Genomic DNA, 72,089 nt, shown 5'->3' with positions numbered 1-72,089 from the left:
AGACATACCCAAAACGGCTTTCAGGACCAGATACGGACACTACGAGTTCGTAGTCATGCCTTTTGGTGTGACTAATGCACCTGCAGCTTTCATAGACCTGATGAATAGAGTGTTCAGAGAATACCTTGACAAATTTGTCATTGTGTTCATCGACGACATTCTAATCTATTCCAGGACCCCAGAGGAGCATGACACGCACTTGAGAATAGTACTGCAGACTCTTCAGCAGAAGCAGCTTTATGCTAAATTCTCTAAGTGCAAGTTCTGGTTAAATCAGGTGGCGTTTTTAGGTCACATAATTTCTAAAGAAGGCATTCAAGTGGATCCAGCCAAAATAGAAGCAGTCAACAACTGGAGTAGACCCAAGAACGCCAGGGAGATCAGAAGCTTCCTTGGTTTAGCTGGGTACTACAGGAAATTTGTGGAGGACTTTTCCAGGATAGCCTCTCCACTAACAGCCCTCACTAGAAAGAACAAGAAGTTTGAATGGTCAGATAAATGTGAGCAGAGTTTCCAAGAGCTCAAGAAGAGACTGACCAGTGCTCCTATTCTGATTGTTCCAGAAAGTGACAGGAGTTTTGACATCTACAGTGATGCTTCCAAGATGGGCTTAGGAGCTGTACTCATGCAGGAAGGAAAAGTGATAGCTTATGCTTCCAGACAACTCAAAGATTATGAAAAGAACTACCCCACTCATGATCTTGAGCTGGCAGCTGTGGTCTTTGCACTAAAACTCTGGCGACATTATTTGTATGGCGTTCAGTGCAGAATTTTCACAGACCATCAGAGTCTTAAGTACTTCTTCACTCAGAAGGACTTAAACATGAGACAACGTAGGTGGCTAGAGTTGGTCAAAGATTATGACTATGAAATCCTCTACCATCCAGGCAAAGCTAATAAAGTGGCAGATGTGCTAAGCAGAAAATCCAGTGCATCCCTGATGTCTTTGTCATCATTAGCCCTACCACTGCAGAAGGAGTTGTCAGATTTTGGAATGGAAATTATTTATGGGCAACTCTCTACATTGACCTTAGAGTCAACCTTGCTTGAGGATATACAGAGAAAGCAAAGTGAAGATCCAGATATCCAAAAGATCAAGCAAGGGATACAAGAAGAAGGAAATTCGGAGTTTCGAGTATCAGACAGTGGAATTCTTTATCAGGGGAGCCGCCTGTGTGTCCCCAATGATGAAGAGATGAGAAAGAAAATTTTAGAAGAAGCTCATAGTACACCTTACTCCATGCATCCTGGTTCTACCAAGATGTATCAAGACGTGAAACAGAGATTCTGGTGGTCTGGACTCAATAGAGATGTAGCTATATATGTCAGTACTTGCCTGACATGCCAGAGGGTCAAAGCAGAACACCAGAGACCAGGAGGAGTTCTACAACCTCTTCCAATACCAGAGTGGAAGTGGGAAGACATATCCATGGACTTTATAGTAGGTCTCCCAAGAATCACAAATGGATATGATGCGATATGGGTGATAGTGGACAGATTGACCAAGTCTGCTCATTTTCTAGCCATCAGGGTGTCTCACTCTATAGAGCAGTTGGCACAGCTGTATGTTAAAGAGGTGATCAGACTTCACGGAGTTCCTAAATCTATTGTTTCTGATAGAGATGGGCGCTTCACCTCTCATTTTTGGGAGTGTGTTCAGACTGCACTGGGCACCAAACTCAAGTTTAGCACAGCCTTCCATCCTCAGACTGATGGACAGACAGAGCGAGTAAATTAGATTCTAGAAGATATGCTCAGAGCTTGTGCACTAGATTTCAAAGGAAGTTGGTGCAAATATCTATGCTTAGCTGAATTTGCCTACAACAACAGCTATCAGGCCACCATCAAGATGGCACCTTATGAGGCACTGTATGGTAGGAAGTGCAGATCACCCATTTGCTGGCAAGAAGCAGGTGAGAGAAAAGAAATGGAAGTAGAACTGGGCATTCAGACAGAGCTGATGGATGAGACTACTCAGGCTATTCAGAAGATCAGACAGAGAATTGAGACTGCCCAGAGTAGACAGAAGAGTTATGCTGACATACGCCGTAGGCCACTTGAATTCCATGTAGGGGATTCAGTCTTTCTCAAGGTCGCTCCTATGAAGGGAGTGATGAGATTTGGCAAGAAGGGCAAATTAAGTCCTCGTTATGTAGGACCTTATCTGATCACAGAAAGGATTGGGAAAGTAGCTTACAAACTGGACTTACCACAAGACATGTCAGCAATACATAATGTATTTCATGTCTCCATGCTAAAGAAGTGTCTTCACGACCCCAGCCAAGTGATTCAGCCTCAGACAATGCAGATTCAAGAGGATCTTAGCTACGAGAGTAGACCTATACAGATAGTGGACAGAGCAGTCAAGAGATTGAGAAACAAAGAAGTACCACTAGTGAAGGTCGTCTGGCAGAACCAGAAGCACGAGGAAATCACTTGGGAGTGGGAGGACAGTATGAGACAGAAGTATCCAGAGCTAAGTATCCAGAGCTAACTTTGAATTACGTGTTGCCATAATCAAAAAGGGGGAGATTGTTGGTGCGGGAAGCATCCGACGATCGAACCTAAGTTTTGATAATGTCAAAGGATTCAAAGTTAAGGTGCTTTGTTATCTGACAGCTTTTGCTGAGTGTTTCAGGAAAGTCCTAACTGCGGTTAGGCAAGGTAAAACCCTAGGGGGTGGTAACCCTAGGTCATAGGGGGTGGTAACCCTATGCGGAAAGCCTTGGCAGGTCGATGGCTTCAGGCAAAAGTCCTAGGGGGTGGTAACCCTAGGTGGAAAGTCCTGGTGTCGCGAACCAGGTGAAAGTCTGAACTGGCCGGTGAAGCGGATGTTCAGCAGAAAGTCCGGAAGCATCGAGTGCCGAGCAAAAGTCCAGTCGATCTGGAGGATCGTACTGGCAACAGGTAAATCTCCGAGGGAACAGTAGGCGTCGGGTCGACCTAGGGTTTCCGGTCGGAAACCTGAAGTCAGACCAGGACAGTTCGGATGCTGTCAAAACTTTTATTATTATCATTTATTATGTTTCTGTGCTAACTTTGTTTTGCAGGGTATGTGTTTGGGACTAACACATTTTGCAGGAACAAAGGAGCAAGTTACAACTCGGATGAACAGTGTCCGAGGCCCCTCCATGGAGCTTAGAGGCGCCTCGGGTGCGAGCCAGGAAAAGGCCAGCGCAGCAGACTGGAGGCGCCTTGAATGGAGTTCAAGGCGCCTTGGACCGGAGGTTGAAGGCGCCTTGGATAGGCTGAAAGCGCCTTGAACCAGATAGAGTTCGACCAGGTCCATGCTGATCCACGCGGGTGACTCGGCTCGTTCAAGGCGCCTTGGTGAACAGTATAAGGCGCCTTGAACCCCCTTTATAAGGGGTCTCGACCAGCAGCTTCAAACAACGTTCTCCAAGCAATCCTTACGCTACAAGCTGCTCTAGAAACGCCCAGAAGTGTTGTTACAAGTCCCCGACAACCCGGAGCTTCAGATTCTGCTACTTTATTGTTGTCGGTATAATTTGTTTTAGTTCTTTCAATTGTAATATCTTATTGTACATTTTACGAGCTTATAGTTGTTGCCCACGGAAAGCGATCAAGGATCGCGGGCCTTCGAGTAGGAGTCGCCTTAGGCTCCGAACGAAGTAACTCCTTCGTGTCTGTGTCTCTTTACTTAATTTCCGCTGCATTAACTATTACGTTTTACGATTCCGATAATCGAACGATTTTAGCCACGAGCGCTATTCACCCCCCCCTCTAGCGCGGTCTCGATCCAACAAAATCAAGCTAAATTAATGTGGACCGTTGATCAAGATCCAGTGAAATCCTGCCCCTTCATTCAGATCTAAGTGATCCAGCCTTTCATCATGATTTAAAGCGATCTGGACCATTGATCTAAAGCTTAAGGCATCCAAGGGTTCATTCAAGAAGTGGAGCTCCAATTCAAATCCAATCCAAAAGTCCACTCTTCAAACCCAATTTCAAAAGTCCAATTTCATCCTCTTAATGGATCCGGATCCCATTAACCCGAAATCTCAACTTCTCAACCCAATATCCAAAATCCAAAAGCCCACTTTTAATCCTAGGTTATTGGATTCGGATTCCTCCCCTAAACCCAAAACCCGAACCCATTAAGAAAACCCACCTCCCCTTTTCTTCCTCACGCATGGAACAGAACCCTGGAATCCCTCTTCTCGCGCGATTCTCTTCCTCGCGCCAAGCTAGGGCAGCGGCGACAACTCCCCACACCGCGCCTCCTTCTTCTTTATTCTCTCTGGCCGGCGGCTTCTCCTTTGCTTTCACTGCCTCCGACCGGCCAGCCAATACAATCCACTCTTTTCTTCTTCTCAGATTCCAGCGGCGAGCGGCAGCAACAACTCAGCAGGGGGCAGCAACCTTCGGCGACAGATCCGACCAACTCCACCTTGTCGGAGGGGTTCTCCGGTAAGAACCTTCACCTCCGGACATTCTTCCTTCACTCCTGACTTGATTGTATACATTGTTTGGGATGTTGAGTTTGGTTGTGTGATCGTTTATTACTGATCCGTCTGGCCAAAAAACATATGCCGCCTTCTCAACCGCCAGCCGCAACTCCCCCACCGCGCCCTCACCGAGAAGCACCCTGACGCCTCCTCCGCCGACGGCGAAGACGATCCCCTCCACTTCTCTGTGACTCTTCAACAGTCTTTATGTTGCCTATGCTAGAACTAATAACTTCCATTAAAATCAAATGATTTCTCCCTTTTGCAGTAACATCCATTTAGTTCTTCGCTTCTGACTGATTAATATCTTTTTAGTTCCTTTGCTTTTTGAATTTTGGTGTATATGCAAGATCCAATGATTTTAAATCACATTTTCAGATTTGACTTAATGTGTAGTGTCCATCTCCATTCAGTCCCTTAGTAGATCAAGAATGTCATGCTATAGAATGTACCTCTTTTTTATTGGAGAAGATGATTCTGTTTCCATTTTGATATCAGGTTCATAAGCAAGGTGTTGCACTTGGAAGATCTGTTGACTTGACAAAGTTTGATGGTTATGACCAATTGATCGAGGAGTTAGATCAGCTATTTGAATTCAAAGGAGAATTGATGGCTCCAAATAAAAATTGGATGATTGTATTTACTGATAATGAGGATGATATGATGCTTGTTGGAGATGACCCTTGGCAGTAAGCATGCTTCTACATTCCTAATGTTCTTCTCTTATGTATATATATCTTCCATTTTCTATGTATAAAGTGGATATGTTGACAACTGGTGTTGTATAATTTTCTGCAGGAAATTTTGTGCTATGGTTCGTCAGATTTTTATATACACAAAAGAGGAGGTCCAGAAGATGGATTCAAATACCTTGAACCCAAAAAATGAAGATTGTCCTGATATGAAAGAGAATGTCAAGGAACAAAAGGCAGTCAATCTGCATCATCATCTAATTCAAAAAACTCATAGGCTTATCCTGCAATGTAAGTAGGAATCTCTTTTTGTTTAATATAAATTGCCGTGATAATCATTTTATCCCATCATTTCCCAGGTTATTGAGATGTTTTATTTGAAAACTATGATAGGTTAGGTCCTTCTCCATTAATTCGACATTTGAAAGATAACTCCAACAGTTAATCCCCGAGTACTTCATACTCATATTACAGCTAGTCAAGTATTTATGCAACATGTTATCTGTCAATGAAAATTAAACTGCATCCTTTGCAAGAAAGACTGACAACTAGAAAAATAGTTCAATATCGCTACTAGTATTTCATGTTTGGAAATTGATTTAAGCGAGAAGTTTGCAGGCTGACGACATCTTTGCCATGTGCAATTCAATCTTTGTAGGATCTTGAAGCACAAACAAAGTGATTGTTTGTGCTTTATCTAAGTGATTGTTTGAACAGTTTTATAGCATGCATCTTGACAATTAATATAATTTTGAAGATCACTATCAAGGAAGAATGTTCAAAGGAAAGTAAAGGCTAAGGAGAAGATCACGTAATTAACTACACGGGTAGGTTTCCGTAAGAATTCAACTTTTTCTTGATCTATTCTTATGTAGTCCATGGTACACATTAAAGATTTCACTGTAGCTTATTTTCAGTATTCTAACATGTAAATTAATACACTTTTGTGGATCCTCCAAACAATCTAAGTTGTGATGGATTGATATCCCTTTATGTTCCAAACCTTTGTTTTTTTTTTTTTGGAGCTTGTAATTTTCATTGCAAACAATCCATATGGTGTATGAATTACATTCAGTCCAGTATAAACTTATCACTTTCACTTCAGAGGCAATTTATGGGTTTTATTCTACAATCATGTTTACTAATTGATCAAATTGATTAAGAAGGGTGTTGGAGTAGCTTGGTAAATTTGTTTTGCTAGGTTATGATAAATTAGCATTCAGCAGAATAGATGTTTGGATTTCTTCTTCAAATCACACAGTAATATTTCTCTTGTCATTGGTGAAACAATCAATCCACTCTCATTATAACTTCCACAACAAAAAATTTTATGTTATTTGCCTACTACCAATGCAGTTTAACTGATTTTACATTGACTGAACAAGGTTGATTTTATTTAGGTATCAAACTCTCCCATTTGTTTTAGATATTACATGTCTTATTTGTTAATTTCTCCAAACCATTATTTCTCAATTTGTTAACAAGGAAACTCATGTTAGCATAGTCATGATCAGAGCCTAATTATAGTTTACAATTATCTGAGTGTTATTGATTAACTGTTCTGTTCTTTCTTCTGGTTCTTTTTTTTTAAAATTTGTGCACTCATTTAGATGGTTTATTATTCTTGTTGTGATGAATTCAGGTCTAGTGAAAATACTGAAGAAGTATGACAAGAGAATAGGAGCACTTATCAGGCAACCCTTCATTGAAAAGGTGCTGCAGCAGCCATTCTTTACAACTAATCTCCTATACAAACTCGTGAAGGAGTGTGTGGCTATGCTCGACCACCTCTTCCCCAGCAACAACCTGTCAATTTCAGCAGAATGCGACGGACAAAATGGAGTGCCAAAGCCGGTACAATCAGGTGGGAGGGTTCCGGAGTTGGAGGAGATTAAATATATATAGAGCTTATACATGAAGAGCACCGTAGCAGCGCTGCGGTCCTTGAAACAGATTAGGAGCAAAAGTTCAACAGTCAAAACAGATTAGAAAATCTCGTGTTATATTGTTCTACCTTTGTTTTAATAGTGTTATCATTTTGTTGGTTGCTTATGACATTTTGTTGGTTGCTTATGAAATTTCTTCAGAATGTTATAGATATTATTTTTGAATGTTAGAAAATTGTATATTAAATTTTATTTTGAAATTTAGTATTTTGAATGATTTATAATATTGGAAAATTGTGTATTAATGTTTTTTATTTTTTATCTAAAAAAGACAACGATTTTTCACCGTTGTCGTAGATAGTTTAAAACTGTTGTTGAAGACCCTGTTATTAAAGGTAGACGCTCAAAGACAACGGTGAAAAACTGTTGTCTTTGAAGGAAAAGACAACGGTTTTTCACCATTGTAAAACTGTTGTCTTTGTCTTCAAAGACAATGGTTAAAAACTATTGTCTTTGGGCACTGATAAGCCTAAAATCTATATTAAATGTCACAAATAGGCTTATCAAATTAACAATTTAATATTCCACTGAACCCCTTAATTAAACAATAATGTTGTAGTAACGAGCCCAGGATCGATCCGAGGAACCAACGGTAGAATGTAATTTAGGATTGTCTTTTATTCCTATTTTTTGGGGGTTTTCGATATAAAAATGGAGTTGGGGGTTTAAAAGCTTTAAATTTAAATCTAACAGAGGAAAAACACAGCAATTAAGAAATTAATTTAAAGCAAGAGTGAAACATAACTATGTGCCAATGAACAAATCATTACGCATTGTCACTCTACGTTGTGATAAATCCATTAACACACATTAAACTAAGATATAAAATAGCAAGACACAATTAAATCTGATCTAAAGCAAGATGTAAACCCTAGCTTAGAATTTAAACACTAAACACTTAACCAAGCATCAAATAAAACTTAAACCAAGCTTTAACAAGGTAATGAAATACTAAATTACTTGCTAAAATCATAACAAACATCAAATGAATATGTTCTAAGCTGCAAAAACAATAACAAAATGAAATAAAACCCTAACCAATCCAACTCACAACCAATCTAACAAGCTTCACACTCTTGCTGTCACACAAGAGTGCCTAAGTCGAAACCACCCGACTCTGGACCTCAATGAAGACTCTCTACAGCGTATCAGTTCCAGGAAGTTTCAAAATTGCCGACGGACCACCCCCGGCGAGCTAAGAACAACCCGGAACCCAAAAAATGGCCGAAAATGCTGGAAATCTACAAATCTGGTCCTCTGGATCTGGATGGAGTTGCGGATGATAGTTTGATGTCGGATGGAGCTCAGGAACACCGGAAGACCACCTCCAAATGCTGCTGATGGGAATCGGAGTCGCCGATTGGAAGACCACCTCCAAATCGGCGCTGGAACAGAGAATCGCAGAAGTAGAGATTGCGCCGGAGGGAACACCCTCTGATGGCTCCAGATGATCGGGATGTGCTGCCGTGAAGCTCTACAATGAAGTTGAAGCTCGAGAGGTTGATTGGAGAAGGAATCGGGATCGAAATCCACCGGAAGAAGAACGCGCGACGCCAAGAACAGCGGAGGAGATCGACGAAGAAGCTGTAGCACTGTTGCTTCCCTTTTAAATCAGATCTGGGATTTGAACCGACGGCTGAGATCAATTTTGAACTAAATCAACAGTGAAAGTTCGCCTAAAATTCGATCTGAAGGTACTGATCTTGATCTAGGGTCTGGATCTACTCTCCCTTAGGTCGGATCAATCAGATCATCACTGGATGGCCCAGATCGGCCCAGTCTTCATTGAACGGCCCAGATTGTTTCGGCCTGGATCAATGGCTAGATGAACTCAGATCTGGATCAAAACTTCTGGATCTTCGTCAATGGCTCATATCTGCTCCCCATTAGGTTGGATCGACTAGATCTTCAACGGATGGTACAAATCTCTCCTATTCTTGATAAACGGCCCAAATCGACCCAAAGCTTGATCTTGTCTTTTGAACTCCGATTCGAGCCCAATTCCGGTCCAAATAGATCCAAATCTAAGATCCTTTGATGCCTACAAAATAAGAATCAAATATTAGCATCAAATAACACCAAAAATAATATAATTTGCAATTACGTCCAAAATCTATGCAATGCACAAAAATGTAATGTAACCATGATTTAAACTATGAAACCAACATCAAAACCATGCATAAATGAATCAAAATAATGCAGAAAAATCATGGTTATCAGCACCCCTTTTAACAACACGACCTTTAACAACAGTCCGAAAGGAGCTACGACAACAGTGAAAAATCGTTGTTGTTAGGCTTTTTTCTTGTAGTGCTAGGCAGGTGAAAGTCCCAGTGATTGAAGCCGGACAGTTGGAAAATTCTGATGAGTGAAGCTAGGTGAAAGACCTAGTGAGTGAAGCTAGGCAGGTGAAAGTCCCGGTAAGTGAAGTCAGGCAGTGGTGAAAATCCTAGTGAGTAAAGCTAGTGAAAGTCCCGGTGAGTAAAGTCGGGCAGTGGGAAAATCCTAGTGAGTGAAGCAAGGTGAAAACCCTAGTGAGTAAAGCTAAGTGAAAGTCCTGGTGAGTGAAGCCAAGCAGGATGAAAGCCCTAGTGAGTGAAGCTAGGCAGAAGGAAAATCCTGGTGAGTGAAGCCAGGTGAAAACCCTAGTGAGTGAAGCTAGGTGAAAGTCCTGGTGAGTGAATCTAGGCAAAAGGAAAGACCTAGTGAGTGAAGCCAAGCACGTGAAAAACCCAGGTGGGTCAAGGTTGAACTGACATCTGGTGTTGGGAAGTCCAAGTAGGTCAAAGGATTGACCGAATACTTGACACGAGGAAATCTAGATGGGTCAAGGGTGACCGGACATCTGGTGGAAGTCCAAGTGGGTTATAGAGAACTGAACACTTGGCACGAGACGGTAAGTCCAAGTGGGTCAAGGTTGACCGGACATTTTACACGAGAAGAAAAGTCCACGTGAGTCAAAGGGTTGACCGGACACTTGGTGAAGAAGTCCCAACAGGTCAAGTTAGACCGGATGCTAGGCACGAGGAGTCCTAACAGGTCACGGTTGATCGGATGTTGGGTTTGGAGACCTTGGACTTGAGTTAGGCAAGTCAAGGGGGTATCAATCGATCGGTTGATCTATTGAACCGAAGTCTAATCGATCAGCCGATCATTTGGGAGAGTGCTACGATAAATAGTAACCCAATCGATCAACTGATCGATTAGGAGCTTATATCGTGTGTACAGAAGCATTCCCAGTTGATCAGTCGATCGATTGGGCGCCGCCAATCGATCGACCGATCGATTGGGCGCCACCAATCGATCGATCGATCGATTGGGCGCCGCCAATCGATCGACCAATCGATTGGCAGCTGGTTTTCTCGCGCGATTGCGAGGAAGCTTGAATCGATCAATTGATCAATTCAAGCCTTCGTCCAGAGATTACAGAGGCGCTCTGAATCGATTGGGATACGACCGTTGAAAAGGATGTAGATTTTGGATGACCAAGATTGTTGGGATCTGACATGGCAATCGATTGGGAGGAGCCCCAATCAATTGGAAGCCCTAGAAGCGCATATATAAAGGTGACAAAGCGTTCAAACGCTGCAACTCTTCTTCCTGATCTTCACGCACTCTTCCACGACATTCACCGCCAGCTCTTGGAGACAAGTCAAGGTGCACTTCCAAGGTTCAAGAAGCATCAACAAGCAACAAGTGAGCAAGAAGAAGGTTTTTCTTTGTATTCTTGTATTTTTCTTCTTGTGTATGTTGTATTTATTGTGTGATTATTGTATGAGGTTTCTCCACCTCCGGTAGTTACCGAGAAGAAGTGTTTTTATTAGTAGGGTGGACATCGTGTGTAGATCCTTAGATTAGTCACATCTTCTTGAGGTGGATACCAAGTAAATCCCTTGTGTTAGCGTTGTGAGTGTTTGTTTTGAGTTCTTTTCCGCTACACATCATCACGAAGCAAGCAATGACGAGCATACGATGAGTTATTCACCCCCCCCCCCTTCTAGCACAAATTGATCCTAACACCTGACACCTGACAATTAGACTCGATAGGTCTGGAGGACTTGATATCGAAGGGAAGGCCTAGCGAGTCGATTCGATGTTGAGCGAAAGTCTAGAGGACTCGATATTTGGTAGGTAGGTTAAGGTAAGCAATTAGAGTAGAGCAACGGGGAGGTTGTGTCCTTAGAAGGGACAAACCCTAGGTCATTGGTCCAACTGAAGAAATTGAGAGGTTTCTAAGTTGAGATCAAGATAGGTCTTACTGCCTTTTCTTTTTTATGTAACATTATACTACTATATTATTTTCGTGTTGCAGGGATACTTTTTATACTATGGAACTAACTCTATTTTGTAGAATCTAAAGGGATTAATCGACCAAATAGGGGGTTCAAGCCACCAAACCTAGCTGATGTGGCAGGGCTCAGATTGTGCATAGCAAACTTGGAAGTCGGGTGGATTGGTCGACATAACCCAAGGACCAGTCGACCGAACCCAATTTAGAAATGCAGTTGGAAGATTGAATCTTGGTAAACAAGGAAATCAACTAGATTGATCAACCAAAAACTAGGATCGTCGGCCAAATAATAATGTAATTAATGAATCGAAGATAAGATCTCGGCAAAGAAGAAAGGATGCGTGTTTAGTCAACCAATAGGAGGATCAGTCGACTGAAATGATTAGTCGACCGAAATGATTAGTCGACCGAACGCCTTTTTCGGTCGACCAAGTGATGCTTATAAAAGAACGTCTTGACCTCTAACCCAAGAGAACTGCTATGCAACTTTCTGATCTTCTTCCTCTCTATTTGTGTTGCTACTGCTCTATTATTCAACTCTGTGTGCAAGCTACGATACCAATGATCTCCGACTATCTTCATCTTATATCTTAATTGTCGGTACATTTACTTTTAGCTTGCATAACTCCTTATAAACTTTGTTATATGAATTATATATTTTCTAAATTTTGAAAAGAGGAATTTTAGTAGATTACCCAATGGTCCGATCAAGGATCATAAGTCTTGGAGTATGTGTCGACATAGACTCCGAACCAAGTAACCAATTATGTCTCTGTGTGTATTGTTTTTAATTCTGCTACTATACTTTGATTTTGTCTTACAAAAAAGAAAAGATTTGTAACGAGCGATATCCATCCCTCCTCTATTACTATTTCGATCCTTCAATTGATATCAAAGTAAGGTTGCTATGAAAAGACTTAACAGTCTTTCTAACATATTTTGTTTAATCTTTTCCTTAAAAATAAATTTCAAGCAAAATTTTTTCTTATGTCTTATTTTTTTATTTTTTTTCATCTATTCATGTCTCGATTAATTTTTTCTCGCACTACTAATGTAAGACTAAGTCTTAGTATAGTTTTTTTTTCTTTTTGCAAGAATAAGAAATGTCTCAACAAGAAGGTTTGAGTACCTCTCACTTGCCTCTCTTCAACGACACAAATTTCTACAGTTGGAAGAGACATATGGAGCAATTTCTAAAGATGAAGATCAACTTATGGATCATCATAAAAAGGGGTTTTACTCTACCAGTTAAAAATTTTGGAGAATCTCTAGAAATGGAAAAGTGGACCTCCAATATTAAAAGTAAGGCTCAAGATGATGTTAGGGCCATATACACTCTCCAGTGTGGATTGACGGATGAAGAACTCTATCGGGTTGGAACCTTCAAAAGCTCCAAGGACTTATGTGTTGGTTGCTACTCAGAATATCGTACCGGTTCCCCTATACAAAAATTTTGTACAAGTCTTGAACCTTTCCTAACAACCTATTGTGTTCTTTAGAAATTAAACTTGGAATTGCAAATGGAACTTAATATTATTGATTCCAAATTTAACTTATCTGTTCTTAAATGTTTAGACTTGGATTGCAAATGATACTTAACATTATTGATCCAAATCCACCCATCTTACAAATTTGATTAAATATTTATTTTAGAGATCGGCTCCCAGGTCAAACATGGTGAGGCACTAGGCCTTCTTAGGTATGAGATCATCCACCACTGCCTCGACAAAGTCTTTCAAAGGAATTCCATATTTAATCTCCTTATAGTAACCCTAGGTTTAACCATTAAGAACAATCGAATCACAAGATCAAAAATAAAAGAAACACAAATTTGAATCATAAATCTGAAACCTAGAATCATATGCCTTTTGTGTTTGGTATTTCAAGATCTAAATAAAAGGATGAACTAGTTATGATGCGGAAACTAATAACTAGTTATACCTTTTGTAGCTTATAGACCTCACGATCTTCTATCGCATTCCACTTCTTATCTCGGACGTCGTGTGGGCGACGATCTACAGAGACGAGAATCCACCCAAGCTTCTGTTGGATCATAGACGTTCGGTAGAGGGGGAGGTGAATATCGATTATGAAAATTTCGATAAGAGTAAGCGTAGCGGAAGAGAAAGAGCAATGCTAACACAGAACCTTTTTACTTGGTTTGGAGCCTATGTCGACTCCTACTCCAAGGCCCGTATTCGTTGAGTACTTTCGTTGGGCAATCACTAGCAATTCGAATATTTAATTACAAAGTTTAAGTACAGAAAAGCTAGAACAAGAAATACCGACAATTATGAAATAAGAAACAAACAGACAGAGCTTTATCGGAGCTTTACAGCGTCGCAGGAGCACAGGAGAGCGAGTTCTTCAATTCAGAGTTGTTGTTCTGAGCTCCACCCCTGCCCCTTCTTTTATATGAGGCACGGGGTGCCCCGGATCCCTTCCGAGCGCCCTGGTGAGACGTGGCAGGTCCAACCAACAAGCTACACCTGGCGACGACGCGTTCAAGATAAAAACTGCCTCCCGTGCGCCCGGATCCCCTCCGGGCGCCCGGACCACCTTTTTCCAGGGAACACCTTTCCTGCAAAACAAGGTTAGTCTGAAGCAAATAGATAATATTTTTCCTGCAAAACAAAGTGTTAGCACAGTTTATAAGTTAAATATAAAAGATATGACTTAGATTCCGTCCTTCCGAGACCGCAATCTAGTCATGATCTCGACTTAGATATCCAAAATGGATCTAAGCCGGATCGACGCCTAATGTTCCTTTCCGGGGAATGCGTCCTCATAGTCACTCCCTTCCAGTGACTTACCTTTACTCACCTGCCAGACGTCCGGTCAGCCCTTCGACCCGTCTGGACTTCTCGCCAACTATCCGGTCAGCCCGTCGACCTAGCTAAACTTCTCGCCAAGCGCTCGGTTAGCCCGTCGACCCGCTTGGACTTCTCACCAACTATCCGGTCAGCCCGTTGACCTAGCTGGACTTCTCGCCAAGCGTCCGGTCATCTCGTCGACCCGCTTGGACTTCGTGCCAGACATCCGGTCAGCTCGTCGATCTGTCTGGACTTAGCCTGCACACTCATTCAGAGTGTTAGATAATGACAAACCTAACTTAACCTGATTTGTCATTCATCAAAATCTGAGTTAGATCGTTAATGCTAACCGCACCAACAATCTCCTCCTTTTTGATGGAATGACAACCTGGTTAAGTTAGTGAAAAATTATGCAAGTAAACAAACAAATACGATTTTTAAGGTTTAAGTTAGGTTTTAAACTTTGATATTTTATTTCTCTAACTTAACCACCTATCCCTCCTCCTTTGGCATTCATCAAATAAGGACATAAGTCAAAATTCAAAAATACAGAATACAGACAAAGTTAAAATGATGTCAAGTTAACTTGGGAGAGTTTTAAAATTCAACACATAGTAATTTAACTTTTGTAACATGACTAAGTTTTGAAAATAGCTAATAACTTAGTATTTTGAAAGATAATTTTTAAAAAATAAATTGACTTTGTAAACTTAAGAAGAATTTTAAAAGCTAATTTTTAAACTTAAGTTTAGGAAAACTAAGTTTACATATTCTAATTTCCAAACATAAGGTTATAAGTTACAAATTTTAAGATCAAATTTTCAAAGTAAGTTTCAACTTTAAAACACGTTTCAAACATGAGTGTTTAAAACCAAAATTTCAAGGTTTAAATTTTCAAAATAAGTTTTAACTTTGAAACACTTTTCAACCATGAGTTTTAAAAACTGAGTTTGAAAATTTTACTTTTCAAGACTAAGTTTGCAAAAGATTCAATTTTCAAAACCTTAGTTTATAAAATCAAATTGAAGAATTTAGTTTTATAGAAGCTAGTTTTCAAGGGTAGGTTTATAAAGATTTTGAAACATTAGTTTTCAAGATTAAGGATTTCAAAACTAGGTTTGAAAAATCTACTTTTCAAAAACTTTAAATTTGAAAACCAAAATTCAATTTCAAAACCACAAAAAATTGTTTAAGGTGGAGAAAATAATTTAGGTGCTAAGTGTTGATTTAATCCTCCCCCTAAACCTGACATCTAAAATAGCTGTCAAACCAATTAGGTACTTACTAACTATCAGAAGATAGTAGCTTTCACTTGGTTAGTCAAGTTAAGTTCATTACAATCAGTTAGTGTTTGACTAAACTAAATAACTTAGCTTGATCAATGTATGTTTTGTATTTAACGCCCAGACTTATATTGATGCACTGACATAAGCATCTTAAGTCCAGGCAACTGGCCTATACATCTCACCCCTTTCTATGTATATTAATCACAAGCAAGGTAAACCTAGGGTGTTGGTGAGATGCTCAAATACTAGTCCTAGGGGAACATGATTTCTAAGAGGATTGTTCTATTCTAAGGCTAAAATTGTTTTGAAATTCTAAAAGTAGGAAAATTTTAAAAAATAAAATAATTTTAACCTAGAATTTAAAACAATTATTTTTGAAAAATAGTTTTTGAATTTTGAAAATTCCTAGTCTCTTAAATTAGATTATAACCAATCAGATCTAAAAATGAAAATCAATAGAACAATATGTACTACAAAAGCTGTAATAGTGTCATAACATTGCTATGTAACAATCATGACTACTGAGACGATGAAGGAGGTGGTCCGGAACCCAACGACCGAAGCAGTGCCAATAGCTCAGTGTGACGAGTCCGGTCGTCCTCTTGTAGGTCTCGTCGTAGGTCGGAGATCTCCTACCGCACATCTCGTCGCAAATCGGAGACCTCCTGTCACACCTCTCGTTGGAGATCGGAGACCTCTCGCCGTATGTCTCGGTGAAACTCGGAGGACTCCTGCTGGAGGCTCAACATAACTCTCTCTAGTCCGGATACTCGATTGGCTAGAGTGCGAGGAGCGGGACGTGGGGCTCAAGCTAGTGCTGGGGCAGGAGCGGCCTCGTCAGGAAACAGTGCAAGAAAGAACTCATCCTGCTCTGCCTCTTGCTGGGCATCTGGGTCAGGCTGGTGTTGTGCCCCCCTCTGCCAAGTTATGATACCCTCACAATCTATATGAATACTAGCTAGGGAAAAGTTCCTAGCTCCTATAATGTCAAACTCGGTCATATAGCGGATGTCACCTCTGGTGACATCAATGCCCAAAGAGGGCATATATGCTGTCAGAATGTGATAGTAGGGCATATGAACTCGCCCACTAGTCACGTATCCGGCTGAGTAGATAATGGTGGAAAAGATATGTAGGCTAATGTCAATATCTAACCTATGACACAGGGCATAGAGGAGAAAGGAGTGGAATGGGTGCATCATCGCGATGTCGCGAGTGCTCAGTGGTAGAATGCAAAAGACTAAGACCATATAGAGGGCGTAGTACTAGACTCGAAGGGTAACTGACCTAAACTGGGTCACAGTGGGTACTCGCTCGCCCCCAAAAAAATACGAATAGATCGTATCAAGAGAAATATAAGAGTAGGGATCTCCAAATGGTAGCTCCCTGGGAGGATAGCACTGAAAGGGACAGGTAGACTCCCGTAACTCCAAAAAGTCACGGATGGCAGTAGGGGACAACGTGATATCAATCCTAGCTGCCCTAGTAGTATAGGTAAAGTCGTCTACTTTCACTAGGTTGTTATAAAATTTTGCACACAAACTTATGTTTACTGGGCTAGTACATTCAACAAGGTTCTGAAGGTTATAGTGGTTTATAGCCTCTATAGCTAGAACGCAAGAGCGTAAAAAGAACGCTCTATCTATACATTTGGTCCTAATTGCCATGTAGATAGTTGACTCAAACTTAATTCTAAGCTCATCAGTGGGAAACCTAGGGTCAACACTAGGGGTAGAGGGCCCACCACCAGATTTAGAACGTTTCCTAAATTATAAAACAAAATTATACTAATTAAAGAAAACAAACATGCAACAATATTCTAAAATTTTAAACAGAAGACAAGAATTTTACCGTGGAGCCATTGCTAAAATCTTTTTAGAACTGACGACCTCGGTTGATTCGCGACCGCGTATTAACCGTCGAACGAGGAAAAATTTATTTTTGAATGCTTTCGTAGTAAAGCTTGGAAGAAGCTTGAACGAAAGCGAATAGAGGAGGTGCAAGTGTAGGGGGTGCCCTTGCCCCCCTATATATAGGGGACTCCGGGCGCCCGGGGTCAAGTGGGGCGGGGCAACAGGAGGGACTCCGGGCGCCCCGGGTCCGTATACCAGGGGCGTCCGCCCTTGATTTTTGACTCCGGTTTTGATTTTTTTTTTTAAGTTTAATTTTGAAAATAGACATTTGAGAGTTAGAAAAAGAATTTAAGTTTAATAAAAAATTAAGTTTAAGTTTTAATTTTTAAAATAAATTTTTAAGTTTAAAAAAATTTAAGTTTTAATTTTTTAAAATAAATTTTTAAGCTAAAAAAATTTAAGTTTTAATTTTTAAAAGTAAATTTTTGAGTTAAAAAAAAATTAAGTTTTAATTTTTTAAAATAAATTTTTAAGTTAAAAAAAAATTAAGTTTTAATTTTTAAAATAAATTTTTAAGTTAAAAAAATTTAAGTTTTAATTTTTTAAGATAAATTTTTTAAAAAAATTTAAGTTTTACTTTTTTTTTACAAATAATTTTTTAAAAAAAATTAAGTTTTAATTTTAAAAATAAAATTTTAAGTTAAAAAAAATTTAAGTTTTAATTTTTAAAATAAATTTTTAAGTTAAAAAAAATTTAAGTTTTAATTTTTAAAATAAAATTTTAAGTTAAAAAAATTTAAGTTTAAATTTTTAAAATAAAATTTTAAGTTAAAAAAAATTTAAGTTCTAATTTTTAAAATAAAATTTTAAGTTAAAAAAAATTTAAGTTCTAATTTTTAAAATAAAATTTTAAGTTAAAAAAAAATTAAGTTTTAATTTTTAAAATAAATTTTTAAGTTAAAAAAATTTAAGTTTTAATTTTTAAAATAATTTTTTTAAAAAAATTTAAGTTTTAATTTTTAAAATTAATTTTTAAGTTAAAAAAAAATTAAGTTTTAATTTTTAAAATAAATTTTTAAGTTAAAAAAATTTAAGTTTTAATTTTTAAAATAAATTTTTAAGTTAAAAAAATTAAGTTAATTTTAATTTAATTTAATTTTTAATTTAATTTAATTTCATTTTAATTTAATTTAATTTAATTTTTAATTAAATTTAATTAAATTTAATTTTAATTTTAATTAAATTAAATTTATTTTAATTTTAATTTAATTTAATTTAATTTTAATTTTATCTTAATAGTTAATGTCCTTAGTTATCTCACCCGATCTATGTTTTCAATCAGGTAATCCTATAATTTTATGAGATGAATTAGGTTCAATTTTAGGGTTTCTTTTTAACTTGTGTTAGATTTAGGTTTAGCTTTGGGTTCAACAAATAGGCGTTCTCTGGATAAACTTCTGGGCTATGGTGAGTCACTCGGATATCATTAAAGTAACCATGCTTTCGAGGTTTTCCGAATGGTCCTATCCACTGGACTTAGTACAAAACCTTGGTCTAACTGGTTCGGATCCATAAAGGGTAGCTTCGGTCAGTTCCACTTAGCCAAATGCACCAGGTCGAAGCCATATCTTCCTAGATATGCATAGACTAAGCTTCCCTAACGTACTATCATCCAATATTTCACTAGTACCATTTTTCAAGTTAAACTTGAACCCTTTTTAAGTAATCCTAATTACCATGTCGGGTAAGTTGGTTAGGGTTACCCTATCGGGTAGGTTGGTTAGGGTTACCCTGCCGGGTAGGTTAGTTTTGGAGGTGCTAGCTATTCTGGAGCCTCCCCCTAAATTAATGACCATTAATTTAATTTTTTATTTTCGGTTTATGTCTATTTCTTTTATAATTATATTTTACTTTGTGATAGTTTAAATTTTGTTGAGTTTTAATATGTTTAAATTTTAAATTTTTTAGTTCAGGTTTGTATTCTGGTTTTTGATTTAGTTTATTTGACTTTATGTAATATATTTTATCTTTAGGAATATAATATTGGTTGGGTCCTATTTGCGTGGTCAAACACGCTTTCGGAACCCAGGCCTTATTCGTTGGTTTGTATTGGGTTATTAATGATTTAAATGTTTTATTTGATTTCGACTTATATCCGAGTCCGGTTTTATTATAACATGCTTTTTGATTATTTAGTATTAAGTTTAAATTTTTTGATCTAGTAGTAAATTTTTCTAACATAATTTTTAAATTATTAACTTCTACTTTTAATGATGAATTCTCCTCCTCAAGTGTTAGATCTTGAGTTGGTTTATTGTTTACAACTTGTTCCTTGAGGATTTGATTTTCCTCGAGGAGTAATTTGTTTTCATTTTCTAATTTAACTAATTTATTATTTAAGCAAGAAATGATTTTAAAAAACTTTCGGTTTAGGGTTAGGAATACCTCTTCGGAACCTTCGGAAACGAGTACGGACTCGTGGCTTGATTCGGGTTCGGACCGGTCTTCCGATTCGTCTTCCGACTCTGCTTCGTGGGCCATCAGCGCGAGGTGGCTCTGGTGCTTCTGATCTTCTGCTTCTGAATCGTCCGAGGAGGAGTCGTCCAACGTTGCTTTGAGGGCCTTCTTTTTGGTCGTCTTTGGTTTGTCGTCCTTCAGTCTTGGGCACTCATTCTTGTAGTGGCCCTTTTTGTTGCATCCGAAGCACGTCACACTCCTCGATTCAGTTGGAGAATTGATCTTTTGAAGATCCTTCTTACTGAAGCTTCTTTTCCTCCTGGTGAACATCTTCCTTACCAGGTTCACCAGGTGTTCTTCATCTTCAGAGTTCTGGTCAGAATCTTCTTTAGGTTCAGACTTGTTCTTCTTTTCTTTTGAGGAACTTGCAAATAAAGTTATACCTTTCTCGAGCCCGGCGTTAGTTTGCTCATGCAGTTCTAATTCACAGAATAATTCGTCTAATTTTAGTTTTGACAAATTTTTAGAAATTTTGTAGGCATCCACGATGGATGCCCACAGGGAATTACGCGGAAAGGCATTTAGGGTGTACCTTATCAGATCCCTGTTTTCCATCTGGTGGCCTATCGCGTGGAGCCCGTTGAGGATGTCCTTGATCCTCGCGTGTAGCTGACTCACCGTTTCTCCCTCCTATATTTTTATATTAAATATTCTATTTAATAGTAAATCCCTTTTCGTTACCTTGGCGTCACTGGTTCCTTCGTGCAACTCGATCAATTTGTCTCATAGCTCTTTCGCATTCTGATGTGGTCCGACCCGGTTCAGCTCTTCCCTTGTTAGTCTATAGTGTAGCGTGTTAATCGCCTTGTTCTCCGTTGATGCCTTCTTCCTCATGTCCGGAGTCCACTGTTCCGGGTCTAGTGGATTTCCGGAGTTGTCGACTGGTGCTCGGTAGGCTTTTATGACGCTGAACCATTGATCGTAGTCCGTCTTCAGATAAACTTCCATTCTTTTCTTCCAGTATGAAAAGTCATCCCCGTTGAATAGGGGAGGACGTACTGTGCTGAAGCCTTCCAATTGAGACATTTTTAATCTGCACAAAAAAAAACAAATAGAGAGGTTCCAAGACTTGGTCTTGGATTACTAGTGCGGGAAGAATTAAATAAAAATATATAAATTGGTGTTGCACCAATTTAGATGTAATTACGACGGAAGGAGATTTCCAAAAAGGTAATTATACCAGTTTGGAAATTTATGAAAAACTAAAATCCGAAAAAAAAATTAAAAACAAATCCCCCCTTGTCTGATTGGTTGTTGCACCAAATCAGAGCGGTACCTGCTCTGATACCACTTGTTGGATCGTAGATGTTAGATAGAGGGGGGGGTGAATATCGATTATGAAAATTTTGATAAGAGTAAGCGCAGCGGAAAAGAAAGAGCAATGCTAACACAGAACCTTTTTACTTAGTTTAGAGCCTATGTCAACTCCTACTCCAAGGCCCGTACTCATTGAGTACTTTCGTTGGGCAATCACTAGCAATTCAAATATTTAATTACAAAGTTTAAGTACAGAAAAGCTAGAACAAGAAATACAGACAATTATGAAATAAGAAACGAACAGACAGAGCTTTGTCGGAGCTTTGCAACGTCGCAGGAGCATAGGAGAGCGAGTTCTTCAATTCAGAGTTGTTGTTCTGAGCTCCACCCCTGCCCCTTCTTTTATATGAGGCTCAGGGTGCCCCGGATCCCTTCCGGATGCCCTGGTGAGACGTGGCAGGTCCAACCAGCGAGTTCTATGTGGCGACGACGCGTTCAGGATAAAAACTGCCTCCCAGGCGCCCGGATCCCTTCCGGGCGCTTGGACTACCTTTTTCCAGGGAACACCTTTCCTGTAAAACAAGGTAAGTCCGAGGCAAAGAGATAATATGTTTCCTGCAAAATAAAGTGTTAGGACAGTTTATAAGTTCAATATAAAAGATATGACTTAGATTCCATCTTTCCGAGACCGGAATCTAGTCACAATCTCGATTTAGATATCCGAAATGGATCTAAGCCGGATCGACGCCTAATGTTCCCTTCCTGGGAATGCGTCCTCACAGTCACTCCCTTCTAGTGACTTACCTTTACTCACCTGTCAGACGTCTGGTCAGCCCTTCGACCCGTCTGGACTTCTCGCCAGCTATCCGGTCAACCCGTCGACCTAGCTGGACTTCTCGCCAAGCGTCCGGTCAGCCCGTCGACCCGCTTGGACTTCTCGCCAGCTATCCAGTCAGCCCGTCGACCTAGCTGGACTTCTCGCCAAGTGTCCGGTCAGCCCGTCGACCCGCTTGGACTTCGTACCAAACATCCAGTCAGCCCGTCGACCTGTCTGGACTTAGCCTGCACACTCGTTCAGAGTGTTAGATAACGACAAACCTAACTTAATCTGATTTGTCATTCATCAAAACCTGAGTTAGATCATTAGTGCTAACCGCACCAACAGCCTCCTTCTTCTCCAAGCAAGTTTCGGCCACCACCAATCTTCAAGAGATGAAAAACTTTCGGCCACCAACCAAGCTCCACGGATGCTAAGAAACAAAGCCTCCTATCTCTTCTTCTTCTCCAAGAAAAATTCGGCCACCAAGATTTCTCCAAGAAGATGATGCCACCAACCACTTAAGAAGAAGAATAGGGGAAGAGGAGGAAGAGAAGGGCCAGCCACCACAAGGAAGAGAAGAGAGGAATACTAGATGATATGTTGTATTGAGGTGAGACACCTCTACCCTCTCTTTTATATTCCTTGGTCTTGGCAAATAAGGAAAGTTTTAAAAAAAACTTCCTTATTTTCTTTGCCATATAAAGGAAAATTTAATTGATAAAAAAAATTTCCGTTTCTTCTATTAATGTGGTCGGCCACCTCTAATCCTCCAAGCAAGGAAAGTTTTAAACATAAAATTAAAACTTCCTAATTTATTTTCGAAAATTTTTAAAATAAAAATTTCTTTTTAAAAATTCCCTTCATGGTTGGTTATAAAAGGAAACTTTTATAAATTAAAATCTCTCTATTAAAACATGTGGATGATTACAATAAGGAAAGTTTTATTCAAAATTAAAATCTTCCTTTCAATCTACAAATAAGGAAAGATATCAAATCTTATCTCTTAATCTTTTGTAGAAATTATAAAAGGAAAAAATTTAATTTTAAAACTCTCTTTTAAATGATGAGGATGGTTACAAAAAAGAAAAGTTTTATCAAAAATTAAAATCTTCCTTTTAACTACAAATAAGGAAATATATCAAACATTTCTCATAATCTTTTGTAGAAAACTATAAAAGGAAATATTTAAATTTTAAACTCTCTTTTAAAACCATGACTTCCACGTAAGGAAAGATTTTAAAATAAACTCCTTTTATTATTATTTTTTTATGTGGCCGACCACCTAAGCTTGTGCTCCAAGCTAGGGCTGACAACACCTCAACCCATCCAAGCTTTATCTTGGCCGACCCTTGCTTGGGCTCCAAGCTTGGCTTGGTCATCCACCTAAGGATGGGCAAGAAGGTAGGTATAGGTGGGTATAAGACTTTATAAATAAGAGGTTACGACAGGGACCGAGAGGAGGAATTGGTTTTGGTCTCCCGATGAACTTGAGCTTCCCGTGTTCGCCCCGAACACCCAACTCGAGTTCATCAATAATAACTCATACCACTAAAGAGTTATTATTGAACTACCGCACCAATCCCATATTACTATATGGGCTCCTTCTTGTCATGAGTGTGTTAGTCCCCCCGTGTTTAAGATATAGAATGTCCACTAATTAAATGAGTTACTGACAACTCACTTAATTAATATCTAGCTCCAAGAGTAGTACCACTCAATTTCATCGTCATGTCGGACTAAGTCCACCTGCAGGGTTTACATGACAATCCTTATGAGTTCCTCTTGAGGACATCAACAACCTAAATTACTAGGACACAGTTTCATTCTATAATCAATAACATACCATATAAATAATACCATTTCCCAACTTATCGGGCCTATTGATTTATCAAACTAAATCGCACCCTTTGATAAATTAAAGAAATGAATATTGAGTATATGTGCTTGTTATTATATCATGATTAAGAGCACACACTTCCATAATAATAAAAATCTTGTTCTTTTATACAGTCAGTATAAAAAGAACTTATCTTAAATGATCCTGCTCAATACACTCAAAGCGTACTAGTGTAATTTTATAGTCAAGATAAACTAATACCAAATTACACTACGACTATTCCAATGATTTGTTCCTATCCATCTTAGTCGTGAGTTACTGTTTATAATTTATAAGGAGTTGATAACATAATCTTCTGTGTGTGACACCACACACCATGTTATCTACAATATAAATTAATTAAACAACTACACTTAACATATAAATATAAACATTTGACCAATGTGATTCTTTATTTCAAAATAAATATTTACAAAAAGCTAGGCTTTTAGTATACACTCTAACAATCTCCCACTTATACTAAAAGACTATGCTGTCATAAACACTGCCATACATCCGATTCTCATTCCTTCATCATGCCGATCAAAAGCTGTCGCCGGAAGGGCCTTAATGAAAGGATCTGCCAGGTTATCTGCTGATGCAATCTTGGCGACAATAACTTCTTCTCGCTTTACGATGTCTTGTATCAGGTGGTACTTGTGCTCTATGTGTTTACTTGCCTTATGGGCTCGTGGTTTCTTTGAGTTTGCTACTGCACCACTATTATCATAATAAATAGTGATGATTTTGGGCAAACCAAGAATCACATCTAAGTCCATTAGGAAGTTCCTAAGTCATACAGCTTCTTTGGCTGCCTCAGAGGCTGCCACATACTCAGCTTCCATGGTTGAGTCTAAAATGCATTTCTACTTAACACTCCTCCATGCAATGGCTCCACCTTCTAAAGTAAACACATAGCCTGATGTAGACTTACTATTGCCCCTATCTGATTGGAAGTCAGAATCCGTGTAACCTATAGGGAGCAAATCATCTGCTTGGTAAATCAACATATAATCTCTAGTCCTTCTCAGGTACTTCAATATATGCTTTACAGCAGTCCAATATCCTTGTCCAGGGTTACTTTGATATCTGCTAACCATGCCCACGGTAAAATAGATATCCGGTCTCGTACACAACATAACATACATTAGGCTTTCGGCAGCCGAAGCATAAGGAACTGCCTTCATATCGTCTATCTCCTTTGATGTCTTTGGAGACATCTCTTTAGATAATGCTACTCCATGCCTAAAAGGTAGAAAACCTTTCTTGGAGTCTTGCATGCTAAAACGAGCAAGGATTGTATAGATATATGAAGCTTGGGACAAGCACAGCATCCTTTTCTTGCGATCCCTTATTACTTTGATCCCAAGAATATGTGGGCGTTCTCCTAAGTCCTTCATATTGAATTGCTTGGACAACTATATCCTTACTTCCGACAACACTTTGATATTGTTTCCAACTAACAAAATGTCATCTACGTATAGTTCAAGAAATATCATCACGTTTCCATCACACTTCTTGTATATACAAGACTCATCCGGACACTGAATAAATCCATATGTCTGGATTACTTCATTAAACCAGATGTTCCAAGACCTTGAAGCTTGCTTCAGTCCATAAATAGACCGATTGAGCTTACATACTAGATGCTCTTTGCACTTTACAATAAACCCTTCTAGTTGCTTCATATAGATATTTTCTTTAAGACTTCCGTTAAGGTAAAGCTGTCTTGACATCCATTTGTCAAACCTCATAATCCATATAAGCAGCAATAGATAAGAGTATCCAGATAGACTTAAGCATAGCTACTGGCAAAAAGGTTTCCTTATAATCGATTCCCTCTTTCTGAGTATACCCTTTTGCAACAAGCCTTGCTTTGAAGGTTTCCACCTTCTCATCTATCCCTCTTTTCTTTTTGTAGATCCGCTTGCATCCAACAACTTTTATACCATTTGGTGGTTTCACAAGCACCCAGGCTTTATTAGAATACATAGATTCTATTTGAGAATTCATCACTCTTTGGCAAGATATTGCATCTTTATCTTGGAGTGGTTCGTCATATGTCCGGGGATCAGGTTCATGTTCACTAGGGATTACGTCTGAAGACTCTCCCAAAAACATGAATATCTCAGGTTGCCTCACAACCCTCCCACTATGACAAGACACTATCTATGGTTATGTATCATTTGTGATACGTGTTGCAGTTTCTTGTGATATTTCATCTTGCATTGTTGGTACTAAAGTAGGCGTGTCCTCTCACATTTCTTCTAGAACAATTTCACTCATGGGTTTAGGGTTTATTACATAATCTTCCTCTAAAAATCGAGCATTGGTGCTAACAATGATCTTCTGATTTTTAGGATTATAAAATAAAGCACCTTTCGTTCCCTTAGGATATCTTACAAATAGACAAACTTTTGTACGTGATTCCAACTTGTCAGTATCTCCCTTCAGCACATGTGCTGGACTACCCCATATCCGAATATGACTCAAACTAGGCTTACTTCCATTCCACAATTCCATGGGAGTAAAGGGTACTGATTTAGAAGGTACCATATTCAGAATGTGCACTGTTGTTTCCAGAGCATATCCCCAAAATGAATTTGGTAATTTTGAATAACTCATCATTGATCTAACCATTTGTCCATTTCCATAAGAGTCATATTCCTTTGTTCTGCCACACCATTCTGTTGGGGTGTACCAGGTGTAGATAATTGGGATTGAATCCCAACTTCTGATAAGTAATTCCTAAACTCTCCAAAGAGGTATTCGCCACCACGATCAGACCGTAGTGTCTTGATACTTTTACCATGATGTTTCTCTACATCAGCCTTGTACTCTTTGAACTTATCAAAACATTCAGACTTGCGGCGCATCAAGTAAATGTACCCATATCTCGAATAAGTCATCTATAAAAGAGATAAAATATTCGAAACCACTTCTTTCCTGGATAGACATAGGACAACACAAATCAGAATGAACCAGTTTCAACACATCTTTGGCTCTATACCCCTTGGCCTTGAAAGGTCTTTTAGTCATTTTACCTTCCAAGCAAGATTCACAAGTTGGAAAGTTTTCCAACACTAATGAACCCAAGAGTCCATCGGCTATAAACCTTTGAATCCTACTCAAGTTAATATGACCAAGCATTAGATGCCAAAGATATGTTTGGTTCATTTCCGAATGTTCCTTTCTCTTATTAGAATTAGAAGATGTGCTATTAATTTCCATTATATTTATTGATTTATGGGAGTTAATGGATTTAGAGTATACAAATTGCCAACAAATATACCATAATAGATAATAACCCTATTCTTCTTGATAACTACTTTTTCATCAAAAGAAACAGAATATCCATCCACAAACAGTTTAGAAACTGAAATTAAATTCTTTCTAAAAGTTGGTACATAAAGACAATTTCTCAAAATCAAACTTCTATTCCTATCGAATGATAAGTAGACATCTCCCACTGCAACAGTTGCCACTTTTGTAGCATTGCCCATGTTGACGGTTATCTCTCCCTCATATAGTCGTCGGGTTTCCTGGAACCTCTGTAATGTATTGTAGACATGATCAGTGACTCATGTATCTACACACCAGGTGCTGGTAGATAACACCGCTAAATATGTTTCAACTACTAGAGAATAAGCAACACCTTTATTGTTCGCTCTCCTACGAGGGCAGTCCGCCTTCCAATGTCCAGTCTGCTTGCAGATGAAGCACTTGCCCTTTGGCTTCTTCACTCCAGCTTTAGGTCCAGTACCTAGAGATCTTTTCACCTTCTTTGCTGACCAGCCTGTTTCTTCTTCTTCTTGAACATGTATAATCTTAACACAAACACCTCCTTAACATCATACTTTGTACATCGTAAATAGCCCCCGGAGCTACGGTGCAGTGGAAGGGCGCCCAGTTGTCACATAGACATCCACAGTTTGATTCTCAGCTACGGGGCATTTGCAGGATTTTTTTTTTCTAAAAATGGGACTCGCCACGAAGAGATGCTAGGCTTCTAGGCCGTCCACTGAAGCACTTTCCGATTTACCCTGGCCATCGGTGGGAAACTTTCATGGAGTCGGGTATTCTCTCTCTCTCTCTCTCTCTCTCTCTCTTTATGTTTGTCAATTCATTATTTAAGCTAAAGAAATCAACAAAAGAAATGGGACATAAAACAATCTCTCCCTACACCTAAGCTACCCATGGAGCTAGCTAGAAATTTTCCAATTTCCACCATAGGAGAATAAAATTTCTAACTTTAGACTTTTCCCTTCTCCCCATTGCACATACCTCAAAAGTATGCACAGACAATCTCTTCTTTATATTTAATGCATCTAAGGTCATGAATAACTTGTATTCAAAATATCCCAAATGGATTATAATTGATTGGGTAAGTCTATTATGCTGGGGGAAGTAGGTTGGTCAATTGTATTTGGTGGGCGGGCAGATTTCATTTTATGAGAGGACCAAGTGGGTTAGCTAAGCTAATTAAGCATGTCAATCAAGCTTGTAGTAGGCAATGGTGTCAATCAAGCTAAGTATGCCAAACAAGCTAAATGAAATTATCACATCGTCGTGCTAGGTGGCTCAAAAAGATTAGTCAAGGCAAATTCGATCGACTAATTATGTCCATGACGATTCAAGAAAGCCAATTGAGTTAGGCATATAATTAGAGGGATGGACAAATCACATCGATAGTACATATAAAAAATCAAACAAGCTAGATGTGTTATGAAAATCTTAGTTGAAGTGAGCATGTCGACAAAGCTAGGTATGTTGAGAAAAAAAGGTTGGGCGGATATACCATGCATAAACTTTTACATTGATTAATTAAATCTATTTCAATCATATATATAATTGCAGCTTAATTTGTAATTTAAAAGGTACAATTAAACACCATAATTTATAAATTTGACGCTTTTGTCTTTGTTAGCATGATTAAACCTAGGTTTCAAACAAAATGGATCTCATATTATATCATTATTCAAATAAAATATCTCATCATCATCATCATCATCCTCATGATCTTTATTATTGAAATAAATTAAATGGTTACATGACAAATTACTTTATTAAGTAAGTCAATTATACTGGTTATAAAAACCCATGCATAGTAACGATAATATTGATAATATATATGATATACAAACGTCTCCTATATATCTAATTGTTGTTATCCATCCAGAATTGAGCTTGGAGTCGGTCAACAATCTTCCGATCCACTTGGAAAGCCTTAGCGAGAACTTCATCGGATATGGAGGGTTTTGAGCCAAAAACTGCATTTGCAACGATTATGGTATCGGGGTTTTGGCTACTTAGAGTAGCGATTGCAATAGCTCTTGTATGGCCACGGTTGAATTGGAAGTGGACAAGGCCTTGAGGGAACACAAACACATCGCCCTTCTTCAGAATCTTGGTGAAAAGACAGTTGGTTTGGCCGATGTTGGATGTCACAAAGCCAACATAGAGCTCTCCTTCTAGCACGGTGAGGATCTCAGTGGCGCGAGGGTGAGTGTGGGGTGGGTTGAGTCCGCGAGGGGCGAAGTCGATGCGAGCCATGGAGATGCCGAGCGTGTTGAGCCCAGGAATTGTATTCACATTGACTACACGGACGTTGGAGCCTAGCTTGTTTATGGTGTTGCCGGGCTTGTCGAGGCCATAGGTGAAGAAGTCTTCGGCTTTCACGTCATCCATGCTCTTGCAAACGAATCCATTGACAAACACTGTAAATCAAGGAACCAATGAATAAATAAGATGCATGTAATTAGACAAGCCGCTCTAAATTAAATCAACCAAGCTAAGCTAAGCTAAGGGAGAAGAAGTTATGTATATAAACCTTTGGAGCTGTTATCGGCGACACAAAAGTCTTGAAGTGGACTAGGATCAGATGCCCATACTACACGAGAGGTAGCCAATTGCAAAGCAAGGAGAGCAGCAATAACCATAAGAATTTTAGCCATCATCTTAGCTAATTAATTTGTTTAGGAGATTAATGTATAAAAGAGTAGAAACGACGGTTGGTTGCTAGCTGCAATGAATGATATGCGAATAGGTTAGAGGAAAGGGATATATATATAGACTACCAGACTAGAAGGTTTGAACTAATCTTTCCTTACTTTGACTTTGACTTATTATAAATGTATAATTCAAATATGAGCATTAATGGGAACGTGGATTAGTTAAGTACAAGCCAATATAATCAATTAATTAATACGATGATAAACGCATTAATTATATAGTGTTGCCCATTCTAATTTGCTTCTATGTTGGCCAAGTAAATTAATATAAAGGACGTAGAGGATCACTAAGTCAATTAGCTTTAATTAATTGTGCATGTCTTGTATTTGGTAGGTAGCACCATATGATATGGTCAAATTCTCAGGCGAAAATTAAACTTTTAATTGGTCAAGTAATAAGATAAGACCAAGTAGTTAATTACTCTGATGATTAAGGAGCAGGTGAAGACTGAGCATGTCATGCGCTTTTAGTTTACCATTTCATGATCTCTCTTCTCACGCACGCTACCAAATGAAAGCAGAGCAGAGCAGAGCAGGGCAGGGCGAAGAATGTTTCAACTTTCAAGCCTACTTCTTTTCTATATAAACCTATTAATGCATGCATAGCAATACCAATATACCATTGCTCAGCTCAGTGATACAATTAATCAAAGACATGGCTATGAAACTGCTCCTCGTCGCACTCCTCGCCTTGGCTTTCGCTCTTGCTGTATTGGCTTCAGATCCTAGTCCCCTTCAGGACTTCTGCGTCGCAGATGATAGCTCCAAAGGTGCATATAGCTTTACTCCTCCTCCCCCGCCAACAAGCAAACTAAGCGCTTTCATTTCCATTTTCCAGTACGCATGCATGCATGCATATGTTTACCAATCGGACCTTACCTTTTTGCAGTGTTCGTCAACGGCGCCGTATGCAAGAACATGAACGACGTCACAGCCGACGACTTCTACACTTCTGGCCTCGACAAGCCCGGCAACACCGTCAACAATGTCCGCTCCAACGTCACCGCCGTCAACCTGAATAAGATCCCCGGGCTGAACACCCTCGGCATCTCCTTGGCTCGCATAGACTTCGCGCCTAATGGGCTCAACCCTCCCCACACCCACCCTCGCGCCACTGAGATCCTCGTCGTGCTAGAAGGAGAGCTCTACGTCGGCTTTGTGACGTCCAACATCGGCCAAACCAACCGCCTCTTCACTAAGAATTTGAAGAAGGGTGACGTCTTTGTGTTCCCCCAAGGCCTCATCCACTTCCAACTCAACACGGGCAAATACAATGCCGTTGCGCTCGCCGGTCTCAGCAGTCAAAACCCGGGCGTCATTACCATTGCCAAGGCTGTGTTCGGCTCGACGCCGCCCATTTCCGATGATGTGCTCGCCAAGGCTTTTCAGGTGGACAAACGCCTCGTTGACCGGCTCCAAGCTCAACAATGGACGGACAACAACAATTAGCAACTTTCACTTTCTCAACCAACCCTCACTCACTCGCTTAATTAATTAATTAATTACTTGCCAATAAATCATCTGCATGATGTATTCGTTGTTGTTACTCTACGTTGCAATTCTGTAGCTTTACTATTTTTGGATTCCAAATCAATAAAAGAAGCTAAGCGAAAAATAAAGAATCATTATTTATCTTTGAATGTTAATTAACCGTGCTACTTCATCATTCCTGCAGCTAATGTCTCTCTAACAAATGATATCCCAAGCTTTGAAAATTTCTCTGTTTATGGAAGTCTCCCCTTAACTACTCCTACTATCCTAGGCTGTGAGAACCTTCTTGCCCGTGGAAGTCTTCCCTAGACTCCTACTATCTCAAGTTGTAATTAAGAACCTCCCTGCCTATGGAGATCTCATCTGAACCTCAACTATGGCTGCAAGAACTTTTATGCTTGAGGAGATCTCCCGTAGACCTCAACTATCCTAGGCTACGAGAGCCTCCTTGCCTTTGGACATATCCCCTGAACTTCAATTATCCCAGGTTGTCAGAGCCTCCCTGCCTGTAGATTATCAATTTTATAAACACTTCTCTAGCTAATAACCTCTTAGGTGGTGTTGTCCCTCAAGCTACAAGATTATCCCCACCTGTAGATATCCCTCGCGGACTCTGGTTTCACATACTACTTTACTTCATTATCGTTGTTAGTCATTCTTAAACCAGGAGCTAATTAAATACTGAGCAGTGAACTAAACATGGCTATAGTGAAGGTTAACCAAGGGAGGTGATGGCAACAGTGTCGGCGAACTGGGCAAGCAGGAGGATTCGTACCCTCACTAGTATTTATTAGACATGTAAGTAAGAGGTTGTCTAATAGAAGAGAAAATAACAGCCATACTTCTTTCCATATAGGGAGTTGACTGCAACACACATATGAGATGATGGACAAGGCATGGAGGAGTCCACGTGGAAGGAAGCTTCATGCCAATATAAGATAAAGGAAGTTCGCCAAGAAGAAGGTTCTCTCTTCCATGCATGCTCTCTACTGAATTCAAATTCTATGAGTATTTTCCATTCAACGCAGCAATTGATCGGCTCCACCACTATTTTAATTTTTCATCCTTGCTCCACCAAATATCCCTTCCTCAACAGAAGGCACTTGCTTTCACTGCTTGTTATAGCTCTTCCCTAGCGGAAGATACTTTCTTTTCAAGCATAAGCCCTTCCCCTTAGAGAAGGTAAATTTTATTTCCAAGATTATCCTCACTTAAGTATTGAAGGGAGTCGGCTTTGCTGGTCATAGGTGAAATCTGCAAGTGCACGACTTTCAACAAGCAATAAAATATCTATCATATAGGATCAAAATCAATGCTAGAGGGAAGTGAATAATGTTACAAATTAAAAATAAGCAGATAGTAAAAATAAATAGTTGAATCAATCAGAGTTAGCATGACAAAAATAAATTTAACTTTCGACAGATTCAATCAAGTAAGACAAAATAGTAAATATGCAGTAAATTAAGCTAACAATTTGAGCATGCAAGTTTATCAATCAAATCACAAGTAAGCATACACAATAATTAAAAAAATGTGATTCTTATTTTTAATTTCTCCTAGGTGGAGAAACCTTTCAAAAAAAGAATATAAAAATTAAATCATAATAATAACACATAAGGCAACACTAAAATAAATGAAATTGTTACTCTAGATATTGCTAATCAGAAATAAAGCACAAGTTACAGTGTGTCATAGTACAAAAGGAGAAGAAGAACTTAGAGCATCAAAACAAGAGTGAATTGATGGTAGATGAGTTGTGTTGAAGCTCCGCTTTGAAACTCCTTATATATACTCCATCAATCACTAGAAACCTTTTCGATTGCCTATACAAATACTGACATGGGTACAACTTCTGTCAGTAATATACCGTTAACAAAGCTCTCAGGTTGCTTGTACACCCCATCGGTCACCTAGGTAAAGGCCAATCTTCATCGTGATCATTTTATTCTAATTGTGGATAACACCATCCCCCAGTCGCCTGGAAACTACTCCGGTCGCCTATACACTCCGGTTGCCTGGACTTGTACAATCGCCTTGACCTTGTTAAATCCTTCCGTTGAGAGTTAATACCAGCCAGTCACCTCCGGACTCCATCTGGTTGACTAGAACTGACGAAAATGCTTCACTATAGTGGTTACACGTAATGAGTATGTTGAAGAATGTAAAGTTACAATTATGTTGGAACTAGATGTTTAGCCTCCAGCTGACTCATCTAGATTGAGTTGCCAAGCCACAGCTCCCAGCTGCTTCCACCTATATTTGTTTGCCAAGCCTTCAACTCTCAATTGACTCTACTTGGACTTAATTCACTTAGCACCTAGCTAGAAATTTTACTACCAAGCCTTAATCACTTGGACATGATTCACCTAGCCCCAAGTTACAAATTTAACTACCAATCCTTAATCACTTGGACTTGATTCACCTAGTATCTAGCAAGGAATTTGTTATTTGGTCTCCAACCAAGACTTAACTCATGCTTAATCCAAATTAGGACTTTGGATGCTTATATTCACTATTACTTAGTCACTTCCTGGTTCATAACCAGGACTTTTAATATCTGTCAAGTAACCTACACCTACAAACTTGACACAACTGGTTAGATCAACTAATCTAATTTTAAATATTGTGCACTCAACACAAACAATCTCCCACTTTTTGATGATATAAAAAGTAAGTTCCAATTAGTAATCAATAATCAAAAATAAGTTTGAAATTTAGATTAATATTCAATGCATGAAAGAAGATAGAGTTAGTGCAGTCATACATGAATATAATAATTGAAAATATGTCTCTCCCTAATTTTTGCTCCCCTTAATCATATAAGGAATATTAATTTGGGAAAATAATTCTTTTATCTCACTTTTTTTATTTCTCTCCTCCTTTTTCATGTATAAAAAAAAATTAAAAATATGATTTCCCTTAAATTTTGCCCCTCGTTAATCAGATAAGGAATATTAAGTTTGGGGGAATAATTCTTTTATCTCATTTTTTTTCTCCCCATTTTTTATATATAAAAAATCGATAAAAAGAAATATGACATAAAAAAATGAATTAGGTAACATCGAACTTGGAGGAACCAGCCATGCCCAATGAAAGTTTTCCACCAGTCGCTAGGGTAAATCGAAAAGTACTCGCGATGGGCTGCCAAAAACACAACATCCTATGGTTACGCGCCCATTTGATGAAAAAATTCATACAAATGTGTCTTTACTGGGGATTGAATCGTTGGTCCTTGGGTGACAACGTGATGCCCTTACACTGTACTATAGCCCCAAGGGCAAGACAAGAAAAAAACAATATGACATATAGTAAAGAAATAAGGAGGTTAATAATAAACTTAAGTTAGACCATAATTGGATAGTTAAACAAGCAAACTCAAATCATATATCGAAATGAAAGTCAAGAATAAATAAATGTAATTAAGTCTAGAACATATCAAGTAATATGTCAACTTCAAGTCAAAGCATAATAAAGCACAGATGGTTCGACAAAGCCGAGGAAAAAGTCCTCCCTCGCACTAGCCAACTATAGCTTTCCAATTTACCTCATCATAGATAGTGGTGGGACCGACCGTGTGGGGCAGCTGGGGTGGAACATGGTGTTTATGAGATACTAGCTACCTAGATCTATAGGAACATGTTGTTTATGGTAGATCTTAAGCTAAGTTCATTTCAGCTTGATAAGAAGTAAAACAAAATTCTTTATGAGATTAAAATACTATAATTTTTGAAATCATATTTTAAAACTAATAAACATGAAAATATGATTGGAACAACTCCTAGTCTAATTGTTCAAAAATTAGCTCCCCCTAGGTTAGAGCTCTAACAGCTATACTATTATTACAAAATAACATATATGTATACACGAACATATGAACATACTAATATACACAAGATAATAGTTATACTATTATTACAAAATCTCATTGATTCAATGAAGGAAAGAAAATAATAAACAGCGACAGTAGAACAAAAAAAAAATAAAATAACTTGAACATAAATCTAAACTCGAGTGAAATCGATAATCAGTGTAGGATCGAGACGTGGTAGAGAGGGAGGTGAATAACACTCATGGCTTTTTCACTTTTCGTAAACACAATCAGAGATAAACACAACGGAATAAGAACAAGTAGAGAAAACAACGACACAAGTTGGTTAGTTGGTTTTACTTGGTTCGTAGCTTGTGATGACTCCTACTCCAAGGCCCACACTCATTGAGTATTTACTTTGGGAAATTCACTAATAAATCAGAGAATTTCAAGTACAATAATTTTAATACAATAATTAAAATTATACCGACTGATATGGGTTATGATAAGTGGACCCTTTGTAGGAGAGAAAAAGGGGACAATAAGGAAGACAGAAAAAAGGATTGACTTGGTAAGAGTGTTGCTACACGTTGGGCAGGTAGAGACCGGTCGAACATAATGGATCGGCCGAGCATATGAGTTTGGTAGGCAAAGACCGGCCAAGTGGAAGAGACCGACCGAACGTAGAAATAGTTAGCCTTAAGCTGTCCAGAAGGCTTATATACGCTCGAATGGTTAATCTCGGTCGATAAGGTAGGACCGACCAAGCTTAATAGACCGGCCGAGCACAGAGGCATTTAGTCTCGCACGATCCTTAGCATACGATCGACCGAGGGAATGTCTACCAGACAATAGTATTTGTATACGCTTGACTGGTTAATCTTGATCGATAAGGTAGGACCGGCCGAGCTCAATAGACCGACCGAGCACCGAGGTATTTAATCTCGCACAATCCTTAGCCTACGGCCGACCGAGGGAAGGTCTACCGGGCAATAATGTTTATATACGCCCGACTGGTTAATCTTGGCAGATAAAGTAGGACCTGCCAAGCTCAATAGACCGACCTATTGGTTGGTCCTAGGAAGATCGTACCGGTTCCACTGTACAAAAATTTTGTACAAGTGTCGAATCTTTCCTAAAGAACCTATTGTGTTCTTTAGAAATTAAATTAGGAATAACAAACATAACTTAATATTATTGATTCCAAATTTAACTTATCTGTTCTTAATGGTTTAGATTTGGATTGCAGAACTTAACACTATTGATCCAAATTCACCTACGTTATAAAGTTAATTAAATATTTATTTCTTAAATCGGCTCCCAGGTCAAACATGGCGAGACACTAGACCTTCTTAGGTATAAGATCATCCACCACTGCCTCAACAAAGCCTTTAATAGAAATTCAATATTTAATTTCCTAAAATAACATTAGGTTTAACCGAAAAGAACAATCGAATCACAAATTCGAAAAACAAAAAAAAAAATACAACTTCGAAACAAATCCAAAACTTTAGAATCATATGCCTCTTGTGTTTGGAATTCATACAAAGAAAAACTAGTATGATGTGGAAAATAATTACTAGTTATACCTTTCTTTGTATGCAACGACCTCTTGATCTTCTACCGTATTCCTCTTCTTATCTCGGACGTTGTGTGGGAAACGATCTATCGAGATGAGAACCACCCAAGCTCCTTCTTCTCCAAGCTAGATTAGGCCACCACCAAGTCTCCAAGAGATGTAGAGGTTCGGCCACCACTACCAAGCTCCAAGGGATGCAAGAGCAAAGCCTCCTTTCTCTCCTTCTTCTCTTAGCCTAAGCCGGCCACCAACAAGAGCTCCAAGAGAGGGATGAAAACGACCACTAAAGAAGAAGAGAAGAGAAGGAGAAGAATCTCTAGGGTCGGCCACCACCAAGGAAGAGAGGGAGGAAAATAGAATAGATGTCTTAGCCATGAAGACACCCTTACCCCCTCTTTTATAATCCTTGGTCTTGGCAAATAAGAAAAATTTAAATAAAAACTTCCTTATTACTTTGCCATGAAAAGGAAAATTTAATTTGATTTAAAATCAAATTCCTTTTCTTAAACTATATGGTCGGCCACCTCAAGAGCTTCCAAAATAGGTAAGTTTTAAACAAAATTAAAACTTCCTTATTTGTTTCCGGAAATTTTAAAAAATAAAATTTCTCTAATAATTTATCCCTTCATGGTTGGTTATAAAAGGAAATTTCTTTAAATTAAAATATCTCTTTAAAAACATGTAGATGATTTTCAAAAAGGAAAGTTATCTCTAAAATTAAAATCTCCTTTCAATCTACAAATAAGGAAAGATATCTAATCTTTCTCTTAATCTTTTGTAGAAGACTATAAAGGAAATATTTAATTTTAAAACTCTCTTTTTAAATCATGAACATGGTTACAAAAAAGGAGAGTTTTATCAAAATTAAAATCTTCCTCTCAATTTACAAATAAGGAAAGATATCAAATCTTTTCTTAATCTTTTGTAGAAGGAAAAATTTAAATTTTAAACTCTCTTTTTAAAATCATGGAATCCACATAAGAAAATTTTAAAATAAAAAACCCTTTTATTTTTCTTAGGGCCAGCCACACCATGCTTGGGCTCCAAGCATTGGCCGACCCCTACTTGGCTCAACCTTTGGGTCTTGGCCGACCCTTGCTTGGGCTCCAATCTAGCTTGGTCAGCCACTAAAGAGTGGGTAATAAGGTGGGCATAATTCTCTATATACAAGAGGCTACGATAGGGACCGAGAGGAGGAATTGGTTTTGGTCTCCCGATAAAATTAAGCTTCCCGTGTTTGCCCCGAACACTCAACTTAATTTCATCAATAATAATTCATACCATTAAAGAATTATTATTGAACTACCGCACCAATCCCAAATTACATTTTGGGCTCCTTCTTATTATGAGTGTGTTAGTCTCCCTGTGTTTAAGATGTCAGATGTCTACTAATTAATTGAGTTACTGACAACTCATTTTAATTAATATCTCAGTCCAAGAGTAGTACCAGTCAACCTTATCATCATGTCAGACTAAGTCCACCTGTAGGGTTTAACATGACAATCCTTATGAGCTCCTCTTGGGGACATTATCAACCTAGATTACTAGGACACAGTTTCCTTCTTTAATCAACAACACACACTATAAGTAATATCATTTCCCAACTTATCGAGCCTATTGATTTATCAAACTAAATCTCACCCATTGATAAATTAAAGAAATAAATATTAAATATATATGTTTGTCATTATATTAGGATTAAGAGCACACACTTCCATAATAACCGAGGTCTTGTTCTTTTATTTAGTCAGTATAAAAAAAAACTACCTCAATGGTCCTACTCAATACACTCTAAGTGTAGTAGTGTAATTATATAGTCAAGATAAACTATACCTAATTACACTACGACTGTTCTTATGGTTTGTTCCTTTCCATCTCGGTCGTGAGCTACTGTTTATAATTTATAAGGAACTGATAACATGATCTTCTATGTGTGACACCACACACCATGTTATTTGCAATATAAATTAATTGAACAACTACATTTAGCATGTTGACATTTGACCAATGTGATTCTTTATTTCTAAATAAATGTTTATACAAAAAGCTAGGCTTTCAATATACATTCCAATAATCTTCCACTTATACTAAAAGACTATGCTGTCATATATCCTGCCATACATCTGATTCCCAACCCTTCAACATGTCCATCAAAAGCTCTTGCCTTAAGGACCTTAGTGAAAAGATCTCTCAGGTTATCATCTGATGCAATCTAGGTGGCAACAACTTCTCCTCGTTATACGATGTCTCGTATTGGGTGGTACATGCGCTCTATTGTGTTTACTTGCCTTATGGGCTCGTGGTTCCTTCAAATTTGCTACTGCACCAAATAATTTTTGACAAACCAGGAATCACATCTAAGTTCATCATGAAGTTATTGAGTCATTCAGCTTCTATGACTGCCTTAGAGGTTGTCATATACTTAGCTTCCATAGTGGAGTTCGAAAAAGCACTTATGCTTAACACCCCTCCATTGTTATGGCTTCACCTCCTAAAGTAAACACAAAACCCTGAGGTTGACTTACTATTGCCCCTATCTGATTGGAAGTCTGAATCTGTGTAACCCACATGGAACAAATCATCTGTCTTGTAAACTAGCATATAATCTCTAGTCCCTTTAAGGTACTTTAATATATGCTTTATGGCAGTCTAGTGTCTCGGTCCTGAGTTACTTTGATATATGCTAACTATGCCCTAGGCAAAACAGATATCCGATTTCGTTCACAGCATACATTAGTCTTCCGACAGCCGAAGCATAAGGAGCTGCCTTCATGTCCTCTATCTCCTTTGATGTCTTTGGAGACATCTCTTTAGATAAAGCTATTCCATGCCTAAAAGGTAGAAAACCTTTCTTGGAGTCTTGCATGCTAAAATGAGCTAGGATTGTATGAAGCTTGGGATAAGCACAATATTCTTTTCTTGTGATCCCTTTATCCCTAGAATATGTGTGCATTCTCCCAAGTCCTTCATATCAAATTGCTTGGACAACCATACCCTTACTTCCGACAACACTTTGATATTGTTTCCAACTATCAAAAATGACATCTACGTATAGTACAAGAAATATCACCACGTTTCCATCACACTTCTTGTATACATAAAAATCCATCTGAACACTGAATAAATCCATAGATCTAGATTACTTCATTAAACCGGATGTTTCAAGATCTTAAAGCTTTTGCTTCAGTCCATAGACCGATTGAGCTTACATACTAGATGCTTTTAGTCCTTTGCAATAAACTCCTCTGGTTGCGTTATATGGATGTTTTCTTCAAGACTTCCATTAAGGAAAACTATCTTGACATCTATTTGTCAAATCTCATAATCCATATGAGTAGCAATAGATAAAAGAATCCGGATAGACTTTAAGCATGACTATCGGTGAAAAGGTTTCCCTTTTTTTAACAAGCCTTGCTTTGAAGGTTTCCACCTTCCCGTCTGTCCCTCTTTTTCTATTGTAGACCTAATGGCTTTTACATCATTTGGTGATTCAACAAGCTCCCAGACTTTATCAGAATACATATATTCTAATTCTGTATTCATTGCTCTTTGCCAAGATGCTGTATCTTTATCTTGGGGTGCTTCATCATATGTCCGGGGATCAAATTCATGTTCACAAGGGCTCTAGTCCAAAGACTCTCCCAAAGCATGAATCTTTCAGGTTGCCTTAACAACCCTCCCACTACGACGAGGCACTTTCTGTAATTGTGTATCATTTGTAATACGTGTTGCAGTTTCTTGTGATATTTCATCTTGTATAGTTGGTACTAGATTAGACGTGTCCTTTATTATTTCCTTAAGAACAAATTTACTTATGGGCTTGTGGTTCATTACTTAGTCCTCTTCTAAAAACAGGCATTGGTGCTAACCATGACCTTCTGATTTTAAGGACTATAAACCTCCGTTCGTTTCTCTAGGATCACCCACAAACAAGTGAACTCCTGTCCATCTTATCAGTGTCTCCCTTCAGCACATGTGTTGGACTACCCAGAATCTGAATATGCTTCAAATTAGGCTTACGCCTATTCAGCAATTCTATGGAGTAGAGAGTTCTGACTTAGAAGGTACTATATTCACTTTTGTTTCCAGAGTATATCCTCAAAATGAATTTGGTAATTATGAATAACTCATCATCGATCTAATCATTTCCATAAGAGTCCTATACCTTCTTTCTGTCACACCATTCTGTTGGGATGTACCAGGTGCAGTCAGTTGAGATTGAATCCCGACTTCTGATAAGTGACTCTTAAACTCTCCTAAGAGGTATTCGCCACTAAGATCTCACCGTAGTATCTTGATACTTTTACCTTAACGTTTCTCCACATCAGCCTTGTACTTATCAAAGCACTTAGACTTGTGGCGCATCAAGTAAATATACCCGTGTCTCGAATAGTCGTCTATAAAAGAGACGAAATATTCGAGACAACCTCTTGCCTGGATAGTCAAAGGTCCACACAAATCAGAATGAACTAATTCCAACATATCTTTGGCTCTATACCCCTTAGACTTAAAAGCTTCTTGGATATTTTTCCTTCCAAGTAAGACTCGCAGGTTGGAAAGATTTCCACTACCAATGAACCCAAAAGTTCATCGACTATTATCCTTTGAATCCTACTCAAGTTAATATAACCTAGCCTTAGATGTCAAAGATATGATTGGTTCATCTTCGAAGGTTACTTTCTCTTATTAAAGTTAGAAGATGTGTTATTAATTTTCAATTATTGCATCGTGGGAGTTATTGGATTATAAATTGCCAACCAACGTACCAGAACAGATAACTTCACTATTTTTCTTGATAACAACTTTGTCATCAAAATAGAATATCTATCCTTAATATTTTTAGAAACTAAAATTTAGTTCTATCTAAACTTAGTACGTAAAGACAATTTCTCAATATCCATATTTTATTCCTATCAGAGGATAAATATATCCCACTGCAACAACTGCTACTTTTGTAGCGGTGCCCATGTAGATGGTATTTTTCCTTTCATATAGTTGTCAGGTTTTCTGGAACCCTACAATGAATTGCAGACATGATCAGTGGCTCCTGTATTTACACACCAGGTACCGATAGATAATACTACTAAACATGTTTCTACAACTAATGAATAAAATACACCTATATTGTTCTTAGTTCTGAGAGGACAGTGCACTTTAATATCCAAGTTTTGTTTCAATCATAATTGGGACTACCAAGTCTATTCTATAGTATAACAGCTAGGGGATTGACAAACATTTGAAATCCTAAGAATCACAAAAATATTTGGTCAAGACTAACACCTTAAAATTCCCGTGAATTTTGTATGCCACGTTAGTGTGGACGTATACAAATTCAAACTTTAATAGGAGATTTTATCCATTAATTTTATTATCTTGTTAACCTATCTTTTATGACAAATAAAATTAATAATTGGTCTTTCTTTGATCAAATATTTGGTCAAAACTTTGAATTTATAATAATATTGATTCCTCAAACAATATTATTTAAATTCACCAACACCTCAAACATTGGGAATTATGCATGTCACGTTAGTGTGGACGTATATAAATTCAAACATTTGTAAGAGGAGGGTTTAACTCATTAATTATCTTGTCAAACTTAAATTACCTCAAACACCATGAATTTTGTATGCCACGTTAGTGTGGACGTATACAAATTCAATTGCTTGTAAGAGGAGGTATTACTCATTTTATTTTGTCAACCTAGCTTTATGACAAATAAAATTACCTCAAACATCGTGAATTTTGTATGCCACGTTAGTGTGGACGTATACAAATTCAAACATTTGTAAGAGGGGGTTTTACCTAACTTATGACAAATTAATAGTTGATATTCTTTTGGTCACGCAAAACAATAGCAGTGACTCCGTTGTGTAGGATACTATTGAATGCATCTAAGTGTATACCATTACTTGATACTTAGTCCATTAAATAGGATTGTGCCCCTTTAGTTGGAGAAGATCACACACTCCTAAATAATTTCCTATAACCATCTATAAAGGAAGTTTGATCTAGTGATCCGCAACAAACTCATCCATTGTGGAGGGAGATACTCAGAGCCAACACGCAAGCTTGTTGCATCACTTACAAACCAGTAATGGAGACCGTGGAATTTATTTAAAAATCCCTCTCCCACTTAGTTATTTTAGGTGAGGAATTTTAACTATAACAAGCACATATCATATGCACACACACATCATAGTAAATAAAGCAATAAATATGAAAATTAATTTTCCAACTATTATGACCTTTTCCATTACTGTCCTTCGCGTGCTGCCAGCCCTAGGGTTCATGCCGTCAGGACCATCTAGCTTCCTTTTCCGTTGCACCTCTGGTCCTCCATTAGCACCACGCCTCGCAAGGATACGATCCGCGATAAAAATAAAATCAAATTTTACATACATTGATCATATATTCCATAAGGGAATGTACATCAAGTCTAGATCGAACATAAATGTAAAATCCTAGGACTAATACAGCTCCTACTGTATTTAATATTACAATCATGCACATACAATAAAATTCCCTTGACATTTCCAAGGGTATAATCACACACAATATCAATATGTCATAATAGTTGGAGCCTACAACCATAAAATTAGAACATCCTACTATTATACTGCCTAAATTATGTATGACATGTGCATAATCTATCTGAAAACCAAACACACAAAAGCAAACCCTAGTTCTGATACCAATTGTTGGTTGGTCCTAGGAAGATCGTACCGGTTCCACTGTACAAAAATTTTGTACAAGTGTCGAACCTTTCCTAAACAACCTATTGTGTTCTTTAGAAATTAAATTAGAAATCGCAATCGGAACTTAACATTATTGATTCCAAATTTAACTTATCTGTTCTTAATGGTTTAGATTTGGATCGCAAACGGAACTTAACACTATTGATCCAAATCTACCAATGTTATAAAGTTTATTAAATATTTATTTCTAAAATTGGCTCCTAGGTCAAAAATGGCGAGGCACTAGGCCTTCTTGGGTATGGGATCATCCACCACTGCCTCGACAAAGCCTTTAATAGAAATTCAATATTTAATTTCCTAAAATAACATTAGATTTAACCGAAAAGAACAACAGAATCACAAATTTGAAAAATAAAAAAAAACACAACTTAAAAACAAATCCGAAACTCTAGAATCATATGCCTCTTGTGTTTGGAATTCATACAAAGAAAAACTAGTATGATGCGGAAAATAATTACTAGTTATACATTTCTTTGTATGCAACGACCTCTTGATCTTCTACCGTATTCCTCTTCTTATCTCGGACGTTGTGTGGACAACGATCTATCGAGATGAGAACCACCCAAGCTCCTTCTTCTCCAAGCTAGATTCGGCCACCACCAAGTCTCCAAGAGATGTAGAGGTTCGGCCACCACCACCAAGCTCCAAGGGATGCAAGAGCAAAGCCTCCTTTCTCTCCTTCTCCTAGCCTGAGCCGGCCACCAACAAGAGCTCCAAGAGAGGGATGAAAACGACCACTAAAGAAGAAGAGAAGAGAAGAGAAGGATAAGAATCTCTAGGGTTGGCCACCACCAAGGAAGAGAAGGAAGAATCTCTAGGGCCGGCCACCACCAAGGAAGAGAGGGAGGAAAATAGAATAGATGTCTTAGTCATGAAGGCACCCTTACCCCTCTTTTATAATTCTTGGTCTTGGCAAATAAGGAAAATTTAAATAAAAACTTCCTTATTACTTTGCCATGAAAAGGAAAATTTAATTTGATTTAAAATCAAATTCCTTTTCTTAAACTATATGGCCGGCCACCTCAAGAGCTTCCAAAATCGGCAAGTTTTAAACAAAATTAAAACTTCCTTATTTGTTTCCGGAAAAATAAAATTTCTCTAATAATTTATCCCTTCATGGTTGGTTATAAAAGGAAATTTCTTTAAATTAAAATCTCTCTTTTAAAACATGTGGATGATTTCCAAAAAGGAAAGTTATCTCTAAAATTAAAATCTCCTTTCAATCTACAAATAAGGAAAGATATATAATCTTTCTTTTAATCTTTTACAGAACACTATAAAGGAAATATTTAATTTTAAAACTCTCTTTTTAAATCATGAACATGATTACAAAACAGAAAAATTTTATCAAAATTAAAATCTTCCTCTCAATCTACAAATAAGGAAAGATATCAAATCTTTTCTTAATCTTTTGTAGAAGGAAAATTTTAAATTTTAAACTCTCTTTTTAAAACCATGGAATCCACATGAGAACAATTTAAAATAAAAAACCCTTTTATTTTTCTTAGGGTCGGCCACACCATGCTTGGGCTCCAAGCATTGGCTGGCCCCTACTTGGCTCAACCTTTGGGTCTTGGCCGACCCTAGCTTGGGCTCTAAGCTAGCTTGGCCGACCACCAAAGAGTGGGTATAATTCTCTATATACAAGAGGCTACAATAGGGACCGAGAGGAGGAATTAGTTTTGATCTCCCGATGAAATTAAGCTTCTCGCGTTCGTCCCGAACACCCAACTTAATTTCATCAATAATAATTCATACCACTAAAGAATTATTATTGAACTACTGCAATAATCCCAAATTACATTTTGGGCTCCTTCTTATTATGAGTGTGTTAGTCTCCCTGTGTTTAAGATGTCGGATGCCCACTAATTAATTGAGTTACTGACAACTCATTTTAATTAATATCTCAATCCAAGAGTAGTACCAGTCAACCTTATCATCATGTCGGACTAAGTCCACCTGCAGGGTTTAACATGACAATCCTTATGAGCTCCTCTTGGGGACATTATCAACCTAGATTTTTAGGACACAGTTTCCTTCTATAATCAACAACACACACTATAAGTAATATCATTTCCCAACTTATCGGGTCTATTGATTTATCGAACTAAATCTCGCCCATTGATAAATTAAAGAAATAAATATTAAATATATGTGTTTGTCATTATATTAGGATTAAGAGCACACACTTCCATAATTATCGAGGTCTTGTTCTTTTATTTAGTCAGTATAAAAAAATGACCTCAACGGTCCTACTCAATACACTCTAAGTGTACTAATATAATTATATAGTCAAGATAAACTAATATCTAATTACACTACAACTGTTCTGATGGTTTGTTCCTTTCCATCTCGGTCGTGAGCTATTGTTTATAATTTATATGGAACTGATAACATGATCTTCTATGTATGACACCACATGCCATGTTATCTACAATATAAATTAATTGAACAACTACACTTAGCATGTAGACATTTGACCAATGTGATTCTTTATTTCTAAATAAATGTTTATACAAAAAGCTAGGCTTTTAGTATACATTCCAACACGGCCAAGCATGGAAAGTAGATTGAGCATAAAGGTCTTCAACCTGGCAAGGTTTCGGCATATTTTTAATTATAAATTCCTGGTCGGGTATAAATAACCGATCGAGTATAGAATACCGGTCGAGAGTAGCACAACAAAAGATATTCCTTATATATACAGAATTTCTAGGAAATGAATTGAGTGTGTACCTTAACGAATCTTGATTACTTATCTTTTCTCCAAGATTCGAAAGTCTGGTGATGATTTCCTTAATCTTTGAGTGCAGATGTGCGACTATTCCGTTTTCTTCAAGTCGCAGGTTGGTGAGCTGGTTGCGAAGTAAATCCCATCTTGCGAGCTTGGCTTCGGATGTTCTTTCATGCAGATTAAGGAAATTTTCCCACAGTTCCTTTGCTGAGTCGTAGTTGTCCATCCGGTTAACTTCTTATGGTGGAAGAACGCTCAGCAGATGAAATTCTGCCTTGTCGTTTGCCACGTAGTCGACCTGCTCCTTTTTTATCCATTGGTATTTTTCTTTACCTTCTAGTGTTATAAAACCAAACTCCATTATTAATAATAAATCGAAATCAATTTTAAAAAAATACCTTCTTTCACTTTTTCCAGCTAGCGAATTCTCTTTCGAATTTCGACGAGTAGATTCTTGGTCCGACCATTGATTTGGTGCTTCGTTCGGCGATTAGTTCTCCTGAAGCATCCTAACTCTGATACCACTTGTTGGACCACGTTGACCATCTAGAATGGGGGTTGAATAGCCCTACAAAAGTAAAAGAAAACTACCCTTCTTAAACTCTCAGAATAACACTTGCATAAAATAAATAAAAGCAATAAACTAAAAGAGGAGGCACCGGATTTGACTTGGTTACAACTGGGGAGGTTGTTAATCCAAGGATTGTGTCACACTAGTATCTCCTTCAGGCGAAGAAGCCTCTTACAACAATGACGCATAGAAAAATAGAAGCTAAACTCTAAAGAAAGCGTACAAGTGTTGGAAATGCTAATTGCTTGTGTTGATTGAGCTTCTTGAACTAAGGCAATATTTATAGCCTTGGTCGGGGCGCTTGGAGGTTTCCAGGCGCCTGAGAGGGGATAAAACTTTATCCCTTCTTGCATAGATCACGTTTGACCATGATCAGGATAAAACTTCAGGTCCGAGCGCCCGGAAGGGTTCCGGGTGCCCCGGATTGGTCCAGGCGCCCGGAATGGTTCCGGTTGCCCGAACCACAATAGTCAATAAAGTTGACTTTTGGTCCGGTCCCTCTACTCCGGTGTTGCTCACCTCGGTCCGGGGCTTTCTCTCAGGCTTCGCTCGCTTGGGTGATTTCAACCAACCGAAATAAGGCTCACCCTAACCCAATTTCGGCCTTCTCGAGTAACCTTCTGTTAGGATGTATACTAAAAGCCTAGCTTTTGTAAATATTTATTTAAGAATCACATTGGTCAAATGTGTACATTTATGTTAAATGTAGTTGTCCATTTAATTTATATTATAGATAACATGGTGTGTGGTGCCACACAGAATATCATGTTATCAGTTCATTATTAATTATAAATAGTAGCTCACAACTAAGATGGAATGGAACAAACCATTGGAATGATTGTAGTGTAATTTGGTATTAGTTTATCTTAACTATAAAATTACACTAGTATACTATGTGTGTATTGAACAGGACCATTTGAGGTTGTTTTTTTATACTGACTACATAAAAGAACAAAACCTCTGTTATTATGGATGTGCGTACTCTTAATTCTGATATAATAACAAGCACATAAACTTAGTATGTATTTCTTTAATTTATCAATGGGTGAGATTTAGTTCGTTAAATCAATAGGCCCGATAAGTTAGGAAATAATATTATTTATATGGTGTGTTGTTGATTATAGAAGGAAATTGTGTCCTAGTAATCTAGGTTGATGTTGTCCCCTTGAGGAGCACATAAGGATTGTCATGTAAACCCTGTAGGTGGACCTAGTCCAGCATGACAATGAAGTTGAGTGGTACTACTCTTAGAGCTAGATATTAATTAAGTGAGTTGTCAGTAACTCATTTAATTAGTGAACATTCGATATCTTAAACACAGGGAGATTACTGCACTAATGATAAGAAGGAACTCATAATGTAATTTGGGATTAGTGCGGTAGTTCAATAATAACTCTTTAGTGGTATAAGTTATTATTGATGAACTTGAGTTGGGTGTTCGGGGAGAACATAGGAAGCTCAAGCTCATCGGGAGACCAAAACCAATTTCTCCTCTCGGTTCCTGTTGTAGCCTCTATAAAGCCTTGTATCCACCCTAAGCTCATCTTCTAGTCCATGTTGTGGCTGGCCAAGCACATCTTGATGTCCAAGATTTGGCCGAGCAAGTCCTTCATAGAGCCCAAGCAGGGGCCAGCCAAGCCATGCTTGGTGACCAAGCATGGGGTCGACCAAAGTAAAAGGGAAAGGAAGTTTTTGATTAAAAACAAATTTTTGTTAAAATCTTTTTTTATTTGTAGTTATCTACAATGGTTAAAAGAGAGATTTTATTTTTATTAAAATCTTTCCTTTTTTGTAGTTATCTACAATGGTTAAAAGAAAGATTTTAATTTTATTTAAAACTTTTGCTTTTATAGCCATCTACTAAGGGAATTTAAAAGAGAGATTTTAATCTTTTCTTTTATAGTCATCCACATGGTTTTAAAAGAGAGTTTTAAATTTTAAAATCTTTCCTTAAAAGAGAAATTTTAATTTTTGATAAAACTTTCCTTTTTGATAACCATCATTTAAAAGAAAAGTTTTAATTTTAATCTTTCCTTTTTTGTAGATGTTTACATGATTTAAAAGAAAGAGATTAATTTTAAAACTTTCCTTTAATTTATTGCCATGTACAATAGGAAATTTAGAAAAGAGAGATTTTAATTGTTGTTAAAATTTCCTTTTTTAAAGGGAGGCCACAAATAAGGAAATTTTAATTATGTTTAAAACTTTCCTTTTTTGTCATGAGCAAGGATTATAAAAGAAGAGGAGGTGATGCCTTATGGTGAAAAAAAAACACATATTATTATTCTCCTCTTCTCCTTGCTTGTGGCCGACCCTCTCCTTCTCTCTTCCCTTAAGGCCGGCGGCATCTATATTCCCTTCTTCATCCTTTTCTTCCTTCTAAGGCCGGAGCTTGAAGAAGAAGAAAGGAGAAGACAAGAAGTACCTAGGTGGCCGGTTGCTTGGAGGGGAAGAAGAAGAGAAGGAGTTTCCTATTTTTGGCATCCCTTGGTGGCTCGAGAGTCTTGGAGGAGAAGAAGTGGTTCGGGTGGATTCCATCTTGGTAGATCATTGCCCACACAACGTCCAAGAGGAGGAGAGGAATACAACAGAAGATCAAGAGGTCTTTAGCTACAAAGAAAGGTATAACTAATTAATGGTTTCCGCTTCGAATTAATTAGTTAGTTTTCTTTACATGGATTCTGAAACACCAACACAAAAGGCTAGCGATTTTATATTTCGATTTCATGCTATTGATTTTGTATTTCAATTTTGTATTTTGATCTTGTGTTTCTATTGTGGTCTCTGTAGTTAAACCTAGGGTTACTATAAGAAGTTAAATATTCAATTTCTTTGAAAGACTTTGTCTAGGAAGTGGTGGATGATCCCATAAACAAGAAGGCCTAGTGGCTCGCCATGTTTAACCTGGAAGCCAATATTTGAAATAGATATTTAATCAACTTCTGTAATATGGTTTAACTTAGGAAGATCACATCGGTTTAACTTGGAGTAAAAATGTTAAGCATCGTTTCCAATCCAAGTTTAACTTCTGAAGAGCAACTTGGATTAATAATATTAAGCATCGTTTGCAATCCAAGCTTAACTTCAGTAGAGCATATGGGTAGCTAGCTTAAGTTTTGTGCTTGTACAAATTTTTGTACAGGGAAACATAACGGTGTTCCGAGTAGCAACCAACACCTTCCACTCCGGCTTCTCATCCCTCAGAAATGTCGCGCGCCTCCTTCTCGTCCGCCCGCGTACTCTTCCGCAGCACCTCATACCTCATAAGCACCGAGCCCGTCGGATCTCTCCCGTGTCGTCCTTCTCGCTAGCTACATCTTTTGCTCGACTCCCTGTGCTCCTAAGCTCCTGCACACTTAGACACAAGGTTAAAATATCACAGGACCTAACTTAACTTATTGATCACATCAAAATAACCTTGGGGTTCTAACAATATTACTTTTGGCTTACAGGCTCAATGTTATCAGTCTTATAATATAACTCTTAGTATAAAAATGGCCGGCCCTAAGAACAGGGCAAATTGGGAGGATTTATCAATCCACTTGATGCTAAGATATACAAAATAGACCTAAACAACCCTAATGTTGGTAGGGTAAATAGGGTTTAGTGCCGACCAATATAAGATCCGGTCTAAACTTCCAAATCCCAGCATAGTAGTGTAGGGGTAAGTCTTATTATATATGGCTGCTCGGTCTAAAGTATCCGACGGAACTATGGTTGAGCTCCCAACTACCCAGCAAAAGCACTCTGAGAATACTACTGGTTGGACGCAACATCGTTTGAACTTAAAAGACAACTCATTTCTCACAATTACAATACAACTTAGTATATAGTCTGGTCATCCTAATTGTCGGTCAAACTAAATGGACTCAGTTCCCCATCCTTGTTAGTGTTGGTGCAGCAGAGCTAGCAAGAGGCGAGTGAATTGCCTTAAAAAAACAACCCCTTTCTCGATCCTTTGATTAGATTAGCACAATATTAATAATGAATTAATTGAATAACTAAATAAAATAAAGTAAGTGAATAATTTTATTTACTTGGTTACAACCTAGGTGGTTGTTAATCCAATGCGATGAAGAAAACTCCACTAGAATTCTCCTTTGTTGCAAGCGGAGAAGCCTCTTACAGAAGTTGGTAACTCAAAAGAAAGACTAAGAAAGTGCACAATACTTGTTGTTCAAGTTGTTGAATTATTCCTAACTTCAGAGGTCTTTTTATAGCCCCTAGAAAATTTCATCCGAAGCTGGATGGTGCCTTCAATAGGGTGGAAGGCACCTCTAGCGTGGCAAATCTTATCGCCGAAGATAAAATTTTATCTTCGGCTAATAGCTAGGGAAGTCGCCTTCAATAAGTTGGAAGACGCCTTCGCACTATTCATCTAAGGCGCCTTCCAGCCATGGAAGGCGTCTTTCACAAGGCAACTCAGCTGAAAAGTTGATCTCTTCACGTAGTTCTTCACATAGGTGATTCTCCGGCTAACCGGAGTTGAGGCCACCCGAATCCAACTCCGACCTTCTCTTCGAGTAGTCTTTCTCCCCGGCTTCTCATCCCTCGGACCGCCAAGCACGCCTTCTCGTTCACTGGTGTACTCTTCCGTAGCATCTCATCCTTCGGATGCATCGAGAACGTCAACTCTCTTTCTGTGTCATCTTTCTCGCTAGCTGCATCTTTTGCTCGACTTCTTATGTTCCTTAGCTCTAGCACACTTAGACACAAAGATCAAATACAATAGGACCTTACTAAACTTAGTTGACACATCAAAACTACTCCGGGATACTAGCAGTACGTCTCCTATTACATATAGCCGATCAAATAAGGGTCCGGTTAGATCACCTTCGAGAGACAACATTGTTAGGAAATCATAACAACCAGTCAGAGAATAACAGCTATTCATTAAGAAATATTCTAATATCTGACATATACAAGCAATAGAACCTTATTATGAGATAGGCTGCTCAGCTTCTATCATTATTACGGAGGTTAAAAAAGACTATTCATACACGTATAACAGAAGATTTCTCGGAGGAAGACTATATGCCATCCATCACCCAACAGCTTCTGGCACCGAATATTCCTTGTTTGACATTACTAGACCATAGTATAGTTAACGATTGATACACGTGCATTTACATCACATTTCAGTTATATACTTAGGCTTGTACCTATAAGTACACTCCAGTATACATACGCAAGTATATATATGTTAACGAAACTATACCTACATACATGTGATAGATATCATATCCTAACAGAGGAGTAGAGTATTCCATTGGGTAGATCCTGAATATACATTTGTTGTAGTGTTGTATATATGGAAATGATAAACAAGGTAGATCTTGAATATAAATGATTCCTAATTTTTTTTAATAATTGACGGAATCAGTATTCCATCGGTAAATATCGATTGTTTTTCAACCAAAACAACATGCCCATCGGTAATATCAAAATGAACTTTTCGACAGAAACTCCACTTTGATATTACTGATGGAAAGATTGTTTTCGTCAGGAAAATTTGCTACAGAAAATAAATTTTCATAGTAAATTTTACCAACGGACCTAAATTTCATTGGTAAAATCATTTTCGACAAATCACCTCTCGGCAGTCAATTTTCTATCATAATTTTGTCCCTAAACTACTTCACTAACAAAATTACGATAGAATATTCCGTTGGTAATCTTGATTTTTTTTGTAGTGTTAGAAATTGAGAATGAACAATTGTTTATAGTTTAGAAGCCATTGCTTAGAACCATTGCTTAGAACCATCCAGTCAGCCATTGCTTAGAACCATCTCTTAGTTATCTAAAATTATAGTTTTATGTGATTGCTATAGATTCTATTGATTTAAAAGCCATATAAATGGTATGACGGTTGAACAAGGTATGATAATTGTTTGAGGAGTGTGGTGTTGATAGTTTTGCTCAAGTGTGTTGCTAAGGGTTGATCATGGTATGATAATTGTTTGAATTTTGATTTTATTTTTATTTTAATTTTGGTTTATAACAGCATTAATTGAACATTTATAGCCCACGAATAAATATAACTGTATGAGAGGACCAAGCTGGACTTCTCGCCAAGTGTCCGGTCAGCCCGTCGACCTAGCTGGACTTCTCGCCAAGTGTCCGGTCAGCCCGTCGACCCGCTTGGACTTCGTACCAGACATCCAGTCAGCCCGTCGACCTGTCTGGACTTAGCCTGCACACTCGTTCAGAGTGTTAGATAACGACAAACCTAACTTAATCTGATTTTTCATTCATCAAAACCTGAGTTAGATCATTAGTGCTAACCGCACCAACAGCCTCCTTCTTCTCCAAGCAAGTTTCGGCCACCACCAATCTTCAAGAGATGAAAAACTTTCGGCCACCAACCAAGCTCCACGGATGCTAAGAAACAAAGCCTCCTATCTCTTCTTCTTCTCCAAGAAAAATTCGGCCACCAAGATTTCTCCAAGAAGATAATGCCGCCAACCACTTAAGAAGAAGAATAGGGGAAGAGGAGGAAGAGAAGGGCTAGCAACCACAAGGAAGAGAAGAGAGGAATACTAGATGATATGTTGTATTGAGGTGAGACACCTCTACCCTCTCTTTTATATTCCTTGGGCTTGGAAAATAAGGAAAGTTTTAATAAAAACTTCCTTATTTTCTTTGCCATAGAAAGGAAAATTTAATTGATAAAAAAAAAATTCCGTTTCTTCTATTAATGTGGTTGGCCACCTCTAATCCTCCAAGCAAGGAAAGTTTTAAACATAAAATTAAAATTTCCTAATTTATTTCCAAAAATTTTTAAAATAAAAATTTCTTTTTAAAAATTCCCTTCATGGTTGGTTATAAAAGGAAACTTTTATAAATTAAAATCTCTCTATTAAAATATGTGGATGATTATAATAAGGAAAGTTTTTTCCAAAATTAAAATCTTCCTTTCAATCTATAAATAAGGAAAGATATCAAATCTTTTCTCTTAATCTTTTGTAGAAACTATAAAAGGAAAAAATTTAATTTTAAAACTCTCTTTTAAATGATGAGGATGGTTACAAAAAAGAAAAGTTTTATCAAAAATTAAAATCTTCCTTTTAACTACAAATAAGGAAATATATCAAACATTTCTCTTAATCTTTTGTAGAAAACTATAAAAGGAAATATTTAAATTTTAAACTCTCTTTTAAAACCATGACTTCCACGTAAGGAAAGATTTTAAAATAAACTCCTTTTATTATTATTTTTTTATGTGGCCGACCACCTAAGCTTGTGCTCCAAGCTAGGGCTGACCACACCTCAACCCATCCAAGCTTTCTCTTGGCCGACCCTTGCTTGGGCTCCAAGCTTGGCTTGGTCGTCCACCTAAGGATGGGTAAGAAGGTAGGTATAGGTGGGTATAAGACTTTATAAATAAGAGGTTATGACAGGGACCGAGAGGAGGAATTGGTTTTGGTCTCCCGATGAACTTGAGCTTCCCGTGTTCGCCCCGAACACCCAACTCGAGTTCATCAATAATAACTCATACCACTAAAGAGTTATTATTGAACTACCGCACCAATCCCATATTACTATATGGGCTCCTTCTTGTCATGAGTGTGTTAGTCCCCCCGTGTTTAAGATATAGAATGCCCACTAATTAAATGAGTTACTGACAACTCACTTAATTAATATCTAGCTCCAAGAGTAGTACCACTCAACTTCATCGTCATGTCGGACTTAGTCCACCTGCAGGGTTTACATGACAATCCTTATGAGTTCCTCTTGAGAACATCAACAACCTAAATTACTAGGACACAGTTTCATTCTATAATCAATAACATACCATATAAATAATACCATTTCCCAATTTATCGGGCCTATTGATTTATCAAACTAAATCGCACCCTTTGATAAATTAAAGAAATGAATATTGAGTATATGTGCTTGTTATAATATCATGATTAAGAGCACACACTTCCATAATAATAAAAGTCTTGTTCTTTTATACAGTCAGTATAAAAAGAACTTATCTTAAATGATCCTGCTCAATACACTCAAAGCGTACTAGTGTAATTTTATAGTCAAGATAAACTAATATCAAATTACACTACGACTATTCCAATGATTTGTTCCTATCCTTCATAGTCGTGAGCTACTGTTTATAATTTATAAGGAGTTGATAACATGATCTTCTGTGTGTGACACCACACACCATGTTATCTATAATATAAATTAATTAAACAACTACACTTAGCATATAAATATAAACATTTGACCAATGTGATTCTTTATTTCAAAATAAATATTTACAAAAAGCTAGGCTTTTAGTATACACTCAAACAATCTCCCACTTATATTAAAAGACTATGCTATCATAAACACTGCCATACATCCGATTCTCATTCCTTCATCATGTCGATCAAAAGCTTTCGCCGGAAGGGCCTTAGTGAAAGGATCTGTCAGGTTATCTGCTGATGCAATCTTAGCGACAACAACTTCTCCTCGCTTTACGATGTCTCGTATCAGGTGGTACTTGCACTCTATGTGTTTACTCGCCTTATAGGCTCATGGTTCCTTTGAGTTTGCTACTGCACCACTATTATCACAATAAATTGTGATGATTTTAGGCAAACCAGGAATCACATCTAAGTCCATTAGGAAGTTCCTAAGTCATACAGCTTCTTTGGCTGCCTCAGAAGCTGCCACATACTCAGCTTCCATGGTTGAGTCTAAAATGCATTTCTACTTAACACTCCTCCATGCAATGGCTCCACCTCCTAAAGTAAACACATAGCCTGATGTAGACTTACTATTGCCCCTATCTGATTGGAAGTCAGAATCCGTGTAACCTATAGGGAGCAAATCATCTGCTTGGTAAATCAGCATATAATCTCTAGTCCTTCTCAGGTACTTCAATATATGCTTTACAGCAGTCCAATATCCTTGTCCAGGGTTACTTTGATATCTGCTAACCATGCCCACAGTATAACATATATTAGGCTTTCGGCAGCCGAAGCATAAGGAACTGCCTTCATATCGTCTATCTTCTTTGATGTCTTCGGAGACATCTCTTTAGATAAAGCTACTCTATGCCTAAAAGGTAGAAAACCTTTCTTGGAGTCTTGCATGCTAAAACGAGCAAGGATTGTATCGATATATGAAGCTTGGGACAAGCACAGCATCCTTTTCTTGCGATCCCTTATTACTTTGATCCCAAGAATATATGCGCGTTCTCCTAAGTCCTTCATATTGAATTGCTTGGACAACCATACCCTTACTTCCGACAATACTTTGATATTGTTTCCAACTAACAAAATGTCATCTACGTATAGTTCAAGAAATATCATCACGTTTCCATCACACTTCTTGTATATACAAGACTCATCCGGACACTGAATAAATCCATATGTCTGGATTACTTCATTAAACCAGATGTTCCAAGACCTTGAAGCTTGCTTCAGTCCATAAATAGACTGATTGAGCTTACATACTAGATGCTCTTTGCCCTTTGCAATAAACCCTTCTAGTTGCTTCATATAGATATTTTCTTTAAGACTTCCGTTAAGGTAAAGCTGTCTTGACATCCATTTGTCAAACCTCATAATCCATATGAGCAGCAATAGATAAGAGTATCCAGATAGACTTAAGCATAGCTACTGGAAAAAAGGTTTCCTCATAATCGATTCCCTCTTTCTGAGTATACCCTTTTGCAACAAGCCTTGCTTTGAAGGTTTCCACCTTCTCATCTATCCCTCTTTTCCTTTTGTAGATCCACTTGCATCCAACGACTTTTATACCATTTGGTGGTTTCACAAGCTCCCAGGCTTTATTAGAATACATAGATTCTATTTCAGAATTCATCACTCTTTGGCAAGATATTGCATCTTTATCTTGGAGTGGTTCGTCATATGTCCGGGGATCAGGTTCATGTTCACTAGGGATCAAGTCTGAAGACTCTCCCAAAAACATGAATATCTCAGGTTGCCTCACAACCCTCCCACTATGACGAGACACTATCTGTGGTTGTGTATCATTTGAGATATGTGTTGCAGTTTCTTGTGATATTTCATCTTGCATTGTTGGTACTAAAGTAGGTGTGTCCTCTCACATTTCTTCTAGAACAATTTCTCTCATGGGTTTAGGGTTTATTACATAATCTTCCTCTAAAAATCGAGCATTGGTGCTAACAATGATCTTCTGATTTTTAGGATTATAAAACAAACCACCTTTCGTTCCCTTAGGATATCCTACAAATAGACAAACTTTTGTACGCGATTCCAACTTATCAGTATCTCCCTTCAGCACATGTGCTGGACTACCCCATATCTGAATATGACTCAAACTAGGCTTACGTCCATTCCACAATTCCATGGGAGTAAAGGGTACTAATTTAGAAGGTACCATATTCAGAATGTACACTGTTGTTTCCAAAGCATATCCCCAAAATGAATTTGGTAATTTTGAATAACTCATCATTGATCTAACCATTTGTCCATTTCCATAAGAGTCATATTCCTTCGTTCTGCCACACCATTCTGTTGGGGTGTACCAGGTGTAGATAATTGGGATTGAATCCCAATTTCTGATAAGTAATTCCTAAACTCTCCAAAGAGGTATTCGTCACCACGATCAGACCGTAGTGTCTTGATACTTTTACCATGATGTTTCTCTACATCAGCCTTGTACTCTTCGAACTTATCAAAACATTCAGACTTGCGGCGCATCATGTAAATGTACCTATATCTTGAATAAGTCATCTATAAAAGAGATAAAATATTCGAAACCACTTCTTTCCTGGATAGTCATAGGACCACACAAATCAGAATGAACCAGTTTCAACACATCTTTGGCTCTATACCCCTTGGCCTTGAAAGGTCTTTTAGTCATTTTACCTTCCAAGCAAGATTCACAAGTTGGAAAGTTTTCCAACACTAATGAACCCAAGAGTCCATCGGCTATAAACCTTTGAATCCTACTCAAGTTAATATGACCAAGCATTAGATGCCAAAGATATATTTGGTTCATTTTCGAATGTTCCTTTCTCTTATTAGAATTAGAAGATGTGTTATTAATTTCCATTTATTGATTTATGGGAGTTAATGGATTTAGAGTATACAGATTGCCAACAAATATACCATAATAGATAATAACCCTATTCTTTTTGATAACTACTTTTTCATCAAAAGAAACAGAATATCCATCCACAAACAGTTTAGAAACTGAAATTAAATTCTTTCTAAAAGTTGGTACATAAAGACAATTTCTCAAAATCAAACTTCTATTCCTAACGAATGATAAGTAGACATCTCCCACTGCAACAGTTGCCACTTTTGTAGCATTGCCCATGTAGACGGTTATCTCTCCCTCATATAGTCGTCGGGTTTCCTAGAATCTCTGTAATGTATTGTAGACATGATCAGTGGCTCATGTATCTACACACCAGGTGCTGGTAGATAACACCGCTAAATATGTTTCAACTACTAGAGAATAAGCAACACCTTTATTGTTCGCTCTCCTACGAGGACAATCCACCTTCCAATGTCCAGTCTGCTTGCAGATGAAGCACTTGCCCTTTGACTTCTTCACTCCAGCTTTAGGTCCAGTACCTAGAGATCTTTTCACCTTCTTTGCTGACCAGCCTGTTTCTTCTTCTTCTTGAACATGTATAATCTTAACACAAACACCTCCTTAACATCATACTTTGTACATCGTAAATAGCCCCCGGAGCTACGGTGCAGTGGAAGGGCGCCCAGTTGTCACATAGACATCCACAGTTTGATTCTCAGCTACGGGGCATTTGCAGGATTTTTTTTTTCTAAAAATGGGACTCGCCACGAAGAGATGCTGGGCTTCTAGGCCGTCCACTGAAGCACTTTCCGATTTACCCTGGCCATCGGTGGGAAACTTTCATGGAGTCGGGTATTCTCTCTCTCTCTCTCTTTATGTTTGTCAATTCATTATTTAAGCTAAAGAAATCAACAAAAGAAATGGGACATAAAACAATCTCTCCCTACACCTAAGCTACCCATGGAGCTAGCTAGAAATTTTCCAATTTCCACCATAGGAGAATAAAATTTCTAACTTTAGACTTTTCCCTTCTCCCCATTGCACATACCTCAAAAGTATGCACAGACAATCTCTTCTTTATATTTAATGCATCTAAGGTCATGAATAACTTGTATTCAAAACATCCCAAATGGATTATAATTGATTGGGTAAGTCTATTATGTTGGGAGAAGTAGGTTGGTCAATTGTATTTGGTGAGCGGGGCAGATTCATTTTATGAGAGGACCAAGTGGGTTAGCTAAGCTAATTAAGCATGTCAATCAGGCTAATAGTAGGCAATGGTGTCAATCAAGCTAAGTATGCTGAACAAGCTAAATGAAATTATGGCATCGTCGTGCTAGGTGGCTCAAAAAGATTAGACATGGCAAATTCGATTGACTAATTATGTCCAAGACGATTCAAGAAAGTCAATTGAGTTAGGCATATAATTAGAGGGATGGACAAATCACATTGATAGTACATATAATAAATCAAACAAGCTAGATGTGTTATGAAAATCTTAGTTGAAGTGTGCATGTCGACAAAGCTAGGTATGTTGAGAAAAAAGGTTGGACGGATGTACCATGCATAAATTTTTATATTGATTAATTAAGTCTATTTCAATCATATATATAATTGCAGCTTAATTTGTAATTTAAAAGGTACAATTAAACACCATAATTTATAAATTTGACGCTTTTGTCTTTGTTAGCATGATTAAACCTAGGTTTCAAACAAAATGGATCTCATATTATATCATTATTCAAATAAAATATCTCTTCATCATCATCATCATCATCATCATCATCATCATCATCATCATCCTCATGATCTTTATTATTGAAATAAATTAAATGGTTACATGACAAATTACTTTATTAAGTCAATTATACTGGTTATAATAACCCATGCATAGTAACGATAATATTGATAATATATATGATATACAAACGTCTCCTATATATCTAATTGTTGTTATTCATCCAGAATTGAGCTTGGAGTCGGTCAACAATCTTCCGATCCACTTGGAAAGCCTTAGCGAGAACTTCATCGGATATGGAGGGTTTTGAGCCAAAAACTGCATTTGCAATGGTTAAGGTACCGGGGTTTTGGCTACTTAGAGCAGCGATTGCAGTAGCTCTTGTATGGCCACGGTTGAATTGGAAGTGGACAAGGCCTTGAGGGAACACAAACACATCGCCCTTCTTCAGAATCTTGGTGAAAAGGCGATTGGTTTGGCCGATGTTGGATGTCACAAAGCCAACATAGAGCTCTCCTTCTAGCACGGTGAGGATCTCAGTGGCGCGAGGGTGAGTGTGGGGTGGGTTGAGTCTGCGAGGGGCGAAGTCGATGCGAGCCATGGAGATGCCGAGTGTGTTGAGCCCAGGAATTGTATTCACATTGACTGCACGGATGTTGGAGCCTAGCTTGTTTATGGTGTTGCCGGGCTTGTCGAGGCCATAGGTGAAGAAGTCTTCGGCTTTCACGTCATCCATGCTCTTGCAAACGAATCCATTGACAAACACTGTAAATCAAGGAACCAATGAATAAATAAGATGCATGTAATTAGACAAGCCGCTCTAAATTAAATCAACCAAGCTAAGCTAAGCTAAGGGAGAAGAAGTTATGTATATAAACCTTTGGAGCTGTTATCGGCGACACAAAAGTCTTGAAGTGGACTAGGATCAGATGCCCATACTACACGAGAGGTAGCCAATTGCAAAGCAAGGAGAGCAGCAATAACCATAAGAATTTTAGCCATTATCTTAGCTAATTAATTTGTTTAGGAGATTAATGTATAAAAGAGTAGAAACGACGGTTGGTTGCTAGCTGCAATGAATGATATGCGAATAGGTTAGAGGAAAGGGATATATATATAGACTACCAGATTAGAAGGTTTGAACTAATCTTTCCTTACTTTGACTTTGACTTATTATAAATGTATAATTCAAATATGAGCATTAATGGGAACGTGGATTAGTTAAGTACAAGCCAATATAATCAATTAATTAATACGATGATAAACGCATTAATTATATTGTGTTGCCCATTCTAATTTGCTTCTATGTTGGCCAAGTAAATTAATATAAAGGACGTAGAGGATCACTAAGTCAATTAGCTTTAATTAATTGTGCATGTCTTGTATTTGGTAGGTAGCACCATATGATATGGTCAAATTCTCAGGCGAAAATTAAACTTTTAATTGGTCAAGTAATAAGATAAGACCAAGTAGTTAATTACTCTGATGATTAAGGAGCAGGTGAAGACTGAGCATGTCATGCGCTTTTAGTTTACCATTTCATGATCTCTCTTCTCACGCACGCTACCAAATGAAAGCAGAGCAGAGCAGAGCAGAGCAGGGCAGGGCGAAGAATGTTTCAACTTTCAAGCCTACTTCTTTTCTATATAAACCTATTAATGCATGCATAGCAATACCAATATACCATTGCTCAGCTCAGTGATACAATTAATCAAAGACATGGCTATGAAACTGCTCCTCGTCGCACTCCTCGCCTTGGCTTTCGCTCTTGCTGTATTGGCTTCAGATCCTAGTCCCCTTCAGGACTTCTGCGTCGCAGATGATAGCTCCAAAGGTGCATATAGCTTTACTCCTCCTCCCCCGCCAACAAGCAAACTAAGCGCTTTCATTTCCATTTTCCAGTACGCATGCATGCATGCATATGTTTACCAATCGGACCTTACCTTTTTGCAGTGTTCGTCAACGGCGCCGTATGCAAGAACATGAACGACGTCACAGCCGACGACTTCTACACTTCTGGCCTCGACAAGCCCGGCAACACCGTCAACAATGTCCGCTCCAACGTCACCGCCGTCAACCTGAATAAGATCCCCGGGCTGAACACCCTCGGCATCTCCTTGGCTCGCATAGACTTCGCGCCTAATGGGCTCAACCCTCCCCACACCCACCCTCGCGCCACTGAGATCCTCGTCGTGCTAGAAGGAGAGCTCTACGTCGGCTTTGTGACGTCCAACATCGGCCAAACCAACCGCCTCTTCACTAAGAATTTGAAGAAGGGTGACGTCTTTGTGTTCCCCCAAGGCCTCATCCACTTCCAACTCAACACGGGCAAATACAATGCCGTTGCGCTCGCCGGTCTCAGCAGTCAAAACCCGGGCGTCATTACCATTGCCAAGGCTGTGTTCGGCTCGACGCCGCCCATTTCCGATGATGTGCTCGCCAAGGCTTTTCAGGTGGACAAACGCCTCGTTGACCGGCTCCAAGCTCAACAATGGACGGACAACAACAATTAGCAACTTTCACTTTCTCAACCAACCCTCACTCACTCGCTTAATTAATTAATTAATTAATTGCCAATAAATCATCTGCATGATGTATTCGTTGTTGTTACTCTACGTTGCAATTCTGTTGCTTTACTATTTTTGGATTCCAAATCAATAAAAGAAGCTAAGCGAAAAATAAAGAATCATTATTTATCTTTGAATGTTAATTAACCGTGCTACTTCATCATTCCTGCAGCTAATGTCTCTCTAACAAATGATATCCCAAGCTTTGAAAATTTCTCTGTTTATGGAAGTCTCCCCTGAACTACTCCTACTATCCTAGGCTGTGAGAACCTTCTTGCCCGTGGAAGTCTTCCCTAGACTCCTACTATCTCAAGTTGTAATTAAGAACCTCCCTGCCTATGGAGATCTCATCTGAACCTCAACTATGGCTGTAAGAACTTTTATGCTTGAGGAGATCTCCCGTAGACCTCAACTATCCTATGCTACGAGAGCCTCCTTGCCTTTGGACATATCCCCTGAACTTCAATTATCCCAGGTTGTCAGAGCCTCCCTGCCTGTAGATTATCAATTTTATAAACACTTCTCTAGCTAATAACCTCTTAGGTGGTGTTGTCCCTCAAGCTACAAGATTATACCCACCTGTAGATATCCCTCGCGGACTCTGGTTTCACAGACTACTTTACTTCATTATCGTTGTTAGTCATTCTTAAACCAGGAGCTAATTAAATACTGAGCAGTGAACTAAACATGGCTATAGTGAAGGTTAACCAAGGGAGGTGATGGCAACAGTGTCGGCGAACTGGGCAAGCAGGAGGATTCGTACCCTCACTAGTATTTATTAGACATGTAAGTAAGAGGTTGTCTAATAGAAGAGAAAATAACAGTCATACTTCTTTCCATATAGGGAGTTGACTGCAACACACATATGAGATGATGGACAAGGCATGGAGGAGTCCACGTGGAAGGAAGCTTCATGCCAATATAAGATAAAGGAAGTTCGCCAAGAAGAAGGTTCTCTCTTCCAAGCATGCTCTCTACTGAATTCAAATTCTATGAGTATTTTCCATTCAACGCAGCAATTGATCGGCTCCACCACTATTTTAATTTTTCATCCTTGCTCCACCAAATATCCCTTCCTCAACAGAAGGCACTTGCTTTCACTGCTTGTTATAGCTCTTCCCTAGCGGAAGACACTTTCTTTTCAAGCATAAGCCCTTCCCCTTAGAGAAGGTAAATTTTATTTCCAAGATTATCCTCACTTAAGTATTGAAGGGAGTCGGTTTTGCTGGTCATAGGTGAAATCTGCAAGTGCACGACTTTCAACAAGCAATAAAATATCTATCTTATAGGATCAAAATCAATGCTAGAGGGGAGTGAAAAATGTTACAAATTAAAAATAAGCAGATAGTAAAAATAAATAGTTAAATCAATCAGAGTTAGCATGACAAAAATAAATTTAACTTTCGACTGATTCAATCAAGTAAGACAAAATAGTAAATATGCAGTAGATTAAGCTAACAATTTGAGCATGCAAGTTTATCAATCAAATCACAAGTAAGCATACACATTAATTAAAAAAATGTGATTCTTATTTTTAATTTCTCCTAGGCGGAGAAACCTTTCAGAAAAAGAATATAAAAATTAAATCATAATAATAACACATAAGGCAACACTAAAATAAATGAAATTGTTACTCTAGATATTGCTAATCAGAAATAAAGCACAAGTTACAGTGTGTCATAGTACAAAAGGAGAAGAAGAACTTAGAGCATCAAAACAAGAGCGAATTGCTGGTAGATGAGTTGTGTTGAAGCTCCGCTTTGAAACTCCTTATATATAATCCATCAATCACTCGAAACCTTTTCGATTGCCAATACAAATACTGACATGGCCACAACTTCTGTCAATAATATACCGTTAACAAAGCTCTCAGGTTGCTTATACACCCCATCGGTCACCTAGGTAAAGGCCAATCTTCATCGTGATCATTTTATTCTAATTGTGGATAACACCATCCCCCAGTCGCCTGGAAACTACTCCGGTCGCTTGTACACTCCGGTTGCCTGGACTTGTACAATCGCCTTGACCTTGTTAAATCCTTCCGTTGAGAGTTAATACTAGCCAGTCACCTCCGGACTCCATCTGGTTGACTAGAACTGACGAAAATGCTTCACTATAGTGGTTACACGTAATGAGTATGTTGCAAAATGTAAAGTTACAATTATGTTGGAACTAGATGTTTAGCCTCCAGCTGACTCATCAAGATTAAGTTGCCAAGCCACAGCTCCCAGCTGCTTCCACCTATATTTGTTTGCCAAGCCTTCAACTCTCAATTGACTCTACTTGGACTTAATTCACTTAGCACCTAGCTAGAAATTTTACTACCAAGCCTTAATCACTTGGACATGATTCACCGAGCCCCAAGTTACAAATTTAACTACCAATCCTTAATCACTTGGACTTGATTCACCTAGTATCTAGCAAGGAATTTGTTATTTGGTCTCCAACCAAGACTTAACTCATGCTTGATCCAAATTAGGACTTTGGATGCTTGTATTCACTATTACTTAGTCACTTCCTGGTTCATAACCAGGACTTTTAATATCTGTCAAGTAACCTACACCTACAAACTTGACACAACTAGTTAGATCAACTAATCTAATTTTAAATATTGTGCACTCAACACAAACAATCTCCCACTTTTTGATGATATAAAAAGTAAGTTCCAATTAGTAATCAATAATCAAAAATAAGTTTGAAATTTAGATTAATATTCAATGCATGAAAGAAGATAGAGTTAGTGCAGTCATACATGAATATAATAATTGAAAATATGTCTCTCCCTAATTTTTGCTCCCCTTAATCATATAAGGAATATTAATTTGGGAAACTAATTCTTTTATCTCACTTTTTTTATTTCTCTCCTCCTTTTTCATGTATAAAAAAAAAATTTAAAAATATGATTTCCCTTAAATTTTGCTCCTCGTTAATCAGATAAGGAATATTAAGTTTGGGGAAATAATTCTTTTATCTCATTTTTTTTTCTCCCCATTTTTTATATATAAAAAATCGATAAAAAGAAATATGACATAAAAAAATGAATTAGGTAACATCGAACTTGGAGGAACCAGCCATGCCCCATGAAAGTTTTCCACCAGTCGCTAGGGTAAATCGAAAAGTACTCGCGATGGGCAGCTAAAAACACAACATCCCATGGTTACGCGCCCATTTGATGGAAAAATTCATAAAAATGTGTCTTTACTGGGGATTGAATCGTTTGTCCTTGGGTGACAACGTGATGCCCTTACACTGTACTATAGCCCCAAGGGTAAGACAAGAAAAAAACAATATGACATATAGTAAAGAAATAAGGAGGTTAATAATAAACTTAAGTTAGACCATAATTGGATAGTTAAACAAGCAAACTCAAATCATATATCGAAATGAAAGTCAAGAATAAATAATTGTAATTAAGTCTAGGACATATCAAGTAATATGTCAACTTCAAGTCAAAGCATAATAAAGCACAGATGGTTCGACAAAGCCGAGGAAAAAGTCCTCCCTCGCACTAGCCAACTACATCTAAGATAAAGGAAGTTCGCCAAGAAGAAGGTTCTCTCTTCCATGCATGCTCTCTACTGAATACAAATTCTATGAGTATTTTCCATTCAACGCAGCAATTGATCGGCACCACCACTATTCTAATTTTTCATCCTTGCTCCACCAAATATCCCTTCCTCAACAGAAAGCACTTGCTTTCACAGCTTGCTATAGCTCTTCCCTAGCGGAAGACACTTTCTTTTCAAGCATAAGCCCTTCCCCTTAGAGAAGGTAAATTTTATTTCCAAGATTATCCTGACTTAAGTATTGAAGGGAGTCGGCTTTGCTGGTCATAGGTGAAATATGCAAGTGCACAACTTTCAACAAGCAATAAAATATCTATCATATAGGATCAAAATCAATGCTAGAGAGGAGTACTGAATAATGTTACAAGTTAAAAATGAGCATATAGTAAAAATAAATAGTTGAATCAATCAGAGTTAGCATGACAAAAATAAATTTAACTTTAGACTGACTCAATCAAGTAAGACAAAATAGTAAATATGCAGTAAATTAAGCTAACAATTTCAGCATGCAAGTTTATCAATCAAATCACAAGTAAGCATACACAATAATATAAAAATTGTGATTATTATTTCTAATTTCTCCTAGATGGAGAAACCTTTCAGAAAAATAATATAAAAATTAAATCATAATAATAACACATAAGGCAACACTAAAATAAATGGAATTGTTACTCTAGATATTGCTAATCAGAAATAAAGCACAAGTTACAATGTGTCATAGTACAAAAGGAGAAGAAGAACTTAGAGTATCAAAGCAAGAGCGAATTGATACTAGATGAGTTGTGTTGAAGCTCTGCTTTGAAACTCCTTATATATACTCCATCAGTCACTCAAAACCTTTATGATTTCCTATACAAATACTGACATGGCCACAACTTCTATCAATAATATACAGTTAACAAAGCTCTCAGGTTGCTTGTACACCTCGTCGGTCACCTAGGTAAAGGCCAATCTTCATCGTGATCATTTTATTCTAATTGTGGATAACACCATCCCCCAGTCGCCTGGAAGCTACTCCGGTCACCTGTACACTCTGGTTGTCTGGACTTGTACGATCGCCTTGACCTTGTTAAATCCTTTCGTTGATAGTTAATACCAGCCAGTCACCTCCGGACAACATCTGGTTGGCTAGAACTAACGAAAATGCTTCACTATAGTGGTTACACATAATGAGTATGATATAGAATGTAAAGTTACAATTATGTTGGAACTAGATGTTTAGCCTCCAGCTGACTCATCTAGATTGAGTTATCAAGCCATAGCTCCCAGCTGCTTCCACCTATATTTGTTTGCCAAGCCTTCAGCTCTCAGTTGACTCTACCTGGACTTAATTCACTTAGCACCTAGCTAGAAATTTTACTACCAAGCCTTAATCACTTGGACATGATTCACCTAGCCCCAAGTTACAAATTTAACTACCAATCCTTAATCACTTGGACTTATTCACCTAGTATCTAGCAAGGAATTTGTTATTTGATCTCCAACCAAGACTTAACTCATGCTTGATCCAAATTAGGACTTTGGATGCTTATATTCACTATAACTTAGTCACTTCCTAGTTCACAACTAGGACTTTTAATATCTGTCAAGTAACCTACATCTACAAACTTGACATAACTAGTTAGATCATAACTAATCTAATTTTAATCTTAGTCATATATCAAAACTCTAGATTAAATATTGTGCACTCAGCACAAGCAATCTCCCACTTTTTGATTATATAAAAACTAAGTTCAAATTAGTAATCAATAATCAAAAATAAGTTTGAAATTTAGATTAATATTCAATGCATGAAAGAAGATAGCGTTAGTGAAGTCATACATGAATATAATAATTGAAAATATGTCTCTCCCTAATTTTCGCTCCCCTTAATCATATAAGGAATATTAATTTGGGAAAATAATTCTTTTATCTCACTTTTTTTTATTTCTCTCCTCCTTTTTCATGTATAAAAAAAAATTTAAAAATATGATTCCCCTTAAATTTTGCTCCTCCTTAATCAGATAAGGAATATTAAGTTTGGGGAAATAATTCTTTTATCTCACCTTTTTTCTCGGTAAAAAGAAATATGACATAAAAAAAATTAATTAGGTAACATCGAACTTGGAGGAACCAGCCATGCCCCATGAAAGTTTTCCACCAGTCGCTAAGGTAAATCGAGAAGTACTCGCGATGGACATCCAAAACCCAACATCCCATGGTTATGCACCCATTTGATGAGAAAATTCATTCAAATGCGTCTTTACTGGGGATTGAATCGCTGGTCCTTGGGTGATAACGTGATGCCCTTACACTGTACTATAGCCCCAAGGGCAAGACAAGAAAAAAGCAATATGACATATAGTAAACAAATAAGGAGGTTAATAATAAGCTTAAGTTAGACCATAATTGGATAGTTAAACAAGAAAACTCAAATCATATATCGAAATGAAAGTCAAGAATAAATAAATGTAATTAAGTCTAGGACATATCAAGTAATATGTCAACTTCAAGTCAAAGCATAATAAAGCGAGATGGTTTGACAAAGCCGAGGAAACAGTCCTCCCTCATACTAGCCAACTACAGCTTCCCGATTTACCTCTTCATAGATAGTGGTCGGACCGACCGTGTGGGGTCGTTGGGGTGGCGGATTCCATCTTTTGCTACAATAATAAAGAACAGATGGATTAAAATTCAAAATATAAGCAGAAGTAGTAGAAGTCAGATACTAGATAATAAAAATAATTGTTGGGATAGAATTTGTGGTGGTTGCCTAATAACTATCATTTTATCATATTTTTAGGATCATATAATCATATTTTTTGTGTTGATTATGTGTTTAAATTCACATTTATATTATATTTCATGAGTTTTGATTCATTTAGAGTTTATGGTAGATCTTAAGCTAAGTCCATTTCAACTTGATAAGAAGTAAAACAAAACTCTTTATGAGATTAAAATATTATAATTTTTGAAATCATATTTTGAAACTAATAAACATGAAAATATGATTGGAACAACTCCTAGTCTAATTGTTCAAAAATTAGCTCCCCCTAGGTTAGAGCTCTAACAGTTATACTATTATTACAAAATAACATATATGTATGCATGAACATATGAACATACTATTGGTTGCTACTCGGAATATCGTATCGGTTCCCCTGTACAAAAATTTTATGCAAGTCCTGAACCATTCCTAACAACCTATTGTGTTCTTTAGAATTTAAATTTGGAATCGCAAACAGAACTTAACATCATTGATTCCAAATTCAACTTATCTGTTCTTAGAGGTTTAGACTTGGATCGCAAACGATGTTTAACATTTTTTTATCCAAATCCACGCATGTTAAAAATTCAATTAAATATTAATTTCAGAGATCGACTTCCAAGTTAAACATGGCGAGGCACTAGGCCTTCTTGGGTATGGGAGCATCCACCACTTCCTAGACAAATCCTTTCAACAAAATTCAATATTTAATTTTCTTACAGTAACCCTAGGTTTAACTAAAAAGAACAATCAAATCATAAGTTCGAAAAACAAAAGAAACACAAAATCAAAAATATAAATTCGATAACTTAGATTCATTAGCCTCTTGTGTTTGGTATTTCAAGATCTAAATAAAAGGATGAACTAATTATGATGCGGAAACTAATAACTAGTTATACCTTTTATAGCTTATAGACCTCACGATCTTCTATCGTATTCCTCTTCTTATCTCGGACGTCGTGTGGGCGACGATCTACCGAGACGAGAATCCACCCAAGCTTCCTTCTTCTCCTTGCAAGTTTCGGCCACCAAGAATCTCCTAGAGATGAAGGTCTTCGACCACCAACCAAGCTCCAAGGGATGCAAAGAAACAAAGCCTCTTTTCTCTACTTCTTCTCCAAGCAAAATCCGGCCACCAAGAGTCTCCTGGAGAGTTGATGCCGCCGACCAAAGAAGAAGAAAAAGAGGAGAGGATGAGGGCCAGCCACCACCAAGGAAGAGAGGAGAGGAAATAATATATGCATTGTTGTGAGGTGAGGCATCTCTACCCTCTCTTTTATATTCCTTGGTCTTGGCAAATAAGGAAAGTTTAATTAAAACTTCCTTAATTTCCTTTCCAATAAAAGGAAAATTTAATTAAAATTCCCTTTTCTTCTTTCTATTGGCTGACCACCTCAAATCCTCCAAACAAGGAAAGTTTTAAATACAAAATTAAAACTTCCTAATTTGTTTTCAGAAATTTTTAAAATAAAATTTCTCTTTAAATATTCCCTTCATGGTTGGTTATAAAAGGAAACTTTTATAAATTAAAATCTCTCTATTAAAACATGTGGATGATTACAATAAGGAAAGTTTTCTCCAAAATTAAAATCTTCCTTTCAATCTACAAATAAAGAAAGATATCAATCCTTTCTCTTAATCTTTTATAGAAACTATAAAAGGAAAGATTTAATTTTAAAAATCTCTTTTAAATCATGGTTTCCACATAAGGAAAGATTTTAAAAAATAAAATCCTTTTAATTTTATTATGGCCAGCCACCAACTTGGGCTCCAAGTTAGGGTCGACCACCTACTTACTCCATCAAGGCTTAAACTTGGTCGGCCCCTTGCTTCGGCTCCAAGCTTGGCTTGGCTGACCACCTTAAGATGGGTAAGAAGGTGGGTATATGGGTGGATATAAGACTTTATAAATAAGAGGCTATGACAAGGATCGAGAGGAGGAATTGGTTTTGGTCTCCCGATGAACTTGAGCTTCCCATGTTCGCCCCGAACACCCAACTCGAGTTCATAAGTAATAACTCATACCACTAAAGAGTTATTATTGAACTACCGCACCAATCCCATATTACTATATGAGCTCCTTCTTATCATGAGTGTGTTAGTCTCCCTGTGTTTAAGATATCGAATGTCCACTAATTAAATGAGTTACTGACAACTCACTTAATTAATATCTAGTTCCAAGAGTAGTACCACTCAACCTTATTGTCATGTCAGACTAACTCCTCCTGCAGGGTTTACATGACAATCCTAATGAGCTCCTCTTGGGGACATCATAAACCTAGATTCCTAGAATACATTTCCTTTTATAACCAACAACACGCCATATAAATAATATTATTTCCCAACTTATCCGGCCTCTTGATTTATCGAGCTAAATCTTACCCTTTGATAAGTCAAAGAAATAAATACTAAGTATACATGCTTATTGTTATATCGGGATTAAGAGCACATACTTCCATAATAACAGAGGTCATGTTCTTTTATGTAGTCATTATAAAAAGAAACTACCTCAAATGGTCCTACTCAATACACTCATAGTGTACTAGTATAATTTTATAGTCAAGATAAACTAATATCAAATTACACTATAACTATTCAAATGGTTTGTTCCTATCCATCTTAGTCATGAGCTACTGTTTATAATTTATAGGAACTAATAACATGATCTTTTGTGTGTGACACCACACACCATGTTATCTACAATATAAATTAATTTAACAACTATACTTAGCATGTAGACATTTGACTAATGTGATTCTTTTATTTCAAAATAAATGTTTACAAAAAGCTAGGCTTTTAGTATACACTCTAACACATACTAATATACACAAGATAATAGTTATACTGTTATTACAAAACCTCATTGATTCCATGAAGGAAAGAAAATAATAAACAGCAGCAGTAGAACACAAAAAATAAAATAACTAGAACATAAATCTAAACTCAAGTGAAATCGACAGTCAGTGTAGGATCGAGACGTGCAAGAGGGGAAGGTGAATAATGTTGGGGTTGCAAGGTTGCAAACATAGTCCCATATTGAAAACACATGGAAAAGATCATGGGTTTATAAGAGAAAGATATCTCCATTTGGCATGAGGCCTTTTGGGGAGAGCCCAAGAGCAAAACCATGAGGGCTTAGGCCTAAAGTGGACAATATCATGTTATTGTGGAGATATCTAAATTCTTTTCGATCCTACAATTGGTATCAGAGCCCGGACTGCCAGAAGGTTTAACCGCCAACTGTGCACAAGAGCTATGGTCTGATTGAACCATGTGAGTACAATATTGACCTCGAACAAAGAAAGTGGGGCTCCTATGTTCTGATCAAGAGGACCAGACACCAGGCAAGAAGTCCTAGTTGCGGCTAGGCAAGGAAGTCATAGTAGGTCAGGTGGACCGAGGGGCAGGAAGTCCTAGTTGCGGCTAGGCAAGAAAGTCCTAGTAGGTCGGGTGGACCGAGGGGCAGGAATTCCTAGTAGGTCGGGTAGACCGAGGGGCAGGAAGACCTGGTGGGTCAAGGATCGGACGTGGGAAGCCCATGGTCCTTTGTTTGAGGGGGGGATTGTTGGGGTTGCAAGGTTGCAAACATAGTCCCATATTGAAAACACATGGAAAAGATCATGGGTTTATAAGAGAAAGATATCTTCATTTGGCATGAGGCCTTTTGGGGAGAGCCCAAGA

The 72,089-nt window shown here is 37.8% G+C and overlaps 4 protein-coding genes across 4 annotated transcripts; 2 read left to right on the top strand and 2 right to left on the bottom strand.

The window, feature by feature from the left end:
• Positions 1 to 28,834: 28,834 nt before the first annotated feature.
• On the bottom strand, positions 28,835 to 29,852 carry LOC122018729 (putative germin-like protein 2-1). The gene is made up of 2 exons (XM_042576124.1): positions 29,651 to 29,852; positions 28,835 to 29,537 (listed from the first exon to the last, which is right to left on the bottom strand). Exons 1-2 carry the CDS (start codon positions 29,775 to 29,777, stop codon positions 28,978 to 28,980), a joined length of 687 nt encoding a protein of 228 aa, XP_042432058.1. The 5' UTR covers positions 29,778 to 29,852; the 3' UTR covers positions 28,835 to 28,977.
• A 494-nt stretch (positions 29,853 to 30,346) lies between these two features.
• Positions 30,347 to 31,433, top strand: LOC122018728 (putative germin-like protein 2-1). Its single transcript, XM_042576123.1, has 2 exons — positions 30,347 to 30,601; positions 30,721 to 31,433. The coding sequence occupies exons 1-2, from the start codon at positions 30,430 to 30,432 to the stop codon at positions 31,278 to 31,280; spliced, it is 732 nt and encodes a 243-aa protein (XP_042432057.1). The 5' UTR covers positions 30,347 to 30,429; the 3' UTR covers positions 31,281 to 31,433.
• Positions 31,434 to 59,596: 28,163 nt separating this feature from the next.
• LOC122020951 (putative germin-like protein 2-1) lies at positions 59,597 to 60,606 on the bottom strand. Its single transcript, XM_042579013.1, has 2 exons — positions 60,408 to 60,606; positions 59,597 to 60,294 (listed from the first exon to the last, which is right to left on the bottom strand). The coding sequence occupies exons 1-2, from the start codon at positions 60,529 to 60,531 to the stop codon at positions 59,735 to 59,737; spliced, it is 684 nt and encodes a 227-aa protein (XP_042434947.1). The 5' UTR covers positions 60,532 to 60,606; the 3' UTR covers positions 59,597 to 59,734.
• A 581-nt stretch (positions 60,607 to 61,187) lies between these two features.
• Positions 61,188 to 62,213, top strand: LOC122020760 (putative germin-like protein 2-1). The gene is made up of 2 exons (XM_042578782.1): positions 61,188 to 61,363; positions 61,483 to 62,213. The coding sequence occupies exons 1-2, from the start codon at positions 61,192 to 61,194 to the stop codon at positions 62,040 to 62,042; spliced, it is 732 nt and encodes a 243-aa protein (XP_042434716.1). The 5' UTR covers positions 61,188 to 61,191; the 3' UTR covers positions 62,043 to 62,213.
• Positions 62,214 to 72,089: the final 9,876 nt, after the last annotated feature.

The sequence above is a fragment of the Zingiber officinale genome, chromosome 9A, assembly GCF_018446385.1.
Source record: "Zingiber officinale cultivar Zhangliang chromosome 9A, Zo_v1.1, whole genome shotgun sequence".
Taxonomy (NCBI): domain Eukaryota; kingdom Viridiplantae; phylum Streptophyta; class Magnoliopsida; order Zingiberales; family Zingiberaceae; genus Zingiber; species Zingiber officinale.
Note: the sequence above shows the minus strand (reverse complement) of the source record. Positions and strands in the feature narration are given on the sequence as shown.

Excerpts from the sequence above, each read along its gene's own strand:
- LOC122018729 (XM_042576124.1), bottom strand. The coding sequence starts at position 29,777 with ATGATGGCTAAAATTCTTATGGTTATTGCTGCTCTCCTTGCTTTGCAA. Across the intron at positions 29,538-29,650 it reads CGCCGATAACAGCTCCAAAG|TGTTTGTCAATGGATTCGTT; the intron begins GTTTATATACAT and ends CTTGATTTACAG.
- LOC122018728 (XM_042576123.1), top strand. The coding sequence starts at position 30,430 with ATGCATAGCAATACCAATATACCATTGCTCAGCTCAGTGATACAATTA. Across the intron at positions 30,602-30,720 it reads CGCAGATGATAGCTCCAAAG|TGTTCGTCAACGGCGCCGTA; the intron begins GTGCATATAGCT and ends ACCTTTTTGCAG.
- LOC122020951 (XM_042579013.1), bottom strand. The coding sequence starts at position 60,531 with ATGGCTAAAATTCTTATGGTTATTGCTGCTCTCCTTGCTTTGCAATTG. Across the intron at positions 60,295-60,407 it reads CGCCGATAACAGCTCCAAAG|TGTTTGTCAATGGATTCGTT; the intron begins GTTTATATACAT and ends CTTGATTTACAG.
- LOC122020760 (XM_042578782.1), top strand. The coding sequence starts at position 61,192 with ATGCATAGCAATACCAATATACCATTGCTCAGCTCAGTGATACAATTA. Across the intron at positions 61,364-61,482 it reads CGCAGATGATAGCTCCAAAG|TGTTCGTCAACGGCGCCGTA; the intron begins GTGCATATAGCT and ends ACCTTTTTGCAG.